At 39.6% G+C, this 72,089-nt stretch overlaps 3 protein-coding genes across 3 annotated transcripts; 1 reads left to right on the forward strand and 2 right to left on the reverse strand.

Moving 5' to 3' along the window:
- Positions 1–34,250: 34,250 nt before the first annotated feature.
- On the reverse strand, positions 34,251–38,152 carry LOC130976104 (U-box domain-containing protein 11-like). Its single transcript, XM_057900873.1, has 4 exons — positions 37,601–38,152; positions 36,373–36,489; positions 35,684–36,118; positions 34,251–35,576 (listed from the first exon to the last, which is right to left on the reverse strand). Exons 1-4 carry the CDS (start codon positions 38,009–38,011, stop codon positions 34,506–34,508), a joined length of 2,034 nt encoding a protein of 677 aa, XP_057756856.1. The 5' UTR covers positions 38,012–38,152; the 3' UTR covers positions 34,251–34,505.
- A 1,464-nt stretch (positions 38,153–39,616) lies between these two features.
- LOC130974983 (uncharacterized) lies at positions 39,617–42,017 on the forward strand. Its single transcript, XM_057899817.1, has 3 exons — positions 39,617–40,205; positions 40,409–41,476; positions 41,575–42,017. The coding sequence occupies exons 1-3, from the start codon at positions 39,617–39,619 to the stop codon at positions 42,015–42,017; spliced, it is 2,100 nt and encodes a 699-aa protein (XP_057755800.1).
- A 1,177-nt stretch (positions 42,018–43,194) lies between these two features.
- Positions 43,195–46,592, reverse strand: LOC130974984 (serine/threonine-protein phosphatase 7 long form homolog). Its single transcript, XM_057899818.1, has 7 exons — positions 46,515–46,592; positions 46,420–46,423; positions 46,138–46,142; positions 44,757–45,472; positions 44,595–44,685; positions 43,443–44,508; positions 43,195–43,334 (listed from the first exon to the last, which is right to left on the reverse strand). Exons 1-7 carry the CDS (start codon positions 46,590–46,592, stop codon positions 43,195–43,197), a joined length of 2,100 nt encoding a protein of 699 aa, XP_057755801.1.
- Positions 46,593–72,089: the final 25,497 nt, after the last annotated feature.

Below are 72,089 nucleotides of genomic sequence, written 5' to 3' on the forward strand. Positions count from 1 at the left end.
CCCACGGAGATTGTCGGCTTGAAGCAAGCTATGGTTATTTGTAAATCTTAGTCAGGATATCAGAAATTATCAGGATTGATTGTAAAAAGCAAAAGAACATGTAATGGTTACTTGTACTGCAGTAATGGAGAATGGGTTGAGGTTTGGAGATGCTCCATCTTCCGAATCTCTGCTTTCCTACTGTCCTCTTCATCAAACACGCATGTCTCCTTCCATGGCAAGCTCGTGTAGGGTCTCACTGTTGTCAGCAGCTACCTCCCATCCGCGCAGTGAAAGCTAATGCAAAGCACTCTGTCACAGTGCCGCCAATCACCGGTTTGGTTCCCTCCCCTACCGGAATAGAATCACTCTTTTGCGTCTGTCACTAACGCCCAGTAGGTTACAGGTTTGAAGCACATCACAGTCATTCAATCATTGAATCCTACTCAGAATACCACAGACAAGGTTTAGACCTTCCGGATTCTCTTGAATGCTGCCATCAGGTCCTGCCTATACCACGAAGATTCCGATTAAAGAACCCAAGAGATAACTACTCAATCTAAGATAGAACAGAGGTGCTTGTCAGGCACGTGTTCATGGTTGAGAATGATGATGATTGTCACGGATCATCACATTCATCCGGATTAAGAACAAGTGTTATCTTAGAACGGAAGCAAGCATGATTGAATAAGAAACAGTAGTAATTGCATTAATCCATCAAGACACAGCAGAGCTCCTCACCCCCAACCATGGGGTTTAGAGGCTCATACTGTGGAAAGAACGTGTATGAAATGTTATGAGGTCATAAGGTTCTGATTACAATGTCAAAAGGTCCTATAAGTAGTAAACTAGTATCCTAAGGTTTACAGAAATGAGTAAATGACAGAAAAATCCACTTCCGGGCCCACTTGGTGTGTGCTTGGGCTGAGCATTGAAGCTTTTATGTGTAGAGACGTTTTCTGGAGTTAAACGCCAGTTCTCATGCCAGTTTGGGCGTTTAACTCCAACTTTTAATCCAGTTCCGGCGTTTAACGCTGGAATTTCTGAGGCCGGATTGCTACGCGGGTTTGGGCCATCAAATCTTGGACAAAGTATGGACTATTATATATTGCTGGAAAGCCCAGGATGTCTACTTTCCAACGCCGTTGAGAGCGCGCAAATTGGGCTTCTGTAGCTCCAGAAAATCCACTTCGAGTGCAGGGAGGTCAGAATCCAACAGCATCTGCAGTCCTTTTCAGTCTCTGGATCAGATTTTTGCTCAGGACCCTCAATTTCAGTCAGAAAATACCTGAAATTACAGAAAAACACACAAACCCATAGTAAAGTCCAGAAAAGTGAATTTTAATTAAAAACTAATAAAAATATACTAAAAACTAACTAAAAGATACTAAAAACATACTAAAAACAATGCCAAAAAGCATACAAATTATCCGCTCATCACACGTCTTAACGTACTCGATGGCTTCTTTTTGCAAAGTCAGCCAAAAGAATTCGGCTCGGAGTACTTTTTTAGCAAGGGCTCGTGCTCCGAGATAGTTCCCACAGGTGCCACTATGTATCTCTTCCAATACCTCTTTTGTGTTAGACGTCGGTACAAATTTTAGTAGAGGTGTCGAAATTCCTCTCTTGTATAGAATGTTGTTTATGATGGTGTAATACTGTGCCTCCCGTTTTAACCTCTTTGCCTCCTGCTTATCTGTAGGGAGTATCTTTGATTTGAGGTAGTTAATTATGGGAGTCATCTATCCTTGATCTTAGCCTGATATGGCTAAGATTTTTTCTTCTTCTGGGATTGGCGGGTTCTGCAGTACTTCCTGGATGAGGCTCTTATTATTGCCCCCTGGTTTGGTGCTGGCTAATTTTGAGAGTGCGTCAGTGATGGAGCACAGAAGTTGGTGAATTAAAAATTATTAAAATGGTTACGTTGTAAGTATAGTTCTTAACTCACCAAAAATCTGCCTATCAATTTAAAATGTGTCACAGAAAATTTAAATTAAAAATTACTGGGAGTATGAATCCCAGGTCGTCTCCCAACGAGTTGCAGAAAGTGTGCTATTTTATTAACCAGAGGTTTTCAAAGAAGTGAATTGAGTAACAGGAAAATTAAAGTTAATAAAATTGAATAATGTAAATAAAAAGCCTTGACTGGGAGTTGATCAGTTAGAATCTCTAATGTGTTGGAATTCTCTCAGAGTAATTGATAATTAAAGATTGGTTTGTTTAATTATCCTTTACTAAGTAAGGGAAAGTCAAACAAATTGGAATGCCATGTCTGTTCACAAGTTGCAATTCAATTAATAAAAATGAGTTGGTATTAGTGACTAGAGAGCAATCCAATAATTATCCCAATTACAAATTCTCTTTCAATCCTTCCAACTCAAGAGTTCCTTTCAATCAACTCCCCATCAAGTGAGGGGAACTAGTCGCTCATTGTAAATAACAAATCCATAACATATGAAAAGGAATTAAAAGAAGACATGATTATTGGAATGTAAAATGGATTAAAATGAAAGGAATAATTCTCGTATTAAATAATCATAAAAATATTCAAATGACAAAATTGAACAAAGCAAAGAACATGGAAGAATAAAACCAAGTTAAGAAAACAAACTAGAATGACGAAGTCTTGATGAGGAAATAACTCTTCTCAATGTTCCAATACTAAGACCAAAATTGAAAATTAAAATTCTAAAACCTAGAGAGAAAAACCTAGAGGAGGAGTAAAACTAGATCTAAAAAAAACTCTCCATTGTGTGGAATGAATGTTGTGTTTGTTTCTGCATATTCTCTGGCTCTAGTCTGCTGTTCTGGGCCGAAAACTGGGTCGAAATAGGGTCCAAAATTGCCCCCAGCGAATTCTGCAGATTATTCAAATCGCACATGTCACGCGATCGCGTCACCCATGCGGACGCGTCACTCGCGCTTTTCCATGCCACGCGTTCGCCTCGTCCACGCTACCGCATCGCTTGAGTATTTCCAATCCGTGCGGCCGCGTGATCCATGCGGCCGCGTCACTGCGATTTGCTCTCCTTCGCGCGGTCGCGTGAGCCATGCGACCGCGTCACTTCTCGCTGGTTATCTCCTCAAATTCTTGTGTTCCTTCCATTTTTTGCTAGCTTCTTTTCCAATCTCTAACTTATTCATGCCCTGTAAAGTCTGAAACACTCAACACACAGATCACAGCATCGAATGGGATAAAGGAGAATTAAAAGTACATAATTAAAGCCTTTAGAAAGCAGTTTTCAAACATGTAATGAATTCAGGAAGGAAATCTAAATGCATGCTATTTTGATGAACAAGTGGGTAAGGATCATGATAAAACCACACAATTAAACACAATATAAACCATAAAATAGTGGTTTATCAACCTCCCCACACTTAAACATTAGCATGTCCTCATGCTTAATTGAAGGAGATAAAATGAATAAGTATGAACATGTAGAAACCCATGCAATGCAATCTGCTGCACGAAATTGTGATCACTACTTTTCACAACTCAAATAATCCTCGGTAATGAGTCCAAAAACTTGGTGTTCAATACCATGGCATAAACACAACTTCGCACAACTAACCAGCAAGTGCACTGGGTCGTCCAAGTAATAAACCTTACGCGAGTAAGGGTCGATCCCATGGAGATTGTTGGTATGAAGCAAGCTATGGTTACCTTGTAAATCTTAGTCAGGCAGACTCAAATGGTTATGGATGATATATGGATAAAACATAAAGATAAAGATAGAGATACTTATGTAATTCATTGGTGAGAATTTCAGATAAGCGAATGGAGATGCTTTGTCCCTTCCGTCTCTCTGCTTTCCTACTGTCTTCATCCAATCCTTCTTACTCCTTTCCATGGCAAGCTGTATGTTGGGCATCACCGTTGTCAATGGCTACAGTCCCGTCCTCTCAGTGGAAATGTTCAACGCACCCTGTCACGGCACGGCTATCCAGCTGTCGGTTCTCGATCATGTCGGAATAGAATACAGTGATTCTTTTGCGTCTGTCACTAACTCCCCACAATCGCGAGTTTGAAGCTCGTCACAGTCATTCAATCATTGAATCCTACTCAGAATACCACAGACAAGGTTTAGACCTTCCGGATTCTCTTGAATGCAGTCATCAATTCTAGCTTATACCACGAAGATTCCAGTTAAAGAACCCAAGAGATATCCACCCAATCTAAGGTAGAACGGAGGTGATTGACGGTCACACGTTCATAGTTGAGAATGATGATGAGTGTCACGGATCATCACATTCATCAAGTTGAGGAACAAGTGATATCTTGGAATAAGAACAAGCTGAATTGAATAGAAGAACAATAGTAATTGCATTAATACTCGAGGTACAGCAAAGCTCCACACCTTATCTATGGTGTGTAGAAACTCCACCGTTGAAAATACATAAGAACAAGAGTGATCATTGGCTTCGGCCCCAAAGAGGGAACCAGAAGAACCAAGATATCTAAATACAATAGCAAAAGGTCCTATTTATATGGAACTAATAGCTTAAGAATTACAAAGGTGAGTAAATGACATAAAAATCCACTTCTGGGCCCACTTGGTGTGTGCTTGGGCTGAGCATTGAAGCATTTTCGTGTAGAGACTCTTTTTGGAGTTAAACGCCAGCTTTTGTGCCAGTTTGGGCGTTTAACTCCCATTCTTGTGCCAGTTCCGGCGTTTAACGCCGGGCATTCCTGGGCTGATTTGGAACGCCGGTTTGGGCCATCAAATCTCGGGTAAAGTATGAAATATTATATATTGCTGGAAAGCCCAGGATGTCTACTTTCCAACGCCGTTGAGAGCGCGCCAATTGGGCTTTTGTAGCTCCAGAAAATCCACTTCGAGTGCAGGGAGGTCAGAATCTAACAGCATCTGCAGTCCTTTCCAGTCTCTGAATCAGATTTTTGCTCAAGTCCCTCAATTTCAGCCAGAAAATACCTGAAATCACAGAAAAACACAAAAACTCATAGTAAAGTCCAGAAAAGTGAATTTTAACTAAAAACTAATAAAAATATACTAAAAACTAACTAAATCTACTAAAAACATACTAAAAATAATGCCAAAAAGCGTATAAATTATCCGCTCATCACAACACCAAACTTAAATTGTTGCTTGTCCCCAAGCAACTGAAAATCAAATAAGATAAAGAGAAGAGAATATGCAATGAATTCCAAAAACATCTATGAAGATCAGTATTAATTAGATGAGCGGGGCTTTTAGCTTTTTGCCTCTGAACAGTTTTGGCATCTCACTCTATCCTTTGAAATTCAGAATGATTGGCTTCTTTAGGAACTCAGAATCCAGATAGTGTTATTGGTTCTCCTAGTTAAGTATGATGATTCTTGAACACAGCTACTTTATGAGTCTTGGCCGTGGCCCAAAGCACTCTGTCTTCCAATATTACCACCGGATACATACATGCCACAGACACATAATTGGGTGAACCTTTTCAGATTGTGACTCAGCTTTGCTAGAGTCCCCAATTAGAGGTGTCCAGGGTTCTTAAGCACACTCTTTTTGCCTTGGATCCCAACTTTATTTCTTTCTTTTTCTTTCTTTTTCTCTTTCTCCCCCTTTTTTTTGTTTTTTTTTTTCGCTTCTTTTCTCCTTTTTTTTTGTATTCACTGCTTTTTCTTGCTTCAAGAATCATTTTTATGATTTTTCAGATCCTCAGTAACATGTCTCCTTTGTCATCATTCTTTCTAGAGCCAACAATTCATGAACAACAAATTCAAACGACATATGCACTGTTTAAGCATACATTCAGAGAACAAAAGTATTGCCACCACATCAAAATAATTAATCTGTTATAAAATTCAAAATTCATGCAATTCTTCTCCTTTCCAATTAAGAACATTTTTTATTTAAGAAAGGTGATGGATTCATAGGACATTCATAACTTTAAGGCATAGACACTAAGACACTAATGATCACAAGACACAAACATAGATAAACATAAGCATGATTTTTCAAAAAACAGGAAAATAAAGAACAAGGAGATTAAAGAACGGGTCCACCTTAGTGATGGCGGCTTGTTCTTCCTCTTGAAGATCTTATGGAGTGCTTGAGCTCCTCAATGTCTCTTCCTTGTCTTTGTTGCTCCTCTCTCATGATTCTTTGATCTTCTTTAATTTCATGGAGGATGATGGAATGTTCTTGGTGCTCCACCCTTAGTTGTCCCATGTTGGAACTCAATTCTCCTAGGGAAGTGTTGATTTGCTCCCAATAGTTTTGTGGAGGAAAGTGCATCCCTTGAGGCATCTCAGGGATTTCATGATGAGTGGGGTCTCTTGTTTGCTCCATCCTTTTCTTAGTGATGGGCTTGTCCTCATCAATGAGGATGTCTCCTTTTATGTCCACTCCAACTGAATAACAGAGGTGACAAATGAGATGAGGAAAGGCTAACCTTGCCAAGGTAGAGGACTTGTCCGCCACCTTATAGAGTTCTTGGGCTATAACCTCATGAACTTCCACTTCCTCTCCAATCATGATACTATGAATCATGATGGCCCGGTCTATAGTAACTTCGGACCAGTTGCTAGTGGAAATGATTGAGCGTTGGATAAACTCCAACCATCCCCTAGCTACGGGCTTGTGGTCATGCCTTCTCAATTGAACCGGCTTCCCTCTTGAATCTCTCTTCCATTGGGCGCCCTCTTCACAAATGTCAGTGAGGACTTGGTCCAACCTTTGATCAAAGTTGACCCTTCTAGTGTAAGGGTGTTCATCTCCTTGCATCATGGGCAAGTTAAATGCCAACCTTACATTTTCCGGACTAAAATCTAAGTATTTCCCCCGAACCATTGTAAGCCAATTCTTTGGGTCTAGGTTCACACTTTGATCATGGTTCTTGGTGATCCATGCATTGGCATAGAACTCTTGAACCATTAAGATTCTGACTTGTTGAATGGGGTTGGTAAGAACTTCCCAACCTCTTCTTCGGATCTCATGTCGAATCTCCGGATATTCACTCTTTTTGAGTTTGAAAGGGACCTCGGGGATCACCTTCTTCAAGGCCACAACTTCATAGAAGTGGTCTTGATGCACCCTTGAGATGAATTTCTCCATCTCCCATGACTCGGAGGTGGAAGCTTTTGCCTTCCCTTTCCTCTTTCTAGAGGTTTCTCCGGCCTTGGATGCCATAAATGGTTATGGAAAAACAAAAAGCAATGCTTTTACCACACCAAACTTAAAAGGTTTGCTCGTCCTCGAGCAAAAGAAGAAAGAAGAGAGTAGAAGAAGAAAAAATGGAGGAGATGGAGGTGGCTTTGTGATTCGGCCAAAAAGGGAGAAGTAGTGTTTAGGGTGTGTGAAAATGAAGGAGTGAAGATGGGTTTATATAGGGGTGAAGAGAGGGGTAGGGTTCGGCCATTATGGGTGGGTTTGGGTGGGAAAGTGGTTTGAATTTTGAATGGTGAGGTAGGTGGGGTTTTATGAAGGATGGATGTGAGTGGTGAAGAGAAAGATGGGATTTGATAGGTGAGGGGTTTTTGGGGAAGAGTGGTTGAGGTGATTGGTGAATGGGTGAAGAAGAGAGAGGGTGGTGGGGTAGGTGGGGATCCTGTAGGGTCCACAGATCCTGAGGTGTCAAGAAAAATTCAACCCTGCACCAAGTGGCGTGCAAAAATGCACCCTTTTGCCAATTCTGGCGTTAAACGCCGGGCTGGTGCCCCTTTCAAGCGTTTAATGCCAGCTTCTTGCCCTTTTCTGGCGTTTAACGCCAGTCTGGTGCCCCTTTCTGGCGTTAAACGCCCAGATTGGTGCCAGACTAGGCGTTAAACGCCCATTTGCTAACTTCACTGGCGTTTAAACGCCAGCAAGTTCTCCTCCAGGGTGTGCTGTTTTTCTTTCTGCTTTTCATTCTGTTTCTGCTTTTTCAATTCATTTTGTGGCTTCTCATGATCATCAACCTACAGAAAACATAAAATGACAAAGGAAAATAGAGTAAATATAACATTGGGTTTCCTCCCAACAAGCGCTTCTTTAATGTCAGTAGCTTGACAGAGGGCTCTCATGGAGCCTCACAGATACTCAGAGCAATGTTGGAACCTCCTAACACCAAACTTAGAGTTTGAATGTGGGGGTTCAACACCAAACTTAGAGTTTGGTTGTGGCCTCCCAACACCAAACTTAGAGTTTGACTGTGGGGGCTCTGTTTGACTCTGTTTTGAGAGAAGTTCTTCATGCTTCCTCTCCATGGTGACAGAGGGATATCCTTGAGCCTTAAACACAAAGGATTCTTCATTCACTTGAATGATCAATTCTCCTCTGTCAACATCAATCACAGCCTTTGCTGTGGCTAGGAAGGGTCTGCCAAGGATGATGGATTCATCCATGCACTTCCCAGTCTCTAGGACTATAAAATCAGTAGGGATGTAATGGTCTTCAATCTTCACCAAAACATCCTCTACAAGTCCATAAGCTTGTTTTCTTGAATTGTCTGCCATCTCTAGTGAGATTTTTGCAGCTTGTACCTCAAAGATCCCTAGCTTCTCCATTACAGAGAGAGGCATGAGGTTTACACTTGACCCTAAGTCACACAGAGCCTTCTTAAAGGTCATGGTGCCTATGGTACAAGGTATTAAAAACTTCCCAGGATCTTGTCTCTTTTGAGGTAATCTCTGCCTAGACAAGTCATCCAGTTCTTTGGTGAGCAAAGGAGGTTCATCCTCCCAAGTCTCATTGCCAAATAACTTGTCATTTAGCTTCATGATTGCTCCAAGGTATTTAGCAACTTGCTCTTCAGTGACATATTCATCCTCTTCAGAGGAAGAATACTCATCAGAGCTCATGAATGGTAGAAGTAAATCTAATGAAATCTCTATGGTCTCAGTGTGAGCCTCAGATTCCCATGGTTCCTTATTAGGGAACTCATTGGAGGTCAGTGCACGCCTATTGAGGTCTTCCTCAGTGGCGTTCACTGCCTCTTCCTCCTCTCCCAATTCGGCCATGTTGATGGCCTTGCACTCTCCTTTTGGATTTTCTTCTGTATTGCTTGGAAGGGTACTAGGAGGGAGTTCAGTAATTTTCTTGCTCAGCTGTCCCACTTGTGCCTCCAAGTTTCTAATGGAGGACCTTGTTTCAGTCATGAAACTTTGAGTGGTTTTGATTAGATCAGAGACCATGGTTGCTAAGTCAGAGTGGTTCTGCTTAGAATTTCTTGTCTGTTGCTGAGAAGATGATGGAAAAGGCTTGCTATTGCTAAACTTGTTTCTTCCACCATTATTGTTGTTGAAACCTTGTTGAGGTTTCTGTTGATCCTTCCATGAGAAATTTGGATGATTTCTCCATGAAGAATTATAGGTGTTTCCATAGGGTTCTCCCATGTAATTCACCTCTTCCATTGAAGGGTTCTTAGGATTATAAGCTTCTTCTTCAGATGAAGCATCCTTAGTACTGCTTGGTGCATTTTGCATTCCAGACAGACTTTGAGAGATCAAATTGACTTGTTGGGTCAATATTTTGTTCTGAGCCATTATGGCATTCAGAGTATCAATCTCAAGAACTCCTTTCTTCTGATTTGTCCCATTGTTCACAGGATTCCTTTCAGAAGTGTACATGAATTGGTTATTTGCAACCATTTCAATTAGTTCTTGAGCTTCTGTAGGCGTCTTCTTCAGATGAAGAGATCCTCCAGCAGAGCTATCCAATGACATCTTGGATAGTTCAGAGAGACCATCATAGAAAATACCTATGATGCTCCATTCAGAAAGCATGTCAGAGGGACACTTTCTGATTAATTGTTTGTATCTTTCCCAAGCTTCATAGAGGGATTCTCCTTCCTTTTGTCTGAAGGTTTGGACTTCCACTCTAAGCTTACTCAATTTTTGAGGTGGAAAAAACTTTGCCAAGAAGGCATTGACTAGCTTTTCCCAAGAGTTCAGGCTGTCTTTAGGTTGTAAGTCCAACCATATTCTAGCTCTGTCTCTTACAGCAAAAGGGAATAGCATAAGTCTGTAGACCTCAGGGTCAACCCCATTAGTCTTGACAGTGTCACAAATTTGCAAGAACTCAGCTAAAAACTGATGAGGATCTTCCAATGGAAGTCCATGGAACTTGCAATTCTGTTGCATTAGAGAAACTAATTGAGGCTTAAGCTCAAGGTTGTTTGCTCCAATGGCAGGGATAGAGATGCTTCTCCCATAGAAGTCGGGAGTAGGTGCAGTAAAGTCACCCAGCACCTTCCTTGCATTGTTGGCATTGTTGTTGTTTTCGGCTGCCATGGGCTCTTCTTCTTTGAAGATTTCTGTTAGGTCCTCTACAGAGAGTTGTGCCTTAGCTTCTCTTAGCTTTCGCTTTAAGGTCCTTTCAGGTTCAGGGTCAGCCTCAACAAGAATGCTTTTGTCTTTGCTCCTGCTCATATGAAAGAGAAGAGAACAAGAAAATGTGGAATCCTCTATGTCACAGTATAGAGATCCCTTGAGGTGTCAGAGGAACAGAAAAATAGAAGGAAGAGGTAGAAGAATTTGAACTTAGTGAGATAGAGTTCGAATTGTGCATTGAGGAGGAGTGGTACTCCATAAATAGAAAGATGTGAGAAGAGGGGAAGAAATTTTCGAAAATTAAGTAAACGATTTTAAAATCATTTTGAAAAAGATTTTGAAGAAGATATGATTGAAAACTTTTTTTTTTGAAAAAGATGTGATTTAAAAGTTATGGTTTTAAAAAGATGTGATTGAGAAGATATGATTTGAAAAACAAAATAAAAAAAAGATTTGATTTTAAAAATTAATGACTTGCCTAACAAGAAAAGATATGATTCAAACATTAAACCTTTCTCAACAGAAAAGGCAACATACTTGAAATGTTCAATCAAATCATTAATTGTTAGCAAGTATTTTTTTGAAAATGGAAAGAAATTGATTTTGAAAAAGATTTGATTGAAAAGATATGATTTGAAAAAGATTTGATTTTGAAAAATTTTGAAAACTTGAAAAAAAATTTGAATTGAAAACAGAATCTTCCCTCTTGTGCCATCCTGGCATTAAACGCCCAGAATGGTATCCATTCTGGCGTTTAACGCCCAAAATGCTACCCTTTTGGGCGTTAAACGCCCAGCCAGGCACCCTGGCTGGCGTTTAAACGCCAGTTTTTCCTTCTTCACTGGGCGTTTTGAACGCCCAGCTTTTTCTGTATAATTCCTCTACTGCATGTACTGAATCTTCAGTTCCTTGTATTATTGACTTGAAAACAGAACCAAGATCAAATAAACAATGCATGCAAGACACCAAACTTAAAATGAGACACCGGACTCAACAAGAAACATAAAATATTTTTTGGGTTTTTATGATTTTGTAAATTTTTTTTTTGGATTTTTTTCGAAAATCAAGTGAAAGAAGAAAATAAAGGTATCAAAATTCTTAATGAGAATTCCAGGAATCATGCAATGTTAGTCTAAAGCTTTAGTCTAAAGGAATTAGACATGGATAGCCAAGCTTCAGCAGGACATTGCATTCAAGAGCTAAATTGATGAGAATCAATCAGCTTTGGTGATGATAAGATCATCACCTTGAAACACTAGAATTCATTCTTAAGAACTCTGAAAAATACCTAATCTAAGCAACAAGATGAACCGTCAGTTGTCCATACTCGAAACAATCCCCGGCAATGGCGCCAAAAACTTGGTGCACGAATTGTGATCACTACTTTTCACAACTCAAATAATCCTCGGTAATGAGTCCAAAAACTTGGTGTTCAATACCATGGCATAAACACAACTTCGCACAACTAACCAGCAAGTGCACTGGGTAGTCCAAGTAATAAACCTTACGCGAGTAAGGGTCGATCCCACGGAGATTGTTGGTATGAAACAAGCTATGGTTACCTTGTAAATCTTAGTCAGGCAGACTCAAATGGTTATGGATGATATATGAATAAAACATAAAGATAAAGATAGAGATACTTATGTAATTCATTGGTGAGAATTTCAGATAAGCGAATGGAGATGCTTTGTCCCTTCCGTCTCTCTGCTTTTCTACTGTCTTCATCCAATCCTTCTTACTTCTTTCCATGGCAAGCTGTATGTTGGGCATCACCGTTGTCAATGGCTACAGTCCCGTCCTCTCAGTGAAAATGTTCAACGCACCCTGTCACGGCACGGCTATCTAGCTGTCGGTTCTCGATCATGTCGGAATAGAATCCAGTGATTCTTTTTCGTCTGTCACTAACGCCCCACAATCGCGAGTTTGAAGCTCGTCACAGTCACTCAATCATTGAATCCTACTCAGAATACCACAGACAAGGTTTAGACCTTCCGGATTCTCTTGAATGCAGTCATCAATTCTAGCTTATACCACGAAGATTCCAGCTAAAGAACCCAAGACATATCCACCCAATCTATGGTAGAACAGAGGTGATTGACGGTCACACGTTCATAGGTGAGAATGATGATGAGTGTCATGGATCATCACATTCATCAAGTTGAGGAACAAGTGATATCTTGGAATAAGAACAAGCTGAATTGAATAGAAGAACAATAGTAATTGCATTAATACTCGAGGTACAGCAGAGCTCCACACCTTATCTATGGTGTGTAAAAACTCCACCATTGAAAATACATAAGAACAAGAGTGATCATTGGCTTCGGCCCCAAAGAGGGAACCAGAAGAACCAAGATATCTAAATACAATAGCAAAAGGTCCTATTTATAGGGAACTAATAGCTTAAGAATTACAAAGGTGAGTAAATGACATAAAAATTCACTTCCGGGCCCACTTGGTGTGTGCTTGGGCTGAGCATTGAATCATTTTCGTGTAGAGACTCTTCTTGGAGTTAAACGCCAGCTTTTGTGCCAGTTTGGGCGTTTAACTCCCATTCTTGTGCCAGTTCCGGCGTTTAACGCCGGACATTCTTGGGCTGATTTGGAACGCCGGTTTGGGCCATCAAATCTCGGACAAAGTATGAACTATTATATATTGTTGGAAAGCCCAGGATGTCTACTTTCCAAAGCCATTGAGAGCGCGCCAATTGGGCTTCTGTAGCTCCAGAAAATCCACTTCGAGTGTAGGGAGGTCAGAATCCAACAGCATCTGCAGTCCTTTCCAGTCTCTGAATCAGATTTTTGCTCAAGTCCCTCAATTTCAGCCAGAAAATACCTGAAATCACAGAAAAACACACAAACTTATAGTAAAGTCCAGAAAAGTGAATTTTAACTAAAAACTAATAAAAATATCCTAAAAACTAACTAAATCTACTAAAAACATACTAAAAACAATGCCAAAAAGCATATAAATTATCCGCTCATCAATATCCTATATATATAAACAAATGCAACTATATGATTCTTGCCCACTTGATCAAAAGTAAATAAGCTCTTCAAAACAATTACAAATCAAATTCCACTAATTCTATCATTTTACAGTAACACAGATAAAAATGCAAGAAGATAGCTCATGAAAGTAGGGAACATGAAAATTCAAGCATTGAACCCTTACTGATAATGTATGTAGCTCTAATCTCTAGTGTATAGGGTAATCGCTCTATCCTTCTCTAGTCATGCTTTCTAACTTTTGTTTTTCTCCTAACCAATCAACAACAGTTAATATACCAATGCAAAAATCATGAGGTCTTTTCAAGGTTGTAATGGGGCCAAGGTGAGGGTATGGATATACATTTGGTTAAGTGAGCTGATAAATTGAATCTTTAATTAACTCAAGCTTCAACCCAACCTATATATTTTAATGTAATCTTAAAGTTCATACCTAGCTACCCAGAATTCCCTTTTCCAATCCATATTCATGTATCAACTTATATTTTGGTTCTATCATATGTGCATTGATCTTTGAATTCTGAATTCAACATTGGGGTAATTTTGTCCCCTTATTTATTTATTTATTTATTTAGTATTTTTTTTAAGATTAAAATAAATATATCTTATCAATGCACATGGATTTTCGGTTCTTGTAGTTTCACATGAGTAGGTATCCAAATTCCTATTAAATGACACATTTCTTTAACAACCTTTGTTCCCACAATTTCCCATACTTAACTAGCACACACAATTTTTATCTTAAGCTAACCAAAGATTCAATTTGGGATATACAATTGTTTTTCAGCTTAAGGTTATTAATGTGGTAGAATATAGAACAAATGGGATTTAAAGGCTCAAAGTGGTTAACAAAGGTAATTGAAAAGGGTAGGCTTAATTTGGATAAGTGAGTTTAAACAAATAATGGCCTCAATCATGTGCAAGCATGCAAATATAATAAATATTGGACATGTAAGATAAAACAAAATATAGATTACAATCATAGAGAAGTAAACACACAAGAATAAATTAATTATGGTTAAATAATGGAACCATACATAAAGGCTCAAATCTTTCATAGGTTGTGTGTTCTTTAGCTCAAACATCATGTTCCAAATACAACTCAAGCAAATTTATCATAAAAAATTTTTGAAAAATTAGTGAAATTTTTGTTCCAAAGATAGAGTCTTAGAAGAAACTTATTGTCTTTTCAATCAAGTAGAACATGCATGCAACTATCCTAACCTATGCAATTTATTCTAATCTATAAAAGAATGAAAATCTAACTAAAATATCCTAATTATTGGTGCTAGAGAAGAGAAATTACCTCCGGAAGTCAGGTACTGACCGACCTCCCCACACTTAAGGCTTTGCACCGTCCTCGGTGCCATCTGTCAGGAACAGGGGTGGGCTGGTAGCAGTATCTCCACAATCGGGACCGTCATGGCTCCCTGTGCTAGTGAAAGAAGTGGATTCCGGGGTGTCGGAGTCTTTGCAATCTCCTCTAAGTAGCTCCCTGAGGTGTTTGAATCGTCGGTTGTTACGGCGCTCTCTCAATTTAGCTTTGTGTTCTTGCCGATCCAACCGTTTGATTATCTGCTGGAGCAATTCATCAGTTGTATGTGCTTGTGGTGTTGAAGAAGGATCATCTTCATCTGGAGCAGTAGGGAGGTTTGTAGTGGCTGCTTGAAGTCTGAGGTATTTCCCATTAGGGACATGCTGATCATCCCGTGGAAGCACGGCTTTGGTGTCCCCAGCTCTGTGGGCGACTCCGGCTGCTGAGACAAGATCTGAGACCAAGGCGGGAAAAGGTAAATTGCCCGCAATTTGTACGTGTCCCATAGCATTCCGGATATGGCTTGAGAGATTCAAAGGTTGGTCTGTAAGGATGCACCATAGTAGAACAGCCATGTCCGCGGCGAAGGAGGACTCGTGAGTGCTCGGAAAGACGTAATGGGACATGATCTGTGCCCATACGCGAGCCTCCAAGGTAAGTGCTGAAGCCAAGATTCCCTTAGGGCGGGTACGGTGGTATCCGTAGATCCAACGGCTGCCAGGTATTGCGATAACTCCGAGAACGGAGTCCCAGTCAAATTGGTACCTCTGGCGCTTAAGTGTGGCTTCTTGGAAGGCGTCAATTCCTTCTGGAATAGGGGGAAGACTCAGAGCTTGCTGAATGGCTTCTTCCGTAATGGGGACTTGCTTCTGCCGGACATAAACAGACTGTAGGGTTGGCATGTAGAAGTTGGAGTAGAACTCAACTACCCAAGAAAGATTGACCTGCCTTGGCTGTCTCCGTAGGAAACACCATTGTCTTCGTTCAATTTGCAACTCAACAAAGGAAACAATATTGGACGGGAGGATAAGAAGGTATTCATTGTTATAGTTCCTTTCTGCTATGATAGGGAACATCTGCTCACAGTAGCGATTGGGAAGTTGCGCAGTGTCCTTTGCTGGAAAGGCTTTCTCCTTTTCATCAACCTTTATTATCCTCTTAACTCTTTTTGTTGAGGGCTTGACTGCGGTTGAAAGGAGCTCTGCCACTAATGCTCTTTTAGTTCCTCTTCTTACTGGGGGTTTGGGATTTGCTTTCTCCTTTCCTTTCTTGATGACCATCCTGAAAAAGGGAGGAGAAAGTAAATTAAATTCAAATAGATATACAGCAAGGAAGAGAACGGAAGATTGGTGATGGATGTACAAAAGAATGTAAATGACATTAACACATGCTCTCGAGTACATGTGAAAAGCCATCAATGAAAAGTAGGAAGTGCATTGAAACATAAGTGGATGCAAGGTGTTTATTGGCATGCCGGAAAAGGGCATGAGTAGCATAGACCAAGCATCAGTTGTAACAAGCCAAAATTATTTGTATTGACAATTAAATTTAAGTAAAACAATAGTAAAGAGAATTTGTGAAAAGCAAGCATTGAATGGTAGAGTAAAGTAATGTAGAAAAGTGCATAATACTATATGGGCTTTTTCACAAACACATGGCATACATGGTAGATAAGATATAAAAAGTATGAAAGTGAACATTGATGGTGTTTTTGTGGAAAAACGAATTTCCAACACACATATCCAACCGGCAAGTATACCGGGTCGCATCAAGTAGTAATAACTCACTTAGAGTGAGGTCAATCCCACAGGGATTGATGGATCAAGCAACTTTAGTGGGTGATTAGTTTAGTCAAGCTAACATTGAATGGATTGTGTGAAGTTGAGCAACAGAATGTAAATTTGCAGGGAATTTAAATTGCAGAAAGTAAAGTGGCAGGAAACTTAAAGAGCAAGAATAGTAGATTGACAAAATCTTAAATGACAAGAAATGTAAATTGCATCAAATGTAAAGGGGGCTGGGGTGCTGGAAATTAAATGAGAGCAGTAGATCCAAGCTTAGAACAATTGCAAGGAAATTAAATTGCAGGAAAAGTAAATTCAAGGTCACAGTAGCTTAAATGTAAATTGCAGAAGAACACAAGTGCAGGAAATTAAATTGGGAGCAATGAGATGTAACAAAGAGACATAGATCATTTCTCAAGTCTTAAAGTGAAATTAACAATTTCAATGAAACAGTAAAAACAGAAGGAAAGCCAAGAGCTCAATTGCTCACTTGATCAAGACAGAAACAAAATTCAACTCAATTGTGAAATTCATAAAAGAAATTCAAGATCTCAGGGAATCAATGAGACTAGAGAACAAGTCTAGATCTCAAGCCTTTCCTTGATCAATGTAAAAAGCAGATTGAAGAAGAAAGAAAGATGGAAGCAGTAAATGAGAATGCAGATTCAACTTTCAATTCTTAGAAATTATGCAGAAGATGAACAAAGATGGATTTCAGATTAAAGATTGAAACAGAATTCCTCCAACCTCAATCCAAAATTTCAAAACAGAAATGAAAACTAAGAGAGAGAGCTCTCAAATCCTAATACTCCCTAGTGGAGCTAGCACTCTTTTTTCTAATGGAGCTTTTATTGATGCCTTTATATAGGCTTTACAAAATGAAAAATGAAAATGAAATTAAAATAAATTACAAAAATGAAAATTTTAATTTAATTGATCCATGTGCCTTTGAGTGATGATGTGGGCTTTGCTTGCTTTTGATTTGAGGGAGAATGGGTCTTGGATGGCCTTGATTCAATTTGGTGAGGAATTGAATTAAATTGAATTTTGGTTGATTTTGGCCCATATGTTGCTCCAGGAGGCTGCCCTGCTCTTGTGGAGGGCAGAGCAGGAAAACTTTGTGTGGGTATCCAATTTGCGTGCCAAGGCTTAGAAGCATCAGGATGCTACCCTGTCCTTGGGGAGAGCAGGGCAGTGGTGTCATGGTGTGCCTTCTATCCGTGTCAAGTGCTGCGCTCCTCACTCCCCTTAGGTGCTTGGTTCGAAACCCATAGGTGGCACTTGGAGTTGATTTTTCTTGGATTTTATTCAAGAAGAGCACGACATTGCCCTGCTCTCCAAGAGGGCAGAGCAGAATAATGAGCGCTACTTTGCTTTGGAGTGAGGCTCCAGCTTCGAACCTTGGTGGAAGCACTTTGGTTTATTTTCGCTTATTTTTGGCTCTTAAAGATGCCTTTCATTCATACTCCAATTGTATGCCAAATTTGGATTGCTATATATCGTTGGAAAGCTCTGAATGTCAGCTTTCCAACGCAACTGGAAGCACATCAATTGGACGTCTGTAGCTCAAATTATAGCCCTTTGAAGTAGGCATGGTCATGCTGTGAACGCCCAGATTTTAACTTAGCGAAAATTTGCTTCCAACCTCACTTTGCATCACGATATTGCCCTGCTTGTAATACCCGGTCTAACCGAAATTTAATTAAATAATAAGTTAAGGAGGAGCAAATATGGTTGGAAGATTTGGCAATTAGAATTTGATGATTTAAATATGATATTTGGATTCAGTGAATTTTTCCGAGTCGGAAGACATAGTTTTCTGCGTAAAAGCGCGCAGTGAAATTTTGACCGGCAGTACCGGCTGAGACCTGTCAGGTACTGCAGCGGAGAAAATTGATTATGAGTAAATAATATTAAGAAATGAGGGATTATGATTAGGGGAGGTAGAAATATTTAAAGTGCGATTTAGAGCGCTAATCTTAAAGGTTTTGGCCCAAAATTGGGCCAACGGACAAAAATGAGTGAACTGGGCCTAAGTGGGCCCAAGACCCAACATATATAAACATTAGTTATGAGCATTTCAGCTCATTTTTACCCTAAAAGAGGGTTGGGGCGCTGAAATTGAGAAGAGGGAAGAGAAGAGAGAAAACCTAACTCTCTTTGATCTTCAAATCACCATAACTTGAGCTACGGAGCTCCGATTGACGAGCCGTTTGCGGCCACGCGTCGCTCTTCTCATCCTCTACAATTCTATCTAAGTTTTGTGGTGAGTATTCCATTCATCTCTACCCAGTTTTCGAATTTCCCCACTGTTACACGTTTTTGGGAAGTTAGTGTTGAAATCTTGTGATTTTGGGTGTTTAGGGATACTCCAACATGGATTCTAAGTGGGTTCTATCCCTACTTCATATGGGCTGAGGTAAGAAGTGCTCAAACTCTTGTGATTTATCATCCTTATGAGCCCTAGGTTGATGTATGTATGTGATATTGGTTATGTTAGTGTATTTGGTGATTTTGATGCACAATTGGGAGGTTGGTATTGCTTGTGGAGCTTTGGTGAGGCTTGGAGCTAAGGTTGGTGGAGACTTCTAAAGAAGAGGCTCAATTGATTTGGCTACAAGAGGTACGGTTTAAGTTTCATTTAAGTACCGTGTGGTGTGATGAGAATTCCTAGGCTAGATGCCCCTAGGATTAAGTTTGGATTGTGTAAATGGTTGATGCTAATATGCATAGTTGGTATGTAATGTGAATTGATGATTGGGTTGAGAATTGTGTGACCTTGTATGCTTGGTGTATTGGAAATTTGATGTATTGGGTAATGAGTATTAAATTGTGGTTTATGCATTTAAATTGTGAAATTGGGCCGGAGGCCGTATATTTTGGGCCGGAGGCCGGAAAGAGGTAAGGGAGGTAAGTTGATGTATGCATTGTATGATGACACAAGTGATTGGATGAATTTCATATAATGAATATATGAATGATTGGGTTGGTTATTGAATAATAAGGTTTGAGGAGTTGAAGGGTGAAATTATGTAGATGAAGTATGTTTGGTTTTGGGTTGAGAAATATCATGTAGTCATATGTGTGATTATGATTATTGATGTCTTGATGGTATGATGATGTATGAGAGGTATATATATTGTGATATATGCTTGAGGAATAATTAAGGTTGAATTGTGGGTGAAACCACGTGATAGTGATTATGATATTGATTATGTATAATGATGGTTGATTGGAAATAGTATTGTTAGAAATTGAGATGAGGAAGGATGTATGACATGTTGATGTGTTTGTAATTTAGCCATTTGCTTGAAATGGGTAAAGATGGTTATATGATGGTTTTGTGATTCGTGGTAAAGTGTTAATGTATGAGTTGAGGAGGCTTGATGTTGATTTTGGTATATTTTTACTGGTTTCAAAAGGGTTGAAATTGGCATGTTTTGATTGATTTTGAAAAGAGTTGAAAATGGCTTGCTTTGAAAATGGCACCTTGTGGTTTTATATGAAAACATGGTTTTTGGGCATACTTTGACGGGACATAACTTGGACTACGGATCTTTGTTTTGTGCCAAATCTGTTTAGAAATGAAATTGGATCCGGGATGTCCATGCCGTTCGAAAAACGGGTGAAAAACGATTTAAAATGAGAAAGTTATGTCCGTCGGAAGATTGGGGGTTGAAGCTGTGAATTCTGCAGTTTTTAACTTAGAAAATTTTTAGCAGAATAACCCCTTGCGCGTGGGTGCACTTGGCGCGTACGCGCCGATCTTTCAGAAAACGCCATCCACGCGTGCGCGTGATGTGCGCGGGCGCGTCGATAGTGCTGCACCCAATGCCCAGCCATTTTCCAGAGAGTTGTGCCAGAACTGTGCCAGCTTTGTGCCTGGGGCACGAGAGTATCCACGCGTACGCGTGGTTGACGCGTGCGCGTCGATTTGGCAAATTTTTAATCCACGCGTTAGCGTGCATGACGCTTGCGCGTCGATGAGTCTTTAAGGACATCCACGCGTGCGCGTGGAGTACGCGTACGCGTGGCATTGTTTTCATGCCAAAGTTGATATTTGAGTTTTAAAAGCCAAATCTCATACTTCTAAGCCTCCGATCTCACCACTTATATCTTAAATCTTTATGATATGCCTAGCTATTAGAAAAGGTCTAGTGAATGAGGTAACTTGCGAGTGAAGCAAGGGGAAAATGAATAATCAATGAGGATCATTGAGGATTATGTGAGATGTGGAGGATGGTGGTGGAAGTGCTTGTTATGCCATTGGCCGAAGGGCTGTAATTGTTTATGAATTGGCTGGTTCTGGATTGAACCGTGAGCCGGAATAGCTGTGTATGCTATGAATATTGGCTGGTTATGAATTTAACCGTGAGCCGGATGGCTGATATGGATGTTGATCCATGGATGAGAATTCATGCATGTTTATGCTGAATTATTGATAATTGTGAATTGCACTTCCACTATCTGAGATACGAGTTTCCCTGGGTAGTAGCAGTGGCTAGTCCACTTGCTCCGGGTATGAGACGAAAAATGATGTTTATGATAAATGAGTTAATTATGGAGTTTTGAATGAATGTAACTCAGATACCTGGGTAGTAGCAAGGGTTGTGGTTCGTCCCGCTTGCTCTGGGTCAATGCTTGTGTTTTCTCTCTGGTTGTAAGGGTGACAGGGCACCGATACCCTCTAATGGCGACAGGGCGCAGATACCCTCTAATGGCGACAGGGCGCATATACCCTCTAATGGTGACAGGGCACATATTCCCTCTAATGATATTAATACGCAACAGAGAGACTGTGCCCGGGTTAGCTACCGGACACGTCGGGTTGGCTTGATAACCGACAGATGATATCATCAGCCATAGGGCAGGCATACATCATTTGCATATGTTTGAATTGTTTGGGTTTGCCTATTTGTTTTGGATTTCTATATCATATATGCTATGTTACCCGATTACATGCTACTTGTTCTACTTGTACCTTATTTGTGTATTACTTGACTGTATTGCTTGTGTTTGTACAACTGAGAGATCCCTCATGATGGTGTTGGTGGATGTTGGGGGCTGTTCTTGATGAGATGAATTTGATAATGCGATTGCATAATGATGATGATTTTTGAATGAGATCATTTGAGCCCCCTGGGTGGACGTAGTGATGTGATTTCACTAGCTCCAGGCGAGGGTATGATGTATTGATATAAAGTTGCTGAGGCAGAACAACTGGTAATGGTTTTGCTTATGATTCTGAGTCTGATTCGTGAAAGAATCAGCGGAATGGGAAAACATGTGTAATATGAACTAGATTTAGTATTCCCCTTACGTCAGATGCCTATTTATGGATTAGTGAGAATCTAGGCTGGATATTTGGTGAAAAGGAGTTTAGGATGCTTAGTGAGTTTTTATTGCAGTGAATTGGATTTATTTGGCACTTTTACCGTACTGGGAACCCATGGGCCCGGGGTTCTCATTCCGTATATATCTCTTGTTTTTCAGATACAGGTCCAGGTGCTCAGAAGTGAGCTTTGGTTCGTCTGAGAGACGGCGAAGATATTTATTTCCTCTACCTTGTGTTTTGATTAGAATCTCTCCATCTTTGTTTTGAAAAGATTATATTATGTATTGAACTCTTTTGGAACTTGCCTATAGAGGCTCTTATGTTTCCTTTGGGAGAGATTAGGATATATTGTTGTCAACTACTTTCGTACTGTACCCTAGCCGGCCTAAACTTCGCGGGTCGCGACTAGTGGCTATTACTTATGTTATATATATCCAGCTGTTATCTATCTCTTAATCCCCTTTATGCCTTGTCCGTATATCGCTTTCGGCTTCACGTTCTATCTTTTCGTTGTTGAAACGTGAGTGATACGTCCTCGCGATTTTATTTCTACTCTTTTCAGGCTTCTCGATTAATACTCCTTTCGAAATTAACTATATTTATATATTAAAAATCCACCTGAGAGTCGTACCACCGTAATATCATTGACTTATGACTCGAGCATAAGGATTTGAATATTAGGGTGTTACATTATGGTATCAGAGCAGTTCGTCCTCGTGAGCCTGAGGGATGGAACTGCTTATGCTTCAATGCATACTCTGAGTCTGTGCCTGTGCTAGTTAGGGTATCTAACTGATACATCTAGCATGAAGTCCATGAGTGTACCTTTGGTACTTTGAAGCACTATACTTCCGATATTGAGACTGATCAACTTGATATCGATTGTTTGGTGTGTATAGGAACCAGATGGCGCCTCGTGGACCCGGTCGTGGACGTGAGAGAGATCGTACTAGTACTCAGGAACTGGAAATCAACCCGAATAACCGGGTAAACCTTATGGCGGCTTTGGAGAATATGGCTGCTGCTATGCAGACCACTGCAGAGGCTCTTGGACAACAGATAAACAATAATGGCAATGGTGGAAGAGGAGCTCAAGGCCCGATGACACTGGCAACTTTCTTAAAGGTTAATCCACCTAAGTTCAAGGGAACCACTAATCCAACTGAAGCTGACACTTGGTTTCAGGCCATGGAGCGAGCACTGCAAGCGCAGTTGGTGCCTGAAGAGCAGTATGTTGAATTTGCTACCTATCTGCTCACGGGGGAAGCATCGCATTGGTGGCAGGGGGCTCGACGTCTCCTGCAGCAGGGGAATGATCCTATCACCTGGGGTGCCTTCCAAGTGGAATTTTATAAGAAGTACTTCCCGAATTCTGCTAGAACGGCCAAGGAACTTGAATTACTGCAACTGAAGCAGGGTACAATGTCCATATCTGAGTATACGGACAAATTTGAGGAGTTATTCAGATTTTCTCGTATGTGTCAAGGGACTCCGGGAGACTTCGAGGAATGGAAGTGTATTAAGTATGAGGGAGGACTTCGAAGTGAAATCCTGAGCTCCGTTGGACCGATGGAGATTAGGGTCTTCTCCGAACTCGTGAACAAGAGCCGTATTGCTGAAGAATGTGTGAGGAAGGCTGTTGAGGCGAAGAATGACCATCGGGAGTTCCACCGCAGGGAGCACAATCAAGATTACCCAACAAGGGGCCAAGAGTTTAAGAGAAGAGGATACCCACAACGTTTTCCCCAAAGGCGAAATGACCTTGCGACGAATAAGAATTCCCAAGGAAAGGGTAGGGAAAAACAAATAGTGGCTGCTTCAGATGTTTTGAGCTGTCAGAGATGTGGAGGTCATCACCCAAATAGACCGTGTCGTTATGGTTCGGGTTTATGTTACAATTGCGGAAAGCTAGGACATTTGGTCAGAGATTGCCCACACCGGAAGGATCGGGAGACTGCCAGGTCCGATTTTCATACCTGAGGTAATAAGAAAACTGATAACTTAATTCTTTACCACTTTAGATAATGCTGAAGGCTGGTATTCACTCATAATACATGGTCGAATGAAAAATTATGATCTGTTCTAGATAACCCTAAGTTATCTTAATAGAAGGTTTGGTGAGCATAAATGATTAGGTAGGCCTTTAACGGAAAGCAACCTCAGAATGGAATGACTGGTGGGCGATGTTAAAGCCATCATTCGAGAACTCCGTGTCGAGGTAGATTGGGACTTTGCCATGGTTGTAGAGGAGTTGGACATGTGTCCTAGAAACGTCCTAAGAAGGTCAACCGGAATACTACCAAGAGCCAACAACAAGGTCGTGTGTTCACTACAACAACGGGGGATACCGTTAGATCCGACAGTTTGGGAATTGGTAACAACGTGCTAAAGGTACGATTAAGTTGGTATATGGTTTTGGCTATCATAGATAGAAATCTAGTGAATGCCAGTCATGCTAAGTTGTGGTTGAGTACTTGAGGAAGTAAGTGATAAAGCTCGTACTAGACGAGAGGTCAGAATAAAGCAACAGAAACTTGTGGAAGCAGTAACACAAGATAGCTACGAATAAGAGTTGTAAAAGTTTAATATAGTATCTTATGTTTGAATACTAGAAGGGTTAAGAGGGTTACTGCAAGTAATGATCCCCAAATAGTTGGAAATGATTGCGGCTGCGAGCTTTGATGGTTCTAAAGCGGATGAGGAAATTTTCATTAATGCACAATTAGATTTAGGTGATGATTGAGTGCCAGTTGTTGTGTTCGAGAGATGAGTGCTATGATGTTTGGTCATGGTGACCTTGGATTTAGATTGAGGTTTATAATGATCGGTTTTGAAAGAAGAATGTGAAAACCATTAAATTGAAATGTTGATGCGGTACTGAGATTGGTTTGAGGGAACCCGTGACGGGTGGTAAACTCCAATTTTTAGGGAGGTGCTGTTGAAAATTCTCCCAGGAATTTGAAGGGGTGTTGGTTATATTTTTGAAAATGATTTTTGATCTGAGTAACTTCAACAAAAGAGATGTGTCTCAAAGCTTTTATAGATTAGTAAAGCAAAGCGGATTCATAAGAGTTTGTCAGTTTGTTAGTCCAAACTCATTGAATTCTAGAAACGAATAAAGCTTTGATTGATTATAGTGATGTGGGATGATGGCTATGATTAACGATGATGGCAATATTATTGATGAGATTTAATAGGGTGTGGGTTGATAAGACGGTAAAAGTAAGGAACGAGGCTGTTGGTCGGCGTTGAACAAATGACCGAGGCCCTTGGAGATAGAGAAATCAGAGCGCGGCAACGGAAGCGCGCAGAGTAAAAGGACCTTGGAACTGCTATGTGTTTGATATAAAGGTAGACTATGCTCGCGTACTCGTAGTGATGGATGGAATTTTCGAGGGCGAAAATTTCTGTTAGGGGGGTAGAATGTAATACCCGGTCTAACCGAAATTTAATTAAATAATAAGTTAAGGAGGAGCAAATATGGTTGGAAGATTTGGCAATTAGAATTTGATGATTTAAATATGATATTTGGATTCAGTGAATTTTTCCGAGTCGGAAGACATAGTTTTCTGCGTAAAAGCGCGCAGTGAAATTTTGACCGGCAGTACCGGCTGAGACCTGTCAGGTACTGCAGCGGAGAAAATTGATTATGAGTAAATAATATTAAGAAATGAGGGATTATGATTAGGGGAGGTAGAAATATTTAAAGTGCGATTTAGAGCGCTAATCTTAAAGGTTTTGGCCCAAAATTGGGCCAACGGACAAAAATGAGTGAACTGGGCCTAAGTGGGCCCAAGACCCAACATATATAAATATTAGTTATGAGCATTTCAGCTCATTTTTACCCTAAAAGAGGGTTGGGGCGCTGAAATTGAGAAGAGGGAAGAGAAGAGAGAAAACCTAACTCTCTTTGATCTTCAAATCACCATAACTTGAGCTACGGAGCTCCGATTGACGAGCCGTTTGCGGCCACGCGTCGCTCTTCTCATCCTCTACAATTCTATCTAAGTTTTGTGGTGAGTATTCCATTCATCTCTGCCCAGTTTTCGAATTTCCCCACTGTTACACGTTTTTGGGAAGTTAGTGTTGAAATTTTGTGATTTTGGGTGTTTAGGGATACTCCAACATGGATTCTAAGTGGGTTCTATCCCTACTTCATATGGGCTGAGGTAAGAAGTGCTCAAACTCTTGTGATTTATCATCCTTATGAGCCCTAGGTTGATGTATGTATGTGATATTGGTTATGTTAGTGTATTTGGTGATTTTGATGCACAATTGGGAGGTTGGTATTGCTTGTGGAGCTTTGGTGAGGCTTGGAGCTAAGGTTGGTGGAGACTTCTAAAGAAGAGGCTCAATTGATTTGGCTACAAGAGGTACGGTTTAAGTTTCATTTAAGTACCGTGTGGTGTGATGAGAATTCCTAGGCTAGATGCCCCTAGGATTAAGTTTGGATTGTGTAAATGGTTGATGCTAATATGCATAGTTGGTATGTAATGTGAATTGATGATTGGGTTGAGAATTGTGTGACCTTGTATGCTTGGTGTATTGGAAATTTGATGTATTGGGTAATGAGTATTAAATTGTGGTTTATGCATTTAAATTGTGAAATTGGGCCGGAGGCCGTATATTTTGGGCCGGAGGCCGGAAAGAGGTAAGGGAGGTAAGTTGATGTATGCATTGTATGATGACACAAGTGATTGGATGAATTTCATATAATGAATATATGAATGAGTGGGTTGGTTATTGAATAATAAGGTTTGAGGAGTTGAAGGGTGAAATTATGTAGATGAAGTATGTTTGGTTTTGGGTTGAGAAATATCATGTAGTCATATGTGTGATTATGATTATTGATGTCTTGATGGTATGATGATGTATGAGAGGTATATATATTGTGATATATGCTTGAGGAATAATTAAGGTTGAATTGTGGGTGAAACCACGTGATAGTGATTATGATATTGATTATGTATAATGATGGTTGATTGGAAATAGTATTGTTAGAAATTGAGATGAGGAAGGATGTATGACATGTTGATGTGTTTGTAATTTAGCCATTTGCTTGAAATGGGTAAAGATGGTTATATGATGGTTTTGTGATTCGTGGTAAAGTGTTAATGTATGAGTTGAGGAGGCTTGATGTTGATTTTGGTATATTTTTACTGGTTTCAAAAGGGTTGAAATTGGCATGTTTTGATTGATTTTGAAAAGAGTTGAAAATGGCTTGCTTTGAAAATGGCACCTTGTGGTTTTATATGAAAACATGGTTTTTGGGCATACTTTGACGGGACATAACTTGGACTACGGATCTTTGTTTTGTGCCAAATCTGTTTAGAAATGAAATTGGATCCGGGATGTCCATGCCGTTCGAAGAACGGGTGAAAAACGATTTAAAATGAGAAAGTTATGTCCGTCGGAAGATTGGGGGTTGAAGCTGTGAATTCTGCAGTTTTTAACTTAGAAAATTTTTAGCAGAATAACCCCTTGCGCGTGGGTGCACTTGGCGCGTACGCGCCGATCTTTCAGAAAACGCCATCCACGCGTGCGCGTGATGTGCGCGGGCGCGTCGATAGTGCTGCACCCAATGCCCAGCCATTTTCCAGAGAGTTGTGCCAGAACTGTGCCAGCTTTGTGCCTGGGGCACGAGAGTATCCACGCGTACGCGTGGTTGACGCGTGCGCGTCGATTTGGCAAATTTTTAATCCACGCGTTAGCGTGCATGACGCTTGCGCGTCGATGAGTCTTTAAGGACATCCACGCGTGCGCGTGGAGTACGCGTACGCGTGGCATTGTTTTCATGCCAAAGTTGATATTTGAGTTTTAAAAGCCAAATCTCATACTTCTAAGCCTCCGATCTCACCACTTATATCTTAAATCTTTATGATATGCCTAGCTATTAGAAAAGGGCTAGTGAATGAGGTAACTTGCGAGTGAAGCAAGGGGAAAATGAATAATCAATGAGGATCATTGAGGATTATGTGAGATGTGGAGGATGGTGGTGGAAGTGCTTGTTATGCCATTGGCCGAAGGGCTGTAATTGTTTATGAATTGGCTGGCTCTGGATTGAACCGTGAGCCGGAATAGCTGTGTATGCTATGAATATTGGCTGGTTATGGATTTAACCGTGAGCCGGATGGCTGATATGGATGTTGATCCATGGATGAGAATTCATGCATGTTTATGCTGAATTATTGATAATTGTGAATTGCACTTCCACTATCTGAGATACGAGTTTCCCTGGGTAGTAGCAGTGGCTAGTCCACTTGCTCCGGGTATGAGACGAAAAATGATGTTTATGATAAATGAGTTAATTATGGAGTTTTGAATGAATGTAACTCAGATACCTGGGTAGTAGCAAGGGTTGTGGTTCGTCCCGCTTGCTCCGGGTCAATGCTTGTGTTTTCTCTCTGGTTGTAAGGGTGACAGGGCACCGATACCCTCTAATGGCGACAGGGCGCAGATACCCTCTAATGGCGACAGGGCGCAGATACCCTCTAATGGTGATAGGGCACATATTCCCTCTAATGATATTAATACGCAACAGAGAGACTGTGCCCGGGTTAGCTACCGGACACGTCGGGTTGGCTTGATAACCGACAGATGATATCATCAGCCATAGGGCAGGCATACATCATTTGCATATGTTTGAATTGTTTGGGTTTGCCTATTTGTTTTGGATTTCTATATCATATATGCTATGTTACCTGATTACATGCTACTTGTTCTACTTGTACCTTATTTGTGTATTACTTGACTGTATTGCTTGTGTTTGTACAACTGAGAGATCCCTCATGATGGTGTTGGTGGATGTTGGGGGCTGTTCTTGATGAGATGAATTTGATAATGCGATTGCATAATGATGATGATTTTTTGAATGAGATCATTTGAGCCCCCTGGGTGGACGTAGTGATGTGATTTCACTAGCTCCAGGCGAGGGTATGATGTATTGATATAAAGTTGCTGAGGCAGAACAACTGGTAATGGTTTTGCTTATGATTCTGAGTCTGATTCGTGAAAGAATCAGCGGAATGGGAAAACATGTGTAATATGAACTAGATTTAGTATTCCCCTTACGTCAGATGCCTATTTATGGATTAGTGAGAATCTAGGCTGGATATTTGGTGAAAAGGAGTTTAGGATGCTTAGTGAGTTTTTATTGCAGTGCATTGGATTTATTTGGCACTTTTACCGTACTGGGAACCCATGGGCCCGGGGTTCTCATTCCGTATATATCTCTTATTTTTCAGATACAGGTCCAGGTGCTCAGAAGTGAGCTGTGGTTCGTCTGAGAGACGACGAAGATATTTATTTCCTCTACCTTGTGTTTTGATTAGAATCTCTCCATCTTTGTTTTGAAAAGATTATATTATGTATTGAACTCTTTTGGAACTTGCCTATAGAGGCTCTTATGTTTCCTTTGGGAGAGATTAGGATATATTGTTGTCAACTACTTTCGTACTGTACCCTAGCCGGCCTAAACTTCGTGGGTCGCGACTAGTGGCTATTACTTATGTTATATATATCCAGCTGTTATCTATCTCTTAATCCCCTTTATGCCTTGTCCGTATATCGCTTTCGGCTTCACGTTCTATCTTTTCGTTGTTGAAACGTGAGTGATACGTCCTCGCGATTTTATTTCTACTCTTTTCAGGCTTCTCGATTAATACTCCTTTCGAAATTAACTATATTTATATATTAAAAATCCACCTGAGAGTCGTACCACCGTAATATCATTGACTTATGACTCGAGCATAAGGATTTGAATATTAGGGTGTTACACTGCTCTTGGCAAGGGCAGGGCAGTGTGCGTGCTGGTTGCTTTCTTCTTTGATTTGGTCATGGGCCACGCTTTTAAAAGCATGGCCTAAGGCTCCAAAGTGTACCCCAACTTCAAAGTGTATCCCAAAGCTCTTTTTTTCTCCTTTTTAGCTTATTTTGTGCTTCTTTGCTTCTTTTTCTTCTTATTTCCTACAAGATTTATAAAATTAAAAGATCAAGAAAATATATCATTTAAGCACAAAAGAATGCAATATTTAAGCACTAATCATCAATTTATTGTATGAAAAAGCATAGAAAAATAGGTATATGATGACTTGTCATCACAACACCAAACTTAAACCTTGCTTGTCCCCAAGCAAGTAAAGAATCATGCAATAAAGATTGACAATCCAAGGTAAGAAGAATAGCAACTCAATGTTTATGGTAAGCTAGTTTTCTAAGCATGCTACAATCACAAAAGAAATATAAATGATTGATGCTTCTATCTAGCTCATTTTATGAAATCTTTTCCTTATATTTCTTCCTTGAAGCAAGCTTTTGATTTTTTTTTTCATTAGCTTCTCCTTTTGGGTGCTTTGCCCCATGAGTTGATAACAAAGCTATGACTTCTAAATGCTTTGTTTTCAAGTATTACCACTTGATACATAAGCACCACAAGCATTTAATTAGAGGACTTCATTAAGCTCATTTTTTTTCTTTTCTTGACTCTCTAATCATTGATGCTCAGAACCTTGAGCTTTGAGGGAGTGCTTTTGCACTTGAGCCTAGCCTTGACTTCTAAGTGTTTTGTTTTCAAGCATTTGGCTTGATACATAAACACCACAAGCACTTAACAAATAAATTGCGATTGGTACTCAGAACCTTCGGCTTTCTCATTCTTTTCCTTTTTCTTTTCTTGCTTTAATTGTATTTGCTTCTTCAAGGTTTTCATGATTTCAAAAGATTTCACAAAATTTACTAGATGAAAAACTTCAATTAAATAAAATCCAATGCAATTGAGCAACAATCATACTAGCTTTCCAATACTTGTATGCACATGCTAAATTCTTCTTTAATTCCTTGTTTGTTTATGATCATGATGCTTTTTTGCTTTTGAACTCACAAAACTCAAATTGGTTGTCATAATGGTACAGCACCAGGTTGTAAATCAAATTCAAGCTATGCTTAGTCATACCACACATGCATACAGAAAATATAAAGACAATCATGCAATTTAAAGTGCTGGAAATAAAGGAGAGGAAAAAGAACTTTACAACCTTGTAGTTCATCTTCATTATTGTTGTCCTTTTTCCTCTATTCTTCCTCTTTCCCTTGCCAAACTCAGAATGCTTGCTCATCCTCAAGCAACAATTAGAACAATGGCTATGGGGCTAAGATGGATCATGAATGTCTTATACAATGAAATGTTAGTAGTACATGTGTTTTAAGCAAGCAAAATGAAAGATAATAATCAAGGCACCAGAAACAGAGACATTTTGATTGCAAACATAAGAAGGTGAGCACAATACATTGCATAAAAGATAAGTGGCACACCAAACTTAGTGTGACACTTTCACTTGGAACTGATGCAAGTATCTAGTAGATATGGGAACCAAATTTTTGTTGCATAGCAACACCAAACTTAGAATGCAATCATATGTCAATTTATTTGAATACTAAGCAAATGAAACTGTTATATGTTAAGTACAATCACCAAGCCAAGAATTTGTCATGAATAAAGATCTCTTGGTTATGTATTAACAAAAACAGTTAAAAAAAGAAAACTTAAAAATAAAGAGGTAACTAAAACAAAGAGAATGCAAATGAACTATCAAAACAAAAGAAAAATAACAATGTAAAGGTAATATGATTATGCAGACAAGTGATGTTGCTGGATGAGTTGCATAGAAAAATAAGTGGCACACCAAACTTAGAATCTTAGTGTGACACTTTCATGTAGAATTGATGCAATCATCCAAAGGAGTTGAAAATAATTTGTTGCAGGGCAACACCAAACTTAGAATGTAACCATATGCCAATTTATTGAATTTAAACAAAGCATAGAAAGAAAACAAAGCAGAAAAGAAATGTTACCTACGGTTGGGTTACCTCCCAACAAGTGCTCTTTTAGTGTCATTAGCTTGACATGTTGTTCTTCACTTTCTTCCTCTTCTTCCAGTTTGTTAAGAGGAATGACCTCAAAGGAGGGAAAGATTCAGCTAGTGTCCCTTGTCTTGGCCTTTCCTCAGCAAGCTTCCTTTTGTAAATGGCTTGATTGATCTTGCTTGCTGGATTAGGGACAGAATTGGTGTTCTTACTAGTTGCCTTCACTCTTTTGGATTCAAGACTTGGTTGCTGTATGATTATTAGAGTTTCGTATTCATCCAGAGCTTTTTGAATTGGTGGTTCCATGAGCTTTTCTTCTATGTACTTCTCTGCTTCACTTGAGTTTAAATTTTCTGGAATGACTTCCTCACTTTCTTGCTCCTCCACTCCTTTCTTTGCACCCAACATTTGACTTAATAGTTCTTTTATGGCGGAGGTTTGTTGTTCTTCCCAAGATTTCTTTATCTCCTCTTCATATTTTTCGATCATAGATTCAAGGGAAGTTTGTGAGGGTTGTGAATGTTCCTGTTCCTTTGTCACCTCAAGTAGCGTTTGTGAATATAAAATCCTTGGCTCATGTCCCTCATCCTTCATTGCAATTTCACTTGACACAGGGACCTTTTGTTTTTGTTTTTCCATTTTCTCCTTCCATGCTTTCGACAATTGGCCTAACTGCACTTCCATATTTTTGAGGGAGTTCTCTTGTTCTTTCTGATACTTCTCTTTCTCCTCCGCAAATCTTTTGAGCATGGACTCAAGCTTTGAGATTCTTTGGCTATTGGAAGTTTGTGTGAGTGGTAAGTTTTGAAAGGGGCTTTTTGTTGAAGCATGGTCAAGTGATGATTTCTTTGGATGAATATCATATGGAGCATTAGAATTCCTTTTCCAGCCACCATTGGAATTATGACTTACATCATTTTGTGGTGGAGGAAAATATCCCATATGAGTATCCTGCTCGAGTCTTTGTTGGAGCAAATCTAGGTCGTTTTCTCTGGGATTTGGTGGGGTATGAGAATAGAAAAGTGGTTCGAATGAGGTTGGTTCGAACTCCTTTTATAGCCAAATCAAGTGTAATTCGAAACACCCCAATTCGAATTACTACTAGGGCCAAAAAATGAGTAATTCGAATCAGCCAGATTCGAATTACTTAGGGTTTCGTGCTTGGGTGTAGTTCGAATTAAAATGATTCGAATTACATGTAAATAGGGTTCGAAACAACCTAATTCGAACTATATAGAAATGTGCATTGGTGGATTCATGAACCAGTTTCGGATTTGGCAGATCTATGTAATTTTTTGCTTCTATTGGCTTAATATAGTAATTTGCCCAAGATATAAATTAGAATAATTAAACAAAAGACATAGATTACTTATATTACTACCAAATATAATTATGAACGGTTTTTTTTACGAAATTATCAAGTTATTTAATAAATCATAATTTATATATATTTTTTATTTGTATTAGCGCATCCTAGAATTTTTTTTTCATGGTTTTTTTTTCTCCATTCAGTCCAAATCCCACCGTAAAAAAGTCGTTCTCCACATGCGAAATTACATAAATAACTCTGCAGTAAACACAATGTACGTTACTACGTTACTGTGCTTCCCTTTAATTGTATTTTTCTCCCAGCTCTTCCATAAAAATTCTGCCAAAACACGTGATGCTCTCTCATTTGTCGGTAAAAATATAGCCACAGTTAATCCCCATTATCTCTGTCACCAGAGACCTCCTCATATAGATATTCTACCAATGGTGGTGCTTAAAGATTGGAAGATCCCACGCCACGGAAACCCACGTCACGTGTTTTAAAAATTGAAGATCATAATAATTTTGTAATACTAATTATAATTAGGATTTAGTTATAAAACTATTATTAATAAAAAATTTAATTATTTTACTTTAATAATCGCATAATAGATTTATTTAAAATGTTTTAAATTTATCATAAAAAATATTTTAAATTGGTATTTTAAAACAAATGTTAAGCTAAATTTTTATAATTGATATATTTTTTAATCTTTTAATAATTTAAATATTTGAGAATAATTTTATAAAATATTTTTTTAACTTTTAAAATTTCAATATTTTTCCCTTATTTTTTTCTTAATATATAAGAGAAATATTAGATTACCAACATTTTTTTATATTTACTTTTTTTTTTTGGTGTCTATATTTATTTCATATTTGATTCAACATTAACAATTTTTTTTTAAATAAAAATATTGGTCCTATCATTCTCCAAAATAATATGTATATGTGATGTGATTCAAACTAAACACCTCCCTTGTGTACACAATTTTTTTTTTGGGTTTTTTATAGTATGTTTCAACCCGCAGGTTAAAGACTAATCCGTCGTGGATTTAAACTCTATTTAAGAGTTTGCCATTGGTCAATGAGTTGTTGCATACACAAGGCGTATGCACAAACATTTTATCTCACCTAGGCATTCAATTTGCTTAGAATAAAAAATTTAGTTTTAGATGGACTTGCAATGAGTAAATTTTCTTTTTAATAAGTTACTTATCTTTCTTCCTACTAACACTTTCATCGTCCATCTTATTGATACTTAATACATTAAGTAACATGAATAAATAAGAGTGAATTTGATCTTATTGTCCAACTTTTTTATTGAAGGATGATTTCTTTGGTAGGGAGGCATAAGGACTCATCATAATAAAGCTTATACTTTTTAAGAGGAGACAAAAAAGAAGAGGAAAACAGAAACTTTCTGTAAGAACTTAATAAGGAGACAACATATCAGTTGATTTCTTTACACGCTCATACATGGGTTACAAAAAGAACAAAACAAGAAAAAAAAGGAAAGAATTCACTGAATCAAAATGAGGTTGTGACTTGCTTCACCCTCGTATGATCAGCTCTCAAACCAAAGTGTGGAAAATTATGTCAAATAATCAGAGGGAAGAAAGACATTGAATTTGAAGTCCTTTGCTTACAAACCCAACATTCAAACCTGCTGCAACTTACGAAGATGCTCCAATAATGAAGTAGCTTTCCTCTTTGCCCTCTCTGTACCGCTCCTTGAAAGTTCGGTAAGAGGTATGACAGCACCAAGTCTACTTAAAGAAGCAAGATTTTCGGTATCCCTCTTGCACAATGCAAGTAAAATGGCGGCCGCATTCTCTTTGTTGCGAGGCAATCCGGTCCTCAAGAGATCTATTAAAACTGGTATGGTGCTGGCTTTAACTATAGCTACCTTTGCCTCTTGATGGCTGGCAAGAACAGACATTATTGTGAGGGCTTCGTCCACCATCGATTTGCTTGAATCTGTAAGCATTTTCAACAGTGCTGTGATAATCCCTGCCCTAATGGCCCTGCCTTTGTTTCCTTGATAAATACATAAATTGAACAATGCTGTTGCTGCATCTTTCTTCCCTCTTGGGCTCCCATTTTGGAGCAATTCTACCAACGCAGGTATAGCGCCTGAGGCACCGATTATTATTTTATTCTCGTCGGCAAGTGACAAGCTGAAGAGGGTTGCTGCAGCATTTTCTCTTGCTTCCATGGTTCCAGCTCGGAGAACCTGGACGATGGATGGAATGGCACCCGCAAGCATTATGAGTCCCTTGTTGTTTTCATATATAGAAAGGTTGAGAATCGAAGTGACTACATTATCCTGTGTCAATACATCTTCAGATGTTAAAAGGTTGACTAGAAGTGGAATTGCTCCGGCTTCAGCAATCAGTATCCTGTTGTCCGTGCTACGTTTGGAGAGTGATCGAATTTCAGTTACGGCTGCTCTACGATCCTCGACAGACCGGCTGGAGAGCTTCTGTACCAGGACTTCGATTGCCGCTATGTCACCTGTGACATCTATGAACGATCCGTCGCTCTTCTTTATTTTTCCATTAGTTAGTCCTGTTGGCTGTTCAATGTTGTGCTGTATACACCACTGAGAAATAAGGCTCCTTAAAACATAGTTTGGCGTAAGTGTCAAATGCTGGAGCTTCTGCTGGGTTTTAGGACATGTTGTATTTCCACAATCTATCCATCTCTGTATGTAAGATCTCTCATACGTCTAGAGAATAAGGAACAATAGAAGATGTAAGAAAAATAGAAAAGGATATACGTTGAAAATTCAATGCAAAATGCCTGGTGCTTAAGCGACATATGATATGAACATACCTGACCGGTGGCAACAATAACCGGATCCCTCATTAGTTCCAAGGATATAGGGCAAAGAAAGTCTTCGGGAATTAGAACTCCTTCAGACTTTTTAACCTCAGGTGGGCTCTTACTCTCGGAGCTTTCTTCACTTTCGGTATCAGTAACATTTGTTAAGGAGATCTCAGACATGGTAGGGATGCTCCTGGCTCTTTCTAAGCGAGAAACTCCCTGATGTCTGCTGCAAACTTCCCCTCCATCGTTTGTACGGATTTTGTCTAATTCTGATAAGTTTTCAGGACAGCTGTGTTGTTTATGCAATCCACTCGTGGTTCTACCAGGAACCTGACTGATTTCTTGAGCAAGTGGCTCAGATAATTTATATGATGGCATTTGTGAAATCATAAACCCGTATTTATCCGTGGCCCGTCTTAATTGTGTTCTGACTAAGTCCACCTATAAAAGCATAAAATACACAACAAGCTCAATTAAAGACATTATTGTTGTAATAATAATAATAACAATGGGCAGCCCAGAACACATGCATCTCCCGTTACGCAAGGTCCGGGAAAGAGTTGAACCCAAAGGACGTCATGTAGGCTTAAACCTGTGACCATGAGATCACGTAGAGACAACTTAATGGTTGCTCCAAGGCTCCCCTTCAACAACAATAATAATAATTTGAAAAAAAAAATGCATCTGTGTTTTACCTGTTCTCTGACTTCTTCTGAAATTTCTAAATGATCATATGGTAAGTTGCTTAGTAGTTTTTCCAATTTCCATGTCACACTCTGAAATTGGAAGATAATGGTCTTGGCAGCTCCATCCTTAAATCAAGATATATCAAATTTCAGAGATGTTCAAAGACACCTTTTGACAGAAATACATGCCGACAGAAATTCAGCATTTGTATGGTTCCATGTTAAATAATTCATGAGCTGTAAAACCATCTCTATTAGAAGAACATTAAACGAATGAAGTAAATATTTCCCAAGAAATCTGCGAAGCAAAATATAGAAAATGGCAAGAATAAGAACTCATTAAATTATATGTTGTACACCTTATCATCCCCTGTTGAAAGATGACTACATACAGTGATCTGGTCTTTGCAGCAAAAGACAGATCAGTAAAAATTTAACTCAAAAGAGAAAGCATGTTTCCGATAACAACTTAGGTCACACACATTTCCACATAACAAAAACTATCTATAGTTCAACATTACTAAAACTAATGAAAATAAAATTTTCGGCGCTCATTCTCCAAGCCTAGATGAATTTGAAACCTCATTAGTTCAACTGATGAAAGGAACCGGATCCTTCGTAATAAACCAGTATAATGCTCGGTAGTCTGTAATTTTAATTTTTTGGTGGATAGAAGTGCTCTATTGATGTGAAAGCTCTTTAAAATTAGTCTCATATATGTGACTTCCAAGTAATGGAATCGAATCTGATAAAGGTTCTATTCATTTCCCGGAATATCTACCCACAAGTCACAATTCATAGAACATCAGATTACAGGTTTTGAACTTTATGCTGACCTAGATAAACACTAATCACAAGATTCCATTTTTCACCCCTCTCAAACTTTCTGGTATGCTGTTTATGTTCATAAAATTGAATCTAGTATTCTTCCATTTCAAACCAAAAGAACAAACCCAATCAAAATTGCAACGTAGATATAAAAGCTTAGCAATTTAAGCGAGTAATTTCAATTTCCAATTGGGTGAACTACAGATCTAGAATTCAAAGATTATCCAAAAACGAATGTTGGCCTCTTCTAAACCGTTGAAACAAGTAAAACACTTTCAGCTCAGATCACTTCACTCCTAAGTCCTAACTCACTTCTCCGTAACCAATTCATAGCATTCACCAAACAAATCCTCGAAATCGAAAATCCAAAGAAAAGAAGAACGAGATAGATCAAGAGACAGAAACTCACAGAAGAGCAATTGGAACGGAAGTTCCTCGCCACCGAAAGCAAACGCTTCGCCGATTGAAGCGCCACCACCACATCAAACGACCAAGAAGCAGCAGCACCACCACCATCGCCATCAGAAGCAGCAGCACCACCACCACCACTTTCAGACGAAGAACTCGAAGCAGAGTCGGCAACCTTGTTGAGCTCCTTAATCTCCTCGAACAGGTGCGAGAGGAGAGAGATCCGTCGCACCAGATCGGTGCAGTCTTTCCTGAAGGTGCCGTCGCCAGCAATGGCGGCGGGAAGTGGTGGTGTGGGTGCTGCTGCGGCGGCAGAGGACCCGGTCCCAACGGCTCCGACACACATGCCGGCGATGTCGTGGACGATGGCAAGAAGCTCCGGCGTCCGGTCTCCGGCAACTTCGCCGGCCATGGCGCGCGTGTTTTGCTTCCTTCGGTTTTTGCGGTGTTTTGTAGTAATAAGGGGGTAATGTTGGTAACGCAACTAACGTCTTTGTTTTGTGTGTGTTGGATTCAAGGAAGGTCAAGAGAGAGTGTAATGTCATGAGACTTAATGGACTCCCCAGGGTAGATATGTAGATTGAGGAGCCACGATAAATTTATTTTATATGTATTTTTAATTCGATAAGGTAATAATAAATTCATTACAAAATTTAAATTTTATTTAAAAATTTATTATTAATCAATAAATTATTATATATACAAAATAAAATTCAAATTCTCAATATATAATTAAAAAGGCAAATAAAATAATTGTTTTAGCAAAATTAAACATTTTTTTTTTCGTATCAAAGTTGGCATAACGAGTCAGACCACTTAAATTCTTTTAAATTTTATAAGTTTTACTCTTTAATTTTCTTTACATGGATTTATTATTGATTAAATTTCATTTTTTGTTAGAATAAAAAAAAACTAATAAATCAACTGAATTAATTGATTTTTTAAAAATAAAATAAAAGAGTTCATAACAAAAACACTCTTTATTAATATGAACTATTTTTTAATTTTAATTTCAAAAAAAAATTGGTTCAATTGTTTTAGCCATTTCTAATTTTAACCATTTTTAATTCAACAAAAAATAAAATTTGACATAAAAAAAATGTCATATGTTATGTTTTTGTTAATTATAATACTTTGTCTAAAAAATGTTTTCCTGCACTTCCTTATATCATCTAATTTTTTGCAAATGCATTTTCAATTATTTTCAGTTAAACAATGAATTAAAAAAAACAAAAATTAAATCTTTGATGAATTATACATCAAGTTATTGCTTTTATACCAATTATTAAAAAAAATAATGCTCAAAGAGTCACCCTAATTTTATTTTTATTCTCATTCATAGAAAAAGAAATAATCATACAAATCCAGGCTCAGTTTTTTCAATATTGGGATGGAGAATGAGTTGTCCGGAGATATGAGAAATGGTGGTGTTATACAATGGTGTGGGACAGGTTTTTCTGATCAATGGCAGGCGGGCAATCGGACCCAGCGATTGGGGTGGGCGGGAATCGAAGTTGAAATTGTATATGGGAATCGCTGGGTCCGATTCGTTGAAGGTGCAATGTTGATTTTTTTTTGAATTCTATGAAACTGGAGTCGCTCGGTACGTTTGGGGTTTTCTGAAATTTTTTTTTTTTTACTGAAGGAATCGTTGGGTCCGTTTGGTGGGGCAGGTGATTTTTTTTTTTTTTTGATCGATGTAGTCGTTGGGTCCGATTTGTGGGGGAGAGTTTATTTTTTTTTTCTATGGGTCGCTGGGTCCGTTTTGCAGAAGAAAAAAAAAGTGAAATTTTTTTAGTAGGAAACGGTGGGTCCGATTTGTATATATATATATATATTTGTGTGTTTTGGAAACTCGGATGAACTCCTAAAATCTGAAGCCTCTTTACTGTTCAGCGTCTTCTTCCCTTCTTCCTCCCCTGTTTCTCTTGTACTTGTCATTGAGTCTGTGTTATTTCATTTGAACTCCAAGAGTAAATGAGAGTTCAGTAGATATTTATGTATGAGAGTATGAAAAATGGTTGATAGAGTTACAGTTAGAGTATATTATTTCGGTCAGATTCTATTAGAAACACCCAAAGGAGTGAGATTTAGTTGTGAGAAGCCGTTAGATATTGTAATCCCTTTCACAATCTCATTCGAGGAGCTAAAAGGTGTGATTTGTGAGAAGATAGGTTTTCAGATATCCAAGAAAATATCATGTATGGTATATAGATATCCCATACCGGTATTTGGTGGTTTCGTGCAGTATCAAACCAAGTATGTAACCGACGAAGCGAGTATGCAGGAGATGTTTTCAATGTATTTTGAAAGTCGCGGTCAGATATCGGTGATAGAGTTGTACGTCGAATTCGAACAATCTGAAGTGGACCGGAATATTGAAGAGGAAGAATATGATAGTGACAGTGAGGAAGAGTTTGAAAGCAATTACGAAGCTGTTGCTCCAGAAGGAGAAGAAGATCAAGGTGACGGGGTGGTGGGTCCAAATGTGGAAGACGTTGCACATGCACTTGCAAACGAGGATCCCTTTGAGGAGCCGTCCTTCATGCGGGTTCTGGACTTGGAAGCCATGCATGCGCCGGAGTTTCCGGAATATATGAGTGCCGGTACGTATTAACATATAAATATAAAAAGTAGTAGACTTTGGGAAATAATCTATGTTGGTAGATGTAAATAAGAATATAAGTCACGTGAAAATTAATTTATGTGCATTCGTCCAAAGTTTTTGATGTGTTTATGTTTGTAGGATGTTAAAAGTGGGATGACAACATGATAGATAGGAATAATATTTATATTGATGGGGATATAGGGAGCAACGACGTAGTCTTTAAGTTATTAAATGTATTTGCCTTAAATTATTTTGATTTGGCTGTCGTTGTGGTAGAAATTCCTATGGTCGCAGATGGTGAATTTGCAATCGGAATGGAATTCAGTTCTAGGGAAGCTGTATTGAAGGCGGTGAAGGATTATACCATCCGAAGAGGCGTAGACTACCGTGTGTATGAGTCGGAGCCGTTGACCTTCTATGCGAAGTGTACACAGTATGGATCAGGGTGTGATTGGCTTATCAGGGTTAGCATGATCAGCAGAAAGTATTGTTGGGTTGTAAGGAGGTACAACGGTTCTCACACTTGTACTAGAGCCACTATTTCTCAGGATCATTCGAAGCTGGATTCGAACACAATTGCGGAAGCAATAAAGCCGTTGGTTGAGGCTGACCCGTCGATAAAGGTGAAATCAGTTATTGCAGAAGTGCAGTCGAAGTTCAATTACACCGTCAGCTATCGGAAGGCATGGCTGGCGAAACAAAAAGCAGTGGAAAAAATATTTGGCGGTTGGGAAGCATCATATGAAGCTTTGCCTATATGGTTTCAGGCCATGTGTAACAAGGAGCCATCAGCAATCGTCCATTACGAGACTATGTCTGCATATCAAGGTGATGAGGAAGTAACTGATATCCGGGTATTGCATAGAGTCTTCTGGAGTTATTACCCCTGCATTAGAGCGTTCAGACACTGCAAGCCAGTTGTCCAGGTTGATGGGACTCACTTGTACGGAAAGTATAAGGGTTGTTTGTTGGTCGCTGTTTCACAGGATGGTAACAATAATATCGTCCCTATTGCGTTTGCAATTGTGGAGGGGGAGACTTCTGATGCATGGCACTTTTTCCTTAGTAACCTGCGACAACATGTTGTGACTAGGGATGGGGTGGGACTGATTTCTGACAGGCACGAATCCATCAATGCAGCTATTGCCCGGAGCAACGGAGCTTGGTCGCCCCCGAGAGCATTCCACATGTTTTGCATCAGGCATATAGAGTCAAACTTCTTGAGAAAGTTCAAGGCACCGTACCTGCAAAAACTTGTGGTCAATATAGGTAAATGTTAACTAACTATAATTTCCTTATTAACCGAGTTACCTTCTAGCAGATTTTCTCATGAATTCTTCTCTTGTGTGGCCTTGATTGTTGTCCAGGTTATTCGAGGACGGTGCGCGAGTACGAACAGCGCTACCAGCGTTTACGTGAACGGGGCGAGGCATATACCAACTGGCTGAACCGAATCCCACGCGAACAGTACGCGTTGGCGTATGACGGTGGCTACCGCTGGGGTCACATGACGACAAACCTAGTGGAATGCATCAACTCCGTGTTGAAGGGGGCACGCAATCTTCCTATAACTGCACTTGTGAAAGCCACATTCTACAGGCTTAACGAGTTGTTCACTAGAAAAAGAGCCGAGGCGGAGTCGCGGATAACAGCTGGACATGTTTTTTCTGAGGTTGTCACGTCGAAACTGAATGCCAATCAACTTGCAAGTTCTAACATCCAGGTTAATTGCTTCGATAGGATGAATGAGGTCTTCGAGGTTCGTGAGATGCCAGCTGGAACTGAGTATGCCGTCGATCATCTGGTGTAGGTCCGAGTAACCCAGGATAGTAGTTTTATGCCTATCATGTTTAATTGTACTACTTTATGTCATTTGCTTGTTTATTTTTACGCGTTTGTTTATGTTTATCGGGACATTGTTATATCAAATAAACTTATTTTCTAAATCATCAATTAGTTAGTATCTATTACACTATTTAAATATATATTAATATTAATTCATATCATATAATTAATCAATAACAAAAATAAAACAAAAAATATTAATTTATAGATATTAAAGAAAGTTTAATTTTTATTTTATTAACGATATGAATAAATAAACCGTAATTAATTTAAGAAGGATTAAATATGTTGAACAAAAAAAAACAAATAATATTAATTGATAGATGTTTAAGAAAGTTTAATTTTTACTTTATTAATGATATGAATAAATAAACCGTAATTAATTTAAGAAGGATTACTTATGTTGAACAAAAAAAAACAAAAAATATTAATTTATATATATTAAAGAAAGTTTAATTTTTATTTTATTAATGATATGAATAAATAAACCGTAATTAATTTAAGAAGGATTAAATATAGAACAAAAATAAAACAGAAAATTTTAATTTATAGATGATTAAGAAAGTTTAATCTGTTACTTTATTAATGATATGAATAAATAAACCGTAATTACATTTAAGAAAGATTAAATATAGAACAAAAAAAAAAAACACTCTTAACAGAATCCGGTCCGGTTAAACCGGTAGAAACCGGTCCCGGAACAATTTAATATTTCCTCAAAATGATGCAGCTGAGGTTCGATCCCACATCCCTGCACCATAATAAAAGGGAGCTGCTGCCACCAGGCTAGGAAATCTGTTACTAACATTTTTGCAAATTAAATTATATGTTAATATTGTTTAGCAAATGAGTTATTATTTTTGTTGTAGTTATAAGTTCACCCATGTTTATCATAACCTGACTTATTAACTTCAAAATACAAGTACTCAACACATAAACACAACATTAACTTCAAAATACAAGTATCCAACATAGATACAGAACATTAACTACAAAATACAAGTATTCAACATAGATACTAACTTTAACTTCAAAATACAAGTATTCAACATAGATACACAACATTAATAACAAAATATAAGTATTCAACATAGATACACAATATTAAATTCAAAATACAAGTACTCAACATAGATACATAGCTACTTTCTTGTTGCCCACTTTATGTTCTCGAGGATGTTCTTGCATTTCTTCTTGGCCTTCTTGAACATGGACGGGGTGTATCGATTAGCGCTCCGACGTGGCGGGTCCACCCTGAGATTGTAATGTTTACCTGTCTCACCTGTACATAATTTAATGAAAGAGACTATCCAATATGATGCAAACACGGGATAAAAAGGCAAAAAAAGAAAGAAAGCAACAAGTGCAAAACATAATCATAAAGTCGGACCTGCATCATCCGCATCATCAGGAGCATTGTTGCGGGATTCTTCATCCTCATCCATCTCGTCATCCTCGCTCTCCTCTTGATCCTCATCCATCTCCTCATCATCCGGTTCTTCCACGAGATACTGATCGGTTTCATGCTCACCTATCCCGGCATTTTCTTCAATCTGACCCATTGATACACGCCGTAGGTTCCTGCTAGTAAAGATCCCCCGACCGCCTTCACTTCTACTGGAATCTCCAGTTTCCAAACCTCCAGAAGTAACTGAGGCAGTGTGGCATGGAATCCTCGCGTCCAAAGAATACCTCCCGGGCATAAACTCATGTTGATGGCCAAATTGTGACTGCCCTGCATCCGCAGCCATGAAGCCAAGCAACTGGCTAAAAGAAGCACCCTCTCCAGCATCCCATTGTGGAGTACTCCAATATTGTTGATCTATTGGGTATGACGGGGTATATTGTGTCTGAACATGATATGGTACCGAGGCCTGAATTTGTTCTTGGGAAGCTGGAGGTGGAGGTGGATGTGGATGTGAATGTGAAACCGGTTCTTCATTGGCTACATGAATAACTGGGCGACCCTCATCTTCCATTACTGGGCTACCCTCATCATTTATAACTGGGTTACCCTCATCATCCATTACTTGTTCACCTTCATCGTTCTCTTGAACCACAACATTTGACAATCTCAAATGCTTGCCATACCGTGCACGATACCAGTCCATGTAAACATCCAATGGATGCTGTGAAGGTTCCACATACTCACGCAGAATGTAATTATACCTGTTTGTCCAGCGCATAATCCAACATGAATGGGACGGGGCTGTGGCCCAGTCAACATTCTTAGGACCAGCAAGTGTTTCTCCATGTGCCCTTCCCAGATTTGTTTCCTCAGATGGAACTCCCTGAACCAAACCAAATTGTCTTCTAACTCTATCCGTTGCATGCCACTCAATAGATTCAAATGAAATCAACGGAACCGTAGCGCTCCAGACTACTGCGTGCAGGAAGATGTCTTCTGGGATTATGCCCGGTTCAATGCGATCCACACCATAAGCAACCCACACGAACTGAACATAGCATAAGACATACGTGACTACAATTAAAATAACAATCAACCTTAATTGAAGACAAATATTTTCTATTAAAAACACACCTGCCCTTCCTGAACCTCATCTAACGCCTCCCTAAAGTGGGCGAGACTAAGATATCTATACCGAATGTCACCACGCTCCCAGTTACGCCACCTGAAATTATTTATGTTACTAGCACATCTTAAATAGAATTATGAACATAACAAGTAAGTTGACAATGTTACCTGTTTGCAAGCGGAAAACTGCGTGGTTCCCTAGTAGGGGGCGCAAGATACGGTAGGCGGATCCAAAACCAACCTAGCAGCAGTGTTAACGGACCATCGATTTCTTTACAATCAAAACGAGAGGCCCGGCATAATGACCGGTATAGGTGCGCCAAACATGCCGATCCCCAACTAAAATTACTGATACTATGAAAATCCCGAAGCAAAGGCAGAAACTTCCAGTGCACAGATGCCCCTGACTTGTCTCCAAGTAATATAGTACCCAATAACAACATAATGTGGCACTTGACGTACCTCTGCATACTGTTTTCGTCAGTCAGTTGTATACGTTCTTTTAGATTCCTAAGCCATGTCATTTTTATGCCGCTCCCTCTGCAGTCGGCCTTTCTCGGTGCGACCCCAAACTGATGGAAACACTCACCCTCCAATGCTTCAAAGCTGCTCAAGGTCATCCCCGTAACCGGAAGGCCGTTCGTCGGGAGGCCCAAAATAACAGCTACATCCTCAAGGGTCACTGTGCACTCACCAATCGGAAGGTGGAAGGTGTGTGTTTCCGGCCGCCACCTCTCAACTAAAGCATTTATCAATGCTTTCTGTCCTTGGACTACTCCAATCTGAGAGGCATGATAAAACCCAGTTACCCGTAAATGATCCTCTACACTTGGATGGTACCGATCGGGAGGCAGTGGGTGGTCACATGTCATCATCCGTGAACTCTGAAAAAACATAACATGTTCCTAGTCAAATCATGAATGATTACTAATTTACAACTTAAATTAATCTTACTACTTCATCGAGTAATCATAATTTCTAGCCCAAATACTAAAAAATAACTAACAAATTTTCAGACTACAGCATGTAAACATAACTTCAAAAGGTTATCATAATTCCAATAATTATAATTTCCTAAAATTAATCATAATAATTTACTAACTAACTATAACTGCTCAACTATTTACTAACAACATATGAACAACATTGTCTAACTAACAACATACAAAATTAAGGTTACTTTAGTATTCTTAGTTAAATTATAATTGAATTCTTATAATTTATCTTTCTTCCCAAATGAACTATGTATTAAGTAAATTGGCCTTGCAATTAATATTAACAAATTTCGTTATTAATGATGCAGTTCCGAATTATAAATTCTTAAATTAATAACAAAAGTAAATTAAGTAATTCTAAATTCCAAATTCTAAATCTATTACAACATCAGAATTATAATTTCCAACCTTGATCACAAAAGTTAATTACTAAAGTACAATATCTACTCGTATTACAAAAATATTTCTAACATATTCTCCAACAAAAAATTTTAATAAATCCTAAATATATAATCTCCAACAATAATATCTTACATTTCCTCCAACTAACTAACAGCATCTATACATAATAACAAACAATTTACATTCATAATTTATAACTTTAATCATCAAAATTTATTCATTAATCAAAATTACCGTCTAACAAAATTTTTTTTAACATAATTTCCAATTAACTAACAATATCTAAACATAATAACAAAAAATTAAAAAAATTGCTAACATTATAATTTTAAAATTAATAATCAGATTTTATATTAATTAATTAAAATTTCTAATACTGCTCTCAAAAAATTCTTACAAAATCTTTAACAATCAACATTTATATATCTATCTACCTAACTGCAACATTTAACCATAAAATACAAAAAAAATTTCTACAAAATTTAATTAAAATACAGAAATTTGCAAATAATTAAAAAATTTAACTTACATAATCAGGATTAGACAAATAATTAACAATGTGAAGTTCCGGACGATCAACATCTCTAGCCTTGTGTCTCTTAGCCATTTCCACAGATTCAATTGCATGCAGAATTTTTGAAGAAGAAGGGAGGAGGAAGATGAACTCACAGAACAAGAAATGGGTTTTCACTTTGAAAGGGATAGTTCGGAGTGAGGGAGTGGGGGAAAGGGAAGGGGAGTAAGCTGGCTGCTGGGGCACCGTTCTGGGGAGGAGCTCCTCTCCGACACGTGGAATGCTCAAGGAATCGGACCGTCCGTTTGCTCCTATCGCTGCGTCCGATTCTTGTAGCGGAATCGCTGGGTCCGACTGCCTTGTAGGGAACGAATCGCTGGGTCCGATTCGTGTTGGGGGGGAAACGCTGGGTCCGTTTCCTGCTTTTCACCCCTTCCTGACACCACACTTGGGTGAAGCACCCTCTCACCCCATATACCCACAAAACACCCAACCCTCCCCAATATGAAAATTAAAAAGCGACAAATCCATATTCCTCTCTTTATAGTTGCACGTCCAGCCACCTCATATTCACAATGCTGCTTATGCTACCACACAATCTCCTTCCATCATTGGTCGTAGCAACGGCTCCACTGCAAATGCTGCAACGCCTCACGCATTTGGACATAGAGAAAAATTATGGATTACGCCACCGTGTCGCACCACAAATTAAATTAGTGAGTGAGACCTGCCGCCACATACCATAGCCGTACGACCTCCTCCCGCCACTGGTTGCCCTGCCTCCTCCATCACAAACGTTGTAGCGTCACACGCATTTGGACACAGAAGAAGGTCGCGGATTACACCACAGCGACACGACATAAACCCAGCGAATGGGACAACTACTCGTCTGCCACCAACCACGTCGTGCTCTGCCCGGTGGACGACGAAAAGGACATCATGCTCCGCCACATCCTTGCAATAGTTTTTTAGTCGCGTCCTCTCCCTTCATCTCCTCGCGCCCTCTTCTTCTTCTTCTTCTTTGTTTTTGATAATTCTTTTTACTAGTTTTGGATGTTTCTTTTTTCTAAATTTCGGATGTTTCTTTTTCTTTATGTTTTTTATGTTTCTTTTTTTTGGTTTTTAGATAATTTTTTAATAGTTTTTTAGATGTTTCTTTTCTTGATCTTCGGATGTTTTTTTAATAAGTTTGGATGCCTCATTTTATTAGGTATTGAATTTTTTAAAATGATTTTTAAATATCTCATTTTTCTTAGGTTTTGGATTTTTTGTTATATTTCAAATGTTTCTTTTTTAGGTCTTGGATATTCTTTTTATAACAACGATCTTCGTCCTCTTGTAGGTTTTTTATTTTTTAAAATGATTTTAGATATCTCTTTTTTGTTAGGTTTTGGATGTTTCTTTCTTTTTACGTTTTGGATGTTTCTTTTTATTAAGCTTTAGATATTCTTTTTACAATGATTTTGGGATGTTTGTTTTTACTTAGTTTTAGAATTTTTTTTAGATTTTGAATGTTTCTTTTTATTTGGTTTGAAATATTTCTCATGATAATTTAAATTCAATTTTTCTCTAAAAAGAATTAAAAAAAAAGCTGATAATTGACCGTATTTGACTACATCCCTTATTGGTTATCTAACAACGTTGTTAAATTAAATATAGTATAAGAAAACTTTTGAGTTTGATAATAATAATAATAATAATAATAATAATAATAATAATAATAATAATAATAATAATAATAATATATTACGTTGTGAGATTTAAATTGTATTAGATCATTTTTAATAAGTAAATTTAAATTTGATCTAATTTAATAGTACAATTTGTTAAATATAGAATCCAATCAAACTCAAATCAATTTAATTTTTGATCTATTTTTTTTTGAATTATAACATAAGTAATTTTATTTGCATGAAAAAGTCTCAAGCACCAACAACTTTGATTTATATTGTCCAACACTTTGAGTCAATAGTCCAATATTATTAGCTTAGTATTATATTTGTAGTAAATATTTTTAAATATTATTAATTAATTTTTGATAAAAATAATAAATTATACTGACATGTAATATTGCTCACAAATTAGATTATATATGAACACCCCAAATTTTTTCTTGGTGCCCAATCACCATCATTTTTAATAAGTAAATTTAAAATTTGATGTAATTGAATAGTACAATTTGTTAAATATATAATCCAATCAAATTCAAATCAATTTAATTTTGATCTATTTTTTGTTAGAATTATAACATAAGTAATTTTATTTGCATGAAAAAGTCTCAAGCACCAACAACTTTGATTTATATTGTCCAACACTTTGAGTCAATAGTCCAATATTATTAGCTTAGTATTATATTTGTAGTAAATATTTTTATATATTATTAATTAATTTTTGATAAAAATAATAAATTATACTGACATGTAATATTGCTCACAAATTAGTTTATATACGAACACCCCAATTTTTTTCTTGGTGCCCAAATACCCCTGTTTTTGACCATATTGTTTCACACCTTCAACCAAATTGTGCAAGCTTTTATATAATTATAGTCTTTGTAAGAGATGAACTAACATCTTCAAGTGTTGTTGTATTATTTCTAGGTTTTGTTTTTCTGTTTTTCTTTTTTAACTGAAGTTTTGACAAGAAATTGGTTTAATTATAAGAACTATATTGAGAGACTAAATTAGAGAGGATTTTTTTAAATAAATAAAAAAATATTTTATTTATTAAAATATATACTTTATAGTATTTTTATGAAAATTCATTTTTTCTCTTACTTCGTTTATAGTGTAAACGAATAAAAATGCTGTTTACACTGTAAACGAGATAAGACATGAAACGAAATAGTTGTATCATGTTTGTACACGTGGTGTAAAATGGCCTTATTTTATTTACATTGTAAACAAGACACGTGTATTCTTATTTCGTTTACACTGTAAACGAGATAAGAGAGGAAACGACCTATATATAGAATTCGTTTATAGCGTCCTTTGGATAGATATTTCATCAATTTCTTCAACTTTTCTCCAACTTCTACTCTTTTCTAATCGTATTATCGAATTACTTAGAGCTTATGGCGCGCGTAAATGTACATGATGCAAACATCAATTGACTAAACATGACATGGCACATCGCTGGGGCAGCCGACTTTGAGATTAGTGTTGTTATTTTTATGTTTATGTTAGAATATATATGTATAGACATACTTAGGGTACTTTTAGAGAACTAGTATACAATATATGTTAGGTAGATGAATGTATTGTTAGCAAGGGTTAACTGATAGGGTATGATTTTAAATAAATAATGGAAGATTGAGGTAAGAAATAATAACTCGAGGTGTTATGTATTTGAAATTAAAGGCCTTGGCTAGGAGGAAATTAATTGGAGTTTCTATCCTCATTGAATTTCTCAAGTTTAATAGCAAGAATTGTTGCTTCCAATTAATTATCCTCTTGAAGTTGCAAAGAAAGGTCGATTGGGTATGCCAACTCTGACTCACAAGTCCTAGCCCCTTCCTAAGGAAGGTCTAGAGTTAGTGAAAATAGAGTAAGGCAACAATTTCAAAGTTCAAATTAACACTTAAGTTTTTCAACTCAAGGAGTTCTAATTAATTAACTCCAAAGCCAAGTTGGGACTCTACTCCATTGACATGAATGTCATTTTCACAAACATGTAGAGGGAGTAGAAAGGAGACATGGTAATTAAAACTAAATTAATGAAACTAAAATTTGTATTGAGAAATGAATTGAAGAAAATTAAACTAATCAATAGGATTAAATATAAAAATGGTTCTTTGCATTAATAAATTCAAATTTAAGAAAATTCGAACATGAATTGGAACAAATAATGGAAAGTAAAAGAGCAAGATAATAGAAAAGCAAACTAAATGGTGACAACTTCAAGCGGAGGTAGTAGCAGCTCTCTCTAAATCCAATCCAAAAGCGAAAACTATGAAAAATGCTAGAACCCTAGAAGAGGTAGTGTTTTTTTCTCTAGAATTCCAAACTAAAACTAAAACTAAGTGAGAATGAAAGTGTGTGTAAGTCTCAGCTACATCCCTGCCTCTAATCTGAACTTTTGGGCTTGAAACTGGGTGAAAAAGGGCCCAGAAATCACCCCTAGCGGATTCTGATGTCTGTAGCACGTGACGGCCTATTACGCGTATGCGTCGTCAACGCGTACACATCGATGCGCATTCTCCTAATTACGCATACGCATGCTACACGCGTACGCGTCGATGCACTTTCTCCTGACCATGCGTGTGCGTGCTATACGCGTGCGCGTCAATACTCGCCCATGAAATCCTTGCTTCCTTGTATTCCTTCCTCTTTTGCATGCTTCTTTTCCATCCTCTAAGCCATTCCTGCTTTATATTCCCTGAAAATACTTAACACACATATCACGGCATCGAATGAAAATAAGAGAGGATTAAAAATAACGAATTTAAGGCCAAATAAGCATATTTTCAATCATAGCATCAATTTAGGAAGGAAAATGTAAAACCATGCATTTTATATGAATAAATGTATAAAAGATTGATAAAATCCACTCTATTTAGCACAAGATAAACCATAAAATAGTGGTTTATCAATCTCCCCACACTTAAACACTAGCATGTTCTCATGCTAAGCTCAAGGAAACCAAAAGAGTCACAATATATGTTAGCATCCTTAAAAAGTGTGGGCCACCAGAATCCACAGTCTAAAATTTTTCCTATAGTTCTTTGAGATCCAAAATGTTCACCACTTTCAGAAGAGTGACAGGCCTCTAAATTTGACTGGAATTCTGATTGTGGTACACACCTTCTAATTATTTGGTTAGCACCACATCTTCATAAAATATGGGTCATCCCATATATAATATTTGGACTCGCTTTTCACCTTGTCCCTTTTATGCTTAGTAAAATTAGGAGGGAAGGTACGACTAACCAAATAATTAGCTACAGGTGCATACCAAGGAACCACCTCAGACACTGCTTGCAAGCTATCAAGTGGAAAAGCATCATTGATAGGGGTGAAGTCATTTTTAATATGTTCCAGGCGACTCAAGTGGTCCGCCACTAAATTTTGGGAACCACTCCTATCTTTGATTTCTAAATCAAATTCTTGCAACAGCAGTATCCAACGAATTAAACTTGGTTTAAACTCTTTCTTAGCTAACAGATATTTTAAGGCTGCATGGTCTGAATATACTACCACCTTAGTACCAAGTAAATAAGCCCGGAATTTATCCAAGGCAAAAACAATAGCTAAAAGCTCTTTTTCGGTAGTAGTATAATTAGACTGAGCACCGTCTAAAGTCTTAGAGGCATAAGCAATAATATAAGGGTCCTTACCTTCGCGCTGAGCCAGCGCCGCTCCTACCGTATAGTTTGATGCGTCGCACATGATCTCGAACGGCCTACTCCAGTCTGACCCTCTCACAATAGGAGCTTGGGTCAAGGCAACCTTTAGCTTATCAAATGCCTCCATGCAATCTTCACTCAACTCGAACTCTACATCCTTCTGTAGCAGATGGGATAAAGGAAGTGCTACCTTACTGAAGACTTTGATAAACCGCCGGTAGAAACCTGCATGACGAAGAAACGAACGGACTTCCCTCACAGAGGAGTGGTAAGGTAAACCAGAAATAATATCTACCTTTGCTGGATCAACAGATATACCATTATTAGAATCAACATGTCCTAGAACAATACCTTGTTTGACCATAAAATGACATTTTTCAAAATTAAGTACAAGGTTTGAACTAGTACACCGTTCTAATACCCTAGCTAAACTATCCAAGCAAAGGTCAAATGAATTACCATAGACACTAAAGTCATCCATAAAAACTTCCATACAATTCTCATGAAAGTCTGAGAAAATACTCATCATGCATCTTTGGAACGTAGCCGGTGCATTACATAAGCCAAAAGGCATCCTCTTATATGCATACATTCTAAAAGGACATGTAAAAGTAGTTTTCTCCTGATCTTTAGGAGCTATATCAATTTAAAAATATCCTGTGTAACCATATAGAAAACAATAGTGCGATTTATCCGACAGGCGATCAAGCATTTGATTGATAAAAGGCAGCGGGTAGTGATCCTTGCAAGTGGCCTAGTTCAGACGCCTGTTGTTCAATGCACACCCTCCAAGAATTCTGCACTCTAGTAGGCATGAGTTCTCCATACTCATTCTTTACTGTGGTAACGCCACACTTCTTCGGGACTATCTGTACTAGGATAACCTGTACTGGGCTAACCCATTCACTATCCGAGATTGGATAAATGATGTCAGCTTCTAGCAGTCTGGTTACTTCCTTCTTTACCACTTCTAAAATGGGGGGTTCAGCCGCCTTTGAGGTTGAAGGATAGGCCTTGCTCCCTCCTCTAGAAATATCCGGTGCTCGTAAACCTGAGGGCTGATACCTACTATGTCCGCCAAACTCCACCCAATTGCTTTTTTGTGTCTTCTCAGCACACTAAGCAACTGCTCCTCTTGTTGGGAAGTGATTTCCTTCACAATAATAACTGGGAGCTTCTGATTGTCTTCAAGGTAAGTGTACTTGAGGTGAGGTGGAAGGAGCTTAAATTCCATTTTCAACTCACGGCTTGGTACTTGATCATCTAGAGCCATTGAAGGTAGCAGGGTGTCCTCAGCATGCTCAGAGGGCTTTCCCACACTTGCACCTTGCTCCATGTGCATCTCATACATTGCTTCTTGGTGAACTTTCACCACAATCTCTTCAATAATGTCGCACTGAAAGATGGAATGGTCTTCCGGTGGGTGCTTCATAGCTTCATCCAGGTTGAAGCTCACTGCTCTGCCATCTATCTCAAAAGAATACGTTCCTGAAAAGGTATCCAACCTGAACTTCAAAGTCTTCAGAAATGGCCTTCCAAGCAAGATGGACGACGGTCTCCCGGAGTTACTAGTGGGCATCTCAATAATGTAGAAGTTGATAGGAAATGTCAGCTCTTTGATGCTCACCAAGACGGCTTTTGCAATGCCAACCACTGAAATTATGCTCTTATTTGCCAAAACAAAACGTGCTGCCGACCTTTTCAAGGGTGGGAGCCTCAAGGCATCATATACAGATAATGGCATAATACTAACACATGAACCCAAATCACACATAGAGTCAATAAATTATACACCCCCTATAATGCAAGTAACCATGCATGGACCGGGATTCCCATATTTTTCCGGTAAAGCACCCATTAAAGCAGAAATAGAGCTACCTAAAGGAATAGTTTCTAAGTCATTTATTTTATCTTTATGCATGCACAAATCTTTTAGAAACTTAGCATATTTAGGTACTTTTTGAATAGCATCAAAAAGGGAAATAGTTACCTCAATCTTTTTGAAGATCTCTGCCATTTTGGGATCAAGCTCCACTTGCTTCTTTGTCCTCCTAGCAAGGTGTGGAAAAGGGATGGGGATGGTGCCTTTCACAGCACTATCTTCATTTGGTGCTCTATTCCTTGGTTGAGCAGCTTCTTCTTCAACCGCATCTTGTACCTCCTTCTCTTTTTCTACGTCTTCTACCTCAACAATATTTTCAACTTGGACATCTTCTCTTGAGCTCAGCTCCTCTGGACTTCTCTCTTGCAATGTAGTTCTGGACCTCAAAGTGATGGTATTGATTCCACCTTTGGGGTTGGGTAAAGGTTGAGAGAGAAATGCACTAGAGCTTGAAGGTTGTCTGTTAGGGAGAGATGGTGGTTTCGTTCGGGATATAAGAGCTTATAGGGTAGAGGTAAGATCAGTAAAGCTAGAGATAAGTAAATTCTGAAGCTCTTTTTGTCCTTGCAAGATAGAACGGAGTGTTTCGTCTTGGTTAGAGGAATAGGGAGGATAGGTGAATTGAGGGGCTTATGGTTGGTTGAATGGAGGTTCTTGGTATTGCCTTTGGTGAGGTGCTCGGTATAGAGGGTTCTGTTGGTTCCGGTTCTGTTGATAGTTGTTGTTATTCCTCCTTTGATTTTGACCGGTGTTTCTGCTTCCTTGGTTGTAGTTGTCCCTCCATCCTTGGTTGGAATTGTCTCTCCCTCCTTGGTTGGAGTTGTCTTGCCAACCCCGATTGTAGTTCCTATCTTGAGTTGGACGGTCATAGAAATTATGGGTAGCCGCCAAGGTGTTGTCTTCTTGTTGGAGTTGAGGACATTCGTCAGTGTAGTGAGAATAGCAAGCGCATATTCCACACACTCGCTAAGGGACTAACTGTTGACAATGTTACTATGGAGGAGGCGGGGGTTGTTGTTGATTAAGCTGGAGCTGCTTCAGTATATTGGTCATCTCTCCCAGAGTCTTTATGAGTGTGGATGTCTCACTGCTAGAGAAAACTTCCGCAATAGCCTTGGGATGGTTGTTCCTCTGCCTTGCATTCCAGGTGGACTCAGCTAGGTTGGTGATCAACTACCACGCTTCTGTCGCCTTCTTGTACTTAGTTAGAGAGCCATTACTCGCAGCATCTAAGAGGGTCTTGTCTCTAGGCTTCATGCCTTGGCTAAAGTAGCTAATTAACACCAACTGGTCAATCTTGTGATGGGGACATGAGTCGAGGAGATTCCTGAAGCATTCCCAATACTCGTAAAGAGTCTTTAATTTGCCTTGGATAATACAGGAAATTTCTTTCCTCAGTCTATCTGTAACCTCTACTGGAAAGAACTTGTCCAGGAATTCCCTTTTAAGTAGATCCCAGTTTGTAACAACTACTTCAGGTTGAGCGTAGAACCACTCCCTTGCCTTTTCCTCAAGATAAATCGAGAAGGCATATAACCATATGGTAACCTCATATGCACCATGCCGCCTAGTAGTTGAGCAAGCTGTCTGAAAATCTCTGAGGTGCTTGATAGGCTCTTCGGCAGGTAAGCCATAAAACTTGGGCAGTAGATTGATCAGAGCGGTCTTCAATTCAAAATCCGCAGCTAGATTCGGGTGACGTGCTTGATATGGTTGTAGTGTAAAGTCCGGAGCTCCTGCTTCTTGAAGAGTAATACTTCTAGGCTCCGTCATAATATCTGCACGTGAATCAACAGAATCAGTAGAAGAAGAGCTTGTTTCTTCCTCAAATGACGCTTCAGACTTAACCTCAGATAAGACTGATAAATTGGTAGAAACCCCTTCACCACCCAGAGAGGCTAACCGACATTGAGCTCGCTTGATACGTGAGTTTTTTCGATCTCAGGATCAAACGCGGCTAAGCTCGGATCCGGTAGTGAATGTGTCATTCAATGAAAGAAACATATAGCTCATGGTAATAAAATATAAAAAGAAAACTGCAATTATGTAAATAAATAAATAAATATTTATACCAACCAATAATTTAGCACACTGTTACAACTCCCCGGCAACGACGCCAAAAATTGACGGGCAGAAAATTGCAGATTAAGAATTTATAATAAAAATAACGTTGCGAGTACATTTCTTAACTGGCAAAAATCCCACTTATCAATTTAAAAAGGATGTCACAATTCAGAATAAATTTTGGGAGTAGAATTCCTAAGTCGTTTCCCAACGAGTTGAAATAAGGTGAAAATTATTGATGAGGAATTTTTCTGAGAAATTTTCAATGTTGGAATTAGAAAAATAAATAATGGAAGATTGAGGCAAGAAATAATAACTCGACGTGTTATGTATTTGAAATTAAAGGCCTTGGTTAGGAGGAAATTAATTGAAGTTTCTATCCTCGTTGAATTTCTCAAGTGTAATAGTAAGAGTTATTGCTTCCAATTAATTATCCTCTTGCAGTTGCAAAGGAAGGTCAATTGGGTATGCTAACTCTAACTCACAAGTCTTAGCCCCTTCCTAGGGAAGGGCTAGAGTTAGTGAAAATAGAGTACGACAACAATTTCAAAGTTCAAATTAACACTTGAGTTTTCCAACTCAAGGAGTTCTAATTAAGTAATTCTAAAGCCAAGTTGGGACTCGACTCCATTAACATGAATGCCATTTTCACAAACATGTAGAGGGAGTAGCAAAGAGACATGGCAATTAAAACTGAATTAATGAAACTAAAATTTGTATTGAGAAATGAATTGAAGAAAATTAAACTAATGAACGGGATTAAATATAAAAATGGTTCTTTGCATTAATAAATTCAAAATTAAGAAAATCCAAACATGAATTAGAACAACTAATGGAAAGTAAAAGAGTAAGGTAATAGAAAAGCAAACTAAATGGTGACAACTTCAAGCGGAGGTAGTAGTAGCTTTCTCTAAATCCAATCCAAAAGCAAAAACTATGAAAAATGCTTGAACCCTAGAAGAGGTAGTGTTTTTTTCTCTAGAATTCCAAACTAAAACTAAAACTAAGTAAGAATGAAAGTGTGTCTAAGTCTCAGCTACACCCCTGCCTCTAATATGGACTTTTGGGCTTGAAACTGGGTGAAAAAGGGCCCAGAAATCGCCCCCAGCGGATTCTGAAGTCTGCAGCACGTGACGGCCTATCCCGTGTACGCGTCGTTCATGCGTACGCGTCGATGCGCATTCTCCTTATTACGCGTATGCGTGCTATACGCGTGCGCGTTGATACTCGCCCATGAAATCCTTGCTTTCTCGTATTCCTTCCTCTTTTGCATGCTTCTTTTGCATCCTCTAAGCCATTCCTGCCCTATAATCCCTGAAAACACTTAACACACATATCACTGCATCGAATGGAAATAAGAGAGGATTAAAAATAACGACTTTAAGGCCAAATAAGTATGTTTTCAATCATAGCATCAATTTAGGAAGGAAAATGTAAAACCATGCATTTTATATGAATAAGTGTATAAAAGATTGATAAAATCCACTCTATTTAGCACAAGATAAACCATAAAATAGTGATTTATCAGACCCACACTTTTCACCTGCCACGGGTGAGGGCACTGGTGAATCCATATTTGATGATGATTTTTGGGTAGAATTGAATGGATTTCATCACATAAACTTGCACTTATTCCTTTGAGTAGCATGCTTTTGATTTTTCCTCCCAATTTGTGCTTGATTATAAAAACATACTCTTTTGTGCCCAATTTAATCTATTCTATTGCATTTGCCTTCCATTTGATGCCTTGATATTGTTTGTGAGTGATTTCAAGTGTATATGGTAGGAATGGGTTGGAGAAAATGGAAGAAGAGCATGCAAAGTGGAGAAAACATCAAGAATCAAAGGGGATGAGTTCAGAGATGTGTGCGTGCACACAGCTACTCGTGCGTACGCACAGGAGCCCAATCAGAGCACGTGGATCATTTTGAGCACGTCACGCATCCAACCAAGCATCGCCTAGTGTGCGTGCGCATAGCTACTTGTGCATACGCACAGGAAGGGGTTTTCGCAAAAGTATGCGGACGCACACGCCTGTGCGTCCGCATAGGTATCCGCACATGACTTCATTAATTTGGCACGTGACTCACGATTTTGAGGCTTTGGAGTCCCATTTTTGAAGTCTTTTAGCGCATATTGGAAGGGAAATAAAGACCATAAGATAGCATATCATTAGTATAGTTTAAGAGTAGTGGTAGAAAGTTTTTAGTTTAGTTTTCTCTAAGTTTTTCATCATCTCTATTAGGGTTTATATTGAAGTTTTATATTCAAGCGCCATTTCCATTTTTGATCTTGGAGTTTTCTAGCTTCCATTGTAAGTATTCTCTTGTTATTACTCTTTATAGTTACATTGTTCTTACTCTTTCTTCTAATTCAAGTTACAGTTTAATTTTACTTCCTTTTTGCAATTTCAATTTCTTGTTGATGAATTTGATGTTTGATATTTGTTTCATGCTTCCTTGTGTTATTCTTGTTGATTGAGATCAATTGTTGCTTTTAGTTTCAATCCTTTTCTCATTTTTCCCATGTTTAAGGTTTTTGCCCACCAAGTGTTTGACAAAATGTCAAACATAGTTTTAGGCTAAATTTCTGGCTCTTGGCTTAGGTAAAGTGAGCAATTGGGTTCTTAGAGTTGGAATGTCCAACATTTAGTGTCAATTCTTGGATTGTTAATTGTTCTTGTTCCCACTAACGTTAATTTGTTGCTAAGGCCAATAGCAAGCAATTTAGAATTTGTGGGTTAAGGACACTTATGCTCATTTAACTTACTTTCCGATGTTAGGGTTGATCAAGTGAGACTAATCCATCATAATTGTCATAGTTGTGGTTACAACAAGGAAAGGACCCTTAGCTCACTCCAAGCCAAGACTCTTTTTATGATTTCAATTTTTCACACACTTCTATGTTAATCTCTTTTATACTTTACTTGTTTATATTACATAGTCGATTCTTTAATTTCATTATTAGTTCAATCATTACAATTTTGTATGTTCTTTTATTGCTTTATATGTTCATTTCTTATTTGAAAATCCCTTGATCACTACAACTGGAATTGCACACTCATTGTTCTCAAGTGTTCCTTGGGAGACGACCTGGGAGTCAAATACTCTCAGTTTTGAATTAGTTTTGAATTGTGACATCTCTTTTGAATTTCCAATTTGATCGATGATCGCTTTTTGGGTTTGGGCTATGCTTGCAGCGTCAATCCTATTTTAGTGTTAAAATCCAACCTATGCTCTCGGTTGATCACCGCATCATGCACCATCACCTTGTAGGATGTTGCGTACAACACCAAGACTTAGGAGTTGGTAGAGGCGGCAACTTGGTGCCAGATCTCTTGAGTTCAGTAACAGGGTGCACAGAGGAAGGAGTCTTTCTTTCTTAAGTAGACATGGCTTCGGGAGTGATTCTGATAGATCCCCAATACTGCTGATCCAGACACCCTTCGATAGTACACGAGGTGTTACATACTGTTATTGATTGGGGGTTACCTAAAAACTGACAAGTCAAACAATCAGATCCATCTTCGGTGGCTGCCTCTACTTGATGATTTTCAGAGATGTCATGCTCTGTCTTAGGGATCCGCAGTGCTTGCATGGATGTACTATTTCCTATGTTCTACAGCACATCAATCCCCCACAAACATTTCTGGATGCACCCCACTGCTAGTCTCTATGATATACCAGAGATTTCTTCGGTGGTGTCTACCTGAGCGACAGGTTCTGATGTACCCCATGGTTGCGAAGTAATTGTTACTTGTGATTTTTTTCTTCTTCGTTTATATAATTCAATATGATGTTCGATAGATTGAAGCATTGCCATTCTTACAAATGTCTATAGGTTGATAGGTATGACACAGTAAAGTAGAGACCAGCACGAGCAAAGTGTCCTCCGATGGCATTGGGCGTTCGATCAGTTATAGTTACATGAGGTAAGCGAGATTCTTTTATTCAGTTATAATTGCATAAAATCACTTATCCTGTTTTAGTACCTATTACTGATGATTATTTTACAACTTATGTTGTAGTTCCTATGGATGCCATACAACGACCTTGCACTGCAAGCCCTCTGCCCGCTATGACTGAAGGATGAGGCAGAGTGGAGGACATGGATGTCTATTTTTCTCCTAATCTATTTTAACATAGTTGAGTTTTACCATGCTGATAAGATAAAATGCCAGTTTAGTGTCGAGCAGCTAGTGCCAGAGGCCTCGATCAATGTCGGCAGGTTCTTGACCACCACAGAGCGGGGGCGAGGACGTATGGTGGCCTACCAAGCTTTCAGAGTGGTATTATGGTTGGAGGGCTGAGTTTGTGGAGGGACATCAGATCTCCATTCAGCTATTCCCAGATTATTAGCCTATGCAGGAGTATTGGGATTGGTACCAGCAGGCTTGCTGCGTTAGACACCTGTTAGGGCAGCATGTTTTTTATGACCCCAGGCTGTAGAACTTACCATGTGACATCCATCCTACTACCAGCCAACCGAGAAACATAGTTCACCTTTCTCAGGACGTGCCTGACTGTCATTTGCATGCCAGGGAGGTTTTGGAGGATACTTGGAGGCCTACCAGGAGAGAGAGATGGGTGTCAGAGAACACGGAGGAGCTGCAGCGCTCTGGAGGGACAAGGTCAGACCTCGTAAGGAATGCTTGGATGTGGAGTTTGAGGAGGAGGCTGAGCATCACCGACAGAAAAAGCATGGTGATATGCAAACCGGCTTTGATGACTCACCGCCTCCACCACAACCATCACCACCACCTCTTCCACCTCTACCACCACCTCCACCATCGGGTCCACGTTCACAGACAGGTCAGGATGATTGGCATATTGTCCCTCTTAGATGGTGTGACCTCAGGACATCCAGCAGTCGGCACGAGGCATCGATGGTCGAGGAGATCTAGTTCGAGGAGGCATTCTAGATTCATACCACCGACCAGCACACGATGCAGCACATCGTAGAGAAGTTTTGCATAAGCAGGGATGAGAGCATAGGGCAGTTTCATCAACATTCATATGCTCCTATGTCTACCTCAATGTGGGTACCGATGGTTTCACCGGGGCCTAGCACGTTATACGGAACACATGTCTGGCCTGCTACTTAGTATGCGACACCACCATCGGTCGACTATAGTCTCTGGATAATGGCATTTCAGCCGATGCTGGCACCACCGTGTCCTCTACCTGGTCAACCTCAGTACCAACCCCATCCATTTGCCCATGTGCCTTACTTGGACAGTTACTTTGTCCCTCATCAGCCATTGCTATCGCAGTCACCACCTCAGTCACAGGATCCCTCTTGTCACCCATAGCCTCATCCGAACCCATGGCCTAGCAGACTGATGAACGGAAAATTTATATGCTTTTGGCATTATTTTTACATAGTTTTTAGTATGTTTTAGTTACTTTTTATTACATTTTTATTAGGTTTTATGCAAAAATCATATTTCTGAACTTTACTATTGATGAACGGATAATTTATACACTTTTGGCGTTGTTTTTAGGTAGTTTTTAGTAGGATCTAGCTACTTTTTTGTATATTTTTATTAGTTTTTAAGTAAAATTCACATTTCTGGACTTTACTATTAGTTTGTGTGTTTTTCTGTGATTTCAGGTATTTTCTGGCTGAAATTGAGGGACCTGAGCAAAAATCTGATTCAGAGGCTGTTCCGAGGGTTACCTGAAACTATAGGTCGATCTCGGATGAGATCTTCTGTAATGGTCGGAGTTGTTGTGTCCGACTTGTTGGACTTGGTGGTAGTGCTGATCCTTGGTCCCCGGAGGGTGGGGGGTACCTGCAAGGGACTCCGATGCTTAAGTTAGCAAGGGTATTAAGCAGGTATTGAGTAGAATCAGAGTATGAGTTATACCTGGGTGCTCCAGTGTATTATAATGGTGAGATGTGACCTTCTTTGGATAAGATAAGTTAGTTATCTTATCTTATCTTTTGTCGAGGTCAGCTTATCTTCCATGGAACCGCCCTTATCTCTATAGGCTTGAGTTGCCTTTGGATCGGGGTCGTATTCCTTGAGTTGGGCCCTTTTTTGGGCTTTCCTGTCGATTTGGCCGAGTTCTTTACAAAGAAGTCGGTCCGCTTGACCTAAAGAGGTCGGTCGCTTTGCTACTGAACATCCCGGCTCGGACAGCTCGACCCAGGGTATGAACAGTGCCCCTGCTTGAGTTCGGTCTTCTTTTTTGAGGTCAAGTCCTTGACTTCGGTCCTTCTCTAGTGAAGCCGAACTGAAGCATTTTGTCGATTCCTTTGTAGAAGCTTTTTGAATGTGGAACCTTTTTCTCTAAAAAGCGCGTGCTTTTATATCAGCGCTTTGGGAACGTGCGAGGGTTTAATACCTTCATTAATTGGTATTAATTGCCCCGTTTTTCCTTGTGGCCTTTTATTTTGAATTTGCGATCAAAAAACGGTTTCCCTTCTTCGCTCCTCTTCGTAACTTCTCCCTTCGTTCTCTCGCTCTCTGTCTTTCGCCCATATTTTGCTTTTCTTGCATTGCGACGTCGTTCAGTGATCGGTGATTCCGTCTCTCCATCTCCAACTTTTCTGAAGCTTCCTACTTTTTTCCAGGTTGGTTCCATTTTCTTTTCGTTTTGCTTTGTCTTTAATTCCCTGGTAAATTGTTGATATTTGCTTGAATGTCGAAAAAGTTTGAACCTTTCTTATGATCTTGTGTTTTCTTGTCACTGTAATGTGTTTTTTCTTCTTCGCATATTCCTGGTGTTTCTTCTTTGCGGTTTCCCAGGGGTTTGCATGGTCTATTGTTGCTTCTGTCTGTTATTTTTGGAAAAACTGTCTCTTGCTCCTTAATTTCAAAAGATCCTTGTTGCTGTACCTTTGTGGAAGATAATGATACCTATAGTTTGCTTTTTGCTTGGAGTGCATTTTCTTGACTTCCTCTTGATACTTTTTAGGGTTTTTGCTTGAGTCTGCAAAAGGTTGTGTTTTTGATGATTTTTCGCTTGGTGTTGTTGACAATGCTCTTTGCTGGTAGACTGTAGAAAGATAGTGGCTTTGATGATTTTTGTGTTTCTACTTTCCTTTTTCGAAATGCTTTGTTTGTTTGAAGTCTTCTTTTCTTGTTTAAGAGATGCTGGGATACGAGCTGTAGATTTTTCCTGAAAACCTTGCTTTGTTACTACCTCCAAAGGATGCCCCAGGACTTTGGTTTAAGTCTTGGGGTTTTCCTTTTCTGTTTGTTCGCCTGTGTCGTATTAATCGAGTTGTTTTGTCCTTCGTCAGAGATATTTTTAGTAATCCCATCTTCTTTTCTTATTGTAGGATTAGTTGACCTCATGTCTTCTCACAATAACATTGTAGAGATGTCTTCCAGAGTTCCCGAGGAGATGTCCGATTGGCTGGACTCCCATGTCTTGATGTGTGTCTCTGTTGTGGATGCTGAATTTTGCGTAGAGCTGAGGAAGCGTCATAGGATCTGTGGTAATAGTTCCCGGGAGTGGATTATGAGCTTGTCGCTCCTGATTCTGATGAAAGGGTTTGTTTTCCTACCTCCATCGAGGGAGAGCGTCCCTTCTTCTATGCCTATGAATATTTCTTCAGTCAGTTGGACATTGCTTTTCCTTTTACTGTTTTCGAGACCGACCTGTTGTAGTCGTGTAACGTTGCCCCATCCCAGCTTCACCCGAATTCCTGGGGTTTTGTCAAGATCTTTCAGCTACTTTGCTAAGAGTTAGGCGTAACACCTTCTCAGACTCTTTTCCTTTATCTGTTTGTTTCTGCCAAGCCTGGTGGTTCTTCCAAAAAGAAAGCTTCCTGGGTTTCTTTTAGGTCTACCCAGGGCCATAAAGTTTTCGTCATGTATGACGAGTCTTTTAAGGATTTTAAGAATTACTTCTTTAGAGTTTGTGCTGTCGAGGGGGCCCACCCCTTTTTATTTTGATGAAAATGATGAGCCTTCTTTCTCTCTAGAGTGGTAGAAGGATGTGAGAGTGTCTCGGTATACATGGGAGATGCTTGACGAGGTTGAGCGTGCTTTTGTTGTTATTCTTGAGGATTTATGGGGGGAACCACCCCATCTTGATACAAAAAGGTTTTTGAATGACCCGTCCTTGGTTTGGACTGTTTTGAGTACTTGTCTGACTTGTTTCTGTACTTGTTTTCTTAGTTTTGCTTCCTCTTCTTGTGATTGTAACCCTTTACTATGGCTGATTCTGTATTTGCAGAGATATCAAAAAACAATGACTCTATGAAGGCCTTCAAAAAGGCAAAGAAGGCAACTGTTGCTCAAAATATCTCGGCCAAGGTGGCCGAAGAGGGATCTTCTCAGGTTCCAGTGAAACCTCCTGTGCCGAGTTCTCCCGGGCCAAGGAAAGCGATTTCTATTCCTCGGGTTCGTCTGGTCGACCCTCCACAGACTTCTGCCGCTGCTTCTGGTGCTCTTCCTAAGAAGTAAAAAACAATTGAGCCTTTCAACCTTGATGCTCCTGACTTTGATTCGGTCGAGTTTGTAGATCAACAAATCGGTCCTTATGGTGTCCTCCCTATGGATGACGTGTCACTTCTTCATCATTTTGATTATATAACTCGAAGTAGTATCAAGATGGCACACATGGGAGCGGCCCTGTATCGAACTGCTCAAAATCTTCCTCTCCATGCCACCAAAGCTTTTATGGAGGAGGCCAAACGGGAGTTTGATCGGATAAAAGGCTTGAAGGAGGAGCTCGAAGTGAAGGTGGCCAAGTTGGAAAAAGATCTGGAGAATAAGAAGGCGAGTTCCCTCTCTTTGGCTACCTCTGTGAGGCTGGCTGAAGTCACGGCACTGAGGCATAAGGATAGCTATGTCACATCTTATCGGGAGGAAATGCGTCTGAAGGAGGAGTTGGAGAACGTCCGAGCTGATTACTCCGAGCACCAGGGTCATCTTGTTGGCAGTGTAACTGCTGCCTATGAGAACCTGAAGGAGCAGGTTCGGGTTATTGCTCCTGAGGCCGATCTTACTCTCTTCAGCCTGGACAATATTGTGAGGGATGGTAAGATTGTCCCTGATGACCAGGATGATAATGATGTTGAACCTCCCCCGGTGCCTTCTATCAAGGTGTCGACCTCCTCGGTTCCTCTAGTTATGTCTGATCCGGATTGTCAGATTCTGAACCGGGATGATGGAACTGTAGATGCTGTGCCTATTCAGACTCGCCCTCCTTCTCCCCGTACTGATGCTGCCGGGAAGGCTCCCGATCTTTACAGATCTTCTTTTTAAGTATTTGTGTAAATAGTTCGATTTGTGGGCTTTTGAACTGTTTTATTGTTTTGTTTAACTACTGACGCTTTTTAGTTGCCTGCCTTGCAACTTTTACTTTGAAAAACAAAAGTAGCTTTGTGAGGTAGATTTTGGTGGCCTCTTGAAGCTTTATTATACTATGCTTTTATTGCGCTTTAACATGGTATCTCTTCTGGTTTCTGAGAGTGTTGGAATCTTGCTGCTTGACCTCATTGGATTGCTTTTGTACTTATTGTTTGTAACTTGGATCCTTTGAGGCCGTGACTGTATGGGTCCGACTTGTTTCTCAGTTTTCTCGCTTTCACTTGTATTTTTAGCGCCCCATAACCGATTTCTTTGTGTTGGTCCCCTTCTAAGTTATTTTTGTAATCCTCTTTTTTGGACTTTTGTCAGGTCTCTTTCAGGGATTACTTTTATAACTTGTATTGTAGGAGATTGACTTCATTAGGTCGATCTCTTCTAAGTTATTTTTGTAATCCTCTTTCTTGGACCTTTGTTAGGTCTCTTTCAGGGATTACTTTTATAACTTGTCTTGTAGGAGACCGACTTCGTTAGGTCGATCCCTTCTAAGTTATTTTTGTAATCCTCTTTCTTGGACCTTTGTTAGGTCTCTTTCAGGGATTACTTTTATAACTTGTATTGTAGGAGACCAACTTCGTTAGGTTGATCTCTTCTAAGTTATTTTTGTAATCCTCTTTCTTGGACCTTTGTCAGGTCTCTTTCAGGGATTACTTTTATAACTTGTCTTGTAGGAGACCGACTTCGTTAGGTCGATCTCTTCTAAGTTATTTTTGTAATCCTCTTTCTTGGACCTTTGTCAGGTCTCTTTCAGGGATTACTTTTATAACTTGTCTTGTAGGAGACCGACTTCGTTAGCTCGATCTCTTCTAAGTTATAGCAATTCCTCTTTAATAGAGTTGGCCAGACCTCTTTCCAGGGATTTGCTGATAACTTGGGTTGACTTGGTTCGATTTTCTAGTGTCGGCCAGTCTTTTTAAGTTATTATATAGCAATCCATAAGACCTCGTCAGGTTCTTTTTGGGATCACTTTCGATAACTTCTTGCATTATTCTGTGTTCATCTTTGCCGATTTGTATATGGTGGTTTCTGTCCTGGTTTGATCGTCCTTTAGGTGAATCGCGTTTTCACCTTTGTCAGACGATCATTCCTATCGAGATCGTATAGTGAATTTGTTCTTCACTTTTTGTCGATCTGTTGCTTTATAATCGGATGATGAATGCTTCAGATTAATGCATCTTGGGAATTTGTAGAATATCTCAAATGTATTTTATTCAAAGAAAGTGCAAATATATACATGCGGGAATTTTTCGTACCCTTAAGTCGGATTAAATCTCAGTCTTGATGCCTCATTAAAAAACCTTTTCAGAAAAAAGAGTGCATCTTGTGATGAGATCTTTTACCTTTCCTAGCTATAGTACCTTCTTAGGTTACAGGCGTGCCATGATCTGGGGAGTTCTCGTCCCTCGAGTTCGGACAGTCTGTAGTAGCCCTTCCCAAGTACTTCTTTGACTCGGTAGGATCCTTTCCAGTTGGCTGCCAGCTTTCCTTCTCTGGGTCGAGTTGTTCCAATATCATTTCGGATTAAGATGAGATCGTTCTTAGCGAAACCTCTTGGCACTACCATTTGATTATACCTGGAAGCCATTCACCGCTTTAGTGCTTCTTCTCTAATCTGAGCTCTTTCTTGGATTTCCGGAAGTAGGTCGAGCTCTTCTCTTTGAAGTTGAGAGTTGGTTTGTTCATTGTAGTGGACTACTCGAGGAAACCCTTCCTCGACTTCTATTGGAATCATTGCCTCCACTCCGTATGCTAATCGAAATGGTGATTCGTTCGTAGTAGAATGGGGGGTTGTTCGATACGCCCATAGGACTTGTGGAAGTTCCTCGGCCCAAGCTCCCTTTGCTTCTTGCAGTCTCTGTTTCAGCCCGCCAATATGACTTTGTTGGCCGCTTCGGCTTGTCCATTGGCTTGGGGATGTTCGACGGACGTGAACTGGTGTTTTATATTCAAGTCGGCCACTAGTTTTCTGAAGCATGCATCTGTGAATTGGGTGCCATTATCTGTGGTGATGGAGTATGGGACCTCGAACCTTGTAATAATGTTCTTATATAGGAATTTCCGGCTTATTTGAGCAGTGGCGTTGGCTAGGGGTTCTGCCTCGATCTATTTTGTGAAATAATCTACCCCTACTATGAGGAATTTGACTTGTCCCGATCCCTGGGGAAAGGGTCCGACAAGATCGAGTCCCCACTTTGCAAATGGCCAGGGTGAGGTCACGCTGATGAGCTTTTCTGGTGGGGCGATGTGAAAGTTGGCATGCTTCTGACATGGTGGACATGTCTTTACAAATTCTGTAGCTTCCTTTCGTAGAGTTGGCCAATAGAATCCCGCCCAAAGTACCTTTTTGGTGAGAGCTTGCGCTCCGAGATGATTGCCACAAATGCCGATGTGTACTTCTTCCAAGATTTACTTTGTATTGGAGGTCGGTACGCATTTTAACAATGGTATTGAGATCCCTCTTTTGTATAGGGTGTTGTTTATGATAGTGTAGTACTGTGCCTCCCTTTTTAACCTCTTTGCCTCCTTTTCATCTGTGGGGAGCGCTTCTGTTTTGAGGAAGTTAATTATGGGAGTCATCCATCCTTGATCCCGACCTGTTATGGCTAGGACTTTTTCTTCTTCCGATATTGATGGGTTCTGCAGTATTTCCTGGATGAGGCTTCTATTGTTGCCCCCTAGTTTGGTGCTGGCTAGTTTTGAGAGTGCGTCAGCTCGAGCGTTTTGCTCGCGGGGTATGTGGTAGATCCTATATTCCCCGAGTCGTCCAAGCTGTTCCTTGGTTTCATCCAAATATTTTTTCATGGTAGGGTCTTTGGCTTGATCGCTCCCTGTTATTCTGAGGTTACGACTTGTGAATCGCTGTAGATGTTGAGTTTCTGAGCTCTAACCTCCCTAGCCAGCTTCAAACCAACTAATAACGCCTCGTATTCCGCCTGGTTGTTTGAGGCCGGGAATCCGAATTTGAGGGAAAGCTTAAGTTGGGTTCCTTGGTTGCTTTCGATTATCACACCTGCACCGCTTCCGGTTTTATTCGAGGAACCGTCCACGTATATATTCCACTCTATGGGATCTCCAGGGTGTCTGTGAATTCTGCAATGAAGTTGGCTAGGTATTGTGACTTAATGGCTGTCCGTGCCTCGTATTGGAGGTCGAACTCAGACAATTCGATTGCCCATTGTAGGATTCTTCCTGCTAGATCTGTTTTCTGCAATATCCCCCTTATGGGCTGGTTGGTCCGAACCTTAATGGTATGAGCTTGGAAGTACGGGCGAAGTCGTCGGGATGTTAGTATGAGAGCGTAGGCAAACTTCTCTATTTTCTGGTAGTTCAGCTCTGACCCATGCAGTGCTTTAGTAATGAAGTAGACGGGTTGTTGCCCACCCTCGTCTTCTTTAATTAGTGCTGAGGCTATTGCCCAACTTCCTACTGCGAGGTATAATATGAGTGGTTCTCCTTCTCGTGGTCGAGATAGGATAGGTGGCCGTCCCAAGAATTCTTTGAAGTCTCGGAAGGCTTGCTCACATTCCGTTGTCCACTCGAATTTTTTTCCCTTCCTTAAAGTAGCGTAGAAAGGGAGGGATCTTATCGCTGACCCTGCTAGGAATCTGGACAAGGCCGCCAATCTCCCATTGAGTTGTTGTACCTCTTTGACGCAGGTTGGGCTCTTCATGTTGAGTATGGCCTGGCATTTATCTGGATTTGCCTCGATTCCTCTTTGTGTGAGCATAAAGCCTAAGAACTTACCTGCTTCCACTGCAAAGGTGCATTTAGCCGGGTTAAGTCGCATGCCATGCTTCCGTATAGTGTCGAACACTTGAACCAAGTCAGTCAGTAATGTCTCTTTACTTTGTGTCTTTATCAACATGTCATCCACGTAGATCTCCATGATTTTTCTGATGTGGTCTGAGAAGACCTTATTCATTAGCCTTTGATAAGTAGCTCCCGCGTTCTTAAGGCCGAAAGGCATTACGATGTAGCAATAGTTTGCTTTGGGTGTTAGAAACAAGGTTTTTTCTTGATCCGGTGGATACATTGGGATCTGGTTGTACCCCGAGTATGTGTCCATAAACGAGAGATACTTATATCCTGATGAGGTGTCTACTAGAGCGTCGATGCTTGGGAGTGGATAAGGATCTTTTGGGCAGGCTTTGTTGAGGTCGGTGTAGTCGGTGCACATTCGCCACTTTCCATTTGACTTTTTTACCAAGACGACGTTTGCTAGACATAGTGGGTACTTAACTTCTCTTATGAATCCTGCCTCTAGCAGTGCTTGCACCTGTTCTGCCACAGCCTGAGATCGTTCTGGTCCGAGTTTTCTTCGTCTTTGTTGTACCGGCCGGGATCCGAGATAGACTGCCAACTTGTGGCTCATCAGTTCGGGATCTATGCCTGGCATGTCGGCGGCTTTCCATGCGAAGAGATCAACATTATCTTGTAGGAACTGTATGAGTGATTCCTTTGCGTTTCCTTTCAGGATTGTGCCAATATTAGTTGTCTTATCCGAGGTGTCTTCGATCTGAACTTTCTCTACTTCACCTTCGGGCTGTGGATGGAGTTCTTCTCGCCTCTGAACTTCACCAAGTTCGATTGTGTGGAACTCTTCTCTTTCGCCTCTAAGGTTTAGACTTTCGTTATAACAGCGACGCGCCATCCTTTGATCTGCTTTTATTGTAGCTATCCCTTCTGCAGTTGGGAATTTCATACATAGATATAGAGTTGAAATTATTGCGCCGAGTTGGTTTAACGTTGTTCGACCTATTAAGGCATTGTAGGCTGAGCTTACGTTGACCATGATGTAGTCTATCTTGAGTGTTCTGGATTGGTTCCCCTTTTCGAAGGTTGTGTGTAGCGATATGTATCCCAGTGGTTGTACTGGGGTATCCCCAAGTCCGAACAGGCTGTTCGGGTATGCTCTTAGCTCTTTTTCTTCTAAGCCGAGCTTGTCGAAGGCAGTTTTGAATAAGATGTCGGCGGAGCTTCCTTGGTCAATTAATGTACGGTGGAGGTTGGCGTTTGCCAGTATGATAGTGATGACCATGGGATCGTCGTGTCCTGAGATGATTCCTGATGCGTCTTCTTTGGTAAACGTAATTGCTGGGATGTCTGCCGCCTCTTTCTTTCCTTCGACATGGTATACTTCTTTGAGGTGCCGCTTGCGGGATGATTTGGAGATTCCTCCTCCCGCAAATCCACCGAGTATCATGTGGACGTGTCTTTTCGATGTGCGAGGTGAACCCTCAGACCGTCCGACATCTTCATCCCTTCTTCTTTTTCGTGGCTCTTCATCCCGATTGGCCAAAAACCGATCTAGTTTTCCTTCTCTTACTAATTTTTCTATGACATTTTTTAAGTCAAAGCATTCGTTGGTGGAATGTCCTCGGACTCGATGATACTCACAGTATTCGTTCCGATTTCCTCCTCCTCTTTTGCCTTTGATTGGTTGGGCTAGGGGTATTTTTTCCGTATGGCAGACTTCTTTGTAAACATCTACCAAGGATACCCTAAGAGGGGTGTAGTTATGATATTTTTTGATTTTCTCCCCGGAGCGATCTTCCTTTTTCTTGGATTCTTTATCTTTGTCTCGGTAGGCGGAACCAAACCTCGAGGCTTCCCCAAGTCGTGAATTCTCCTCCACGTTGATGTACTTCTGCGCCCGTTCTTGTACTTCGTCCAGGGATGCAGGATATTTCTTAGATATAGATTGGCTAAAAGGTCCTTCTCGTAGGCCATTTATGAGGCCCATAATGGCAGCTTCTGTTGGTAGACTTTGTATGTCCATGCATGTTTTGTTAAATCTTTCCATGTAGTTATGAAGACTTTCCCGATCTCCTTGCTTGATCCCTAGTAGGTTGGGGGTGTATTTAGCCTTATCTTTTTGTATGGAAAATCTGGCCAGGAATTTTTTGGCCAGGTTGTCGAAGCTCAAGATGGACTTTGGAGGTAGGCTGTCGAACCATCTAATGGCTGTCTTGGTAAGAGTTGTTGGAAAGGCTTTGCAGCGAACTGCATCCGAGGCATCAGTGAGGTACATTCTACTTCTGAAATTACTGAGGTGATGGTTGGGGTCTGAAGTGCCGTCGTACAGAGTCATATCCAGAAGTTTAAAGTCCTTTGGGATTTTGGTCTTCATGATTTCCCTGGTGAATGGATCTTAATCCTTGCGAGAGCTATCCTCTGGAGTGGATCGAGTAGCTTTGGTTTTGAGATCGGCTTCGAGTTTTAGAAGCATATCTTCTAATTCCCGGCGTCGCCTTATCTCCCGATGTAGATCCTCTTCTTTTTTGCGTTGATGTTGGGCTTCTTTCTCGAGTTGTTTTAATCGATCTTGAAGCGCCTCTATGGCTCCTGTGTTTGGAGAATCCTTTTTGTTTTTAAGTTGAGGAGTATCCTTTGGTGTAGTGTCCGCGTTTTTGTGCGGCGTTCTATCCTCTAAATCTGAGTCGTGGTCGTTGTCATGGTCGTCCGCCATGGTGATGGGATGACTTCCAGGGTCCCCGGTAACGGCGCCAATGTTCTAAGGGTTACCTGAAACTGTAGGTCGATCTCGGATGAGATCTTCTGTAATGGTCGGAGTTGCTGTGTCCGACTTGTTGGACTTGGTGGTAGTGCTGATCCTTCGTCCCCGGAGGGTAGGGGGTACGTGCAAGGGACTCCGATGCTTAAGTTAGCAAGGTTATTAAGCAGGTATTGAGTAGAATTAGAGTATGAGTTATACCTGGGTGCTCCAGTGTATTTATAATGGTGAGATGTTACCTTCTTTGGATAAGATAAGTTAGTTATCTTATCTTATATTATCTTTTGTCGAGGTCAGCTTATCTTCCATGGAACCGCCCTTATCTCTATAGGCTTGGGCTGCCTTTGGATCGGGGTCGTATTCCTTGAGTTGGGCCCTTCTTTGGGCTTTCCTGTCAATTTGGCCAAGTTCTTTACGAAGAAGTCGGTCTGCTTGACCTAAAGAGGTCGGTCGCTTTG

The sequence above is a fragment of the Arachis stenosperma genome, chromosome 4, assembly GCF_014773155.1.
Source record: "Arachis stenosperma cultivar V10309 chromosome 4, arast.V10309.gnm1.PFL2, whole genome shotgun sequence".
Classification (NCBI taxonomy): Eukaryota; Viridiplantae; Streptophyta; class Magnoliopsida; order Fabales; family Fabaceae; genus Arachis; species Arachis stenosperma.

What these genes read in the sequence shown, in the direction of transcription:
- LOC130974984 (XM_057899818.1), bottom strand. Translation starts at nt 46,592, where the DNA reads ATGGCTAAGAGACACAAGGCTAGAGATGTTGATCGTCCGGAACTTCAC. An exon ending in AGTTTTCCGCTTGCAAACAG is followed by an intron (nt 44,686 to 44,756) that starts GTAACATTGTCA and finishes AAATAATTTCAG; the next exon opens with GTGGCGTAACTGGGAGCGTG. An exon ending in ATGAGGTTCAGGAAGGGCAG is followed by an intron (nt 44,509 to 44,594) that starts GTGTGTTTTTAA and finishes TGCTATGTTCAG; the next exon opens with TTCGTGTGGGTTGCTTATGG.
- LOC130974983 (XM_057899817.1), top strand. Translation starts at nt 39,617, where the DNA reads ATGGTTGATAGAGTTACAGTTAGAGTATATTATTTCGGTCAGATTCTA. An exon ending in TCCGGAATATATGAGTGCCG is followed by an intron (nt 40,206 to 40,408) that starts GTACGTATTAAC and finishes ATGGGGATATAG; the next exon opens with GGAGCAACGACGTAGTCTTT. An exon ending in AAAACTTGTGGTCAATATAG is followed by an intron (nt 41,477 to 41,574) that starts GTAAATGTTAAC and finishes ATTGTTGTCCAG; the next exon opens with GTTATTCGAGGACGGTGCGC.
- LOC130976104 (XM_057900873.1), bottom strand. Translation starts at nt 38,011, where the DNA reads ATGGCCGGCGAAGTTGCCGGAGACCGGACGCCGGAGCTTCTTGCCATC. An exon ending in CAGAAGAAGTCAGAGAACAG is followed by an intron (nt 36,119 to 36,372) that starts GTAAAACACAGA and finishes ATGCTTTTATAG; the next exon opens with GTGGACTTAGTCAGAACACA. An exon ending in TTATTGTTGCCACCGGTCAG is followed by an intron (nt 35,577 to 35,683) that starts GTATGTTCATAT and finishes CTTATTCTCTAG; the next exon opens with ACGTATGAGAGATCTTACAT.